This window comes from Lolium rigidum, chromosome 1 (assembly GCF_022539505.1).
Source record: "Lolium rigidum isolate FL_2022 chromosome 1, APGP_CSIRO_Lrig_0.1, whole genome shotgun sequence".
Lineage (NCBI taxonomy): Eukaryota > Viridiplantae > Streptophyta > Magnoliopsida > Poales > Poaceae > Lolium > Lolium rigidum.
In genome coordinates this window covers 26,131,689-26,203,777 of record NC_061508.1, presented here as the reverse complement: position 1 = coordinate 26,203,777, position 72,089 = coordinate 26,131,689, and the positions used below count along the sequence as shown (strand labels likewise).

The 72,089-nt window shown below is 42.8% G+C and overlaps 4 protein-coding genes across 4 annotated transcripts in view; 1 reads left to right on the top strand and 3 right to left on the bottom strand.

The window, feature by feature from the left end:
- Positions 1-16,755: 16,755 nt before the first annotated feature.
- On the bottom strand, positions 16,756-17,744 carry LOC124669960 (proteasome subunit alpha type-4-1). Its single transcript, XM_047206492.1, has one exon. It carries the CDS (start codon positions 17,662-17,664, stop codon positions 16,912-16,914), a length of 753 nt encoding a protein of 250 aa, XP_047062448.1. The 5' UTR covers positions 17,665-17,744; the 3' UTR covers positions 16,756-16,911.
- Positions 17,745-18,646: 902 nt separating this feature from the next.
- Positions 18,647-28,392, bottom strand: LOC124705850 (probable LRR receptor-like serine/threonine-protein kinase At1g56140). Its single transcript, XM_047237549.1, has 17 exons — positions 28,186-28,392; positions 27,852-27,991; positions 27,668-27,739; positions 27,095-27,166; positions 26,768-26,839; positions 26,561-26,632; positions 26,404-26,475; positions 26,057-26,128; positions 25,905-25,976; positions 25,182-25,250; positions 24,657-24,722; positions 21,262-21,330; positions 21,119-21,163; positions 20,404-20,465; positions 19,482-19,864; positions 19,212-19,398; positions 18,647-19,116 (listed from the first exon to the last, which is right to left on the bottom strand). Exons 1-17 carry the CDS (start codon positions 28,225-28,227, stop codon positions 18,926-18,928), a joined length of 1,758 nt encoding a protein of 585 aa, XP_047093505.1. The 5' UTR covers positions 28,228-28,392; the 3' UTR covers positions 18,647-18,925.
- A 2,019-nt stretch (positions 28,393-30,411) lies between these two features.
- Positions 30,412-32,715, bottom strand: LOC124685103 (dehydrodolichyl diphosphate synthase CPT3-like). The gene is made up of 3 exons (XM_047219413.1): positions 32,517-32,715; positions 31,725-31,790; positions 30,412-31,615 (listed from the first exon to the last, which is right to left on the bottom strand). The coding sequence occupies exons 2-3, from the start codon at positions 31,746-31,748 to the stop codon at positions 30,731-30,733; spliced, it is 909 nt and encodes a 302-aa protein (XP_047075369.1). The 5' UTR covers positions 31,749-31,790; positions 32,517-32,715; the 3' UTR covers positions 30,412-30,730.
- A 33,106-nt stretch (positions 32,716-65,821) lies between these two features.
- The window catches only part of LOC124705842, an 8,225-nt gene continuing 1,957 nt past the window's right edge, over positions 65,822-72,089 (top strand). Inside the window, exons 1-3 of the mRNA XM_047237538.1 lie at positions 65,822-65,842; positions 68,857-69,098; positions 69,239-69,479. Of these exons, the coding sequence (XP_047093494.1) occupies positions 65,822-65,842; positions 68,857-69,098; positions 69,239-69,479 (504 nt within the window). The remainder of the gene's footprint in view (positions 65,843-68,856; positions 69,099-69,238; positions 69,480-72,089) is intronic.

Here is a 72,089-nt window from a genome sequence, read left to right as displayed (position 1 = left end):
CCATGATTTATGGCTTTAGTTAGCGGCCCAATGTTCTTCTCTACAATATGCATACTCAAACCATTTGATCATTAAAATCTCCCTTACTTCAGACAAGACGAACATGCATAGCAACTCACATGATATTCAACAAAGGTAAAAGTTGATGGCGTCCCCAGAAACATGGTTACCGCTCAACAAGCAACTTATTAAGAAATAAGATACATAAGTACATATTCTTCACCACAGTAGTTTTTAAGGCTATTTGTCCCATGAGCTATATATTGTAAAGGCAAAGAATAGAATTTTAAAGGTAGCACTCAAGTAATGTACTTTGGAATGGCGGGGAAATACCATGTGGTAGGTAGGTATGGTGGACACAAATGGCATGGATTTGGCTCAAGGATTTGGATGCACGAGAAGAATCCCTCTCAATACAAGGCTAGGCTAGCAAGGTTGTTTGAAGCAAACTCAAGTATGAAATGGTGCAGCAAGACTCACATATAAACATATTGTAAGCATTATAAGACTTTACATCGTCTCCTTGTTGTTCAAACACCTCAACCAGAAAATATATCTAGACTTAGAGAGACCAATCATGCAAACCAAATTTTAACAAGCTCTATGTAGTTATTCATTAATAGGTGCAAAGTACATGATGCAAGAGCTTAAACATGATCTATATGAGCACAACAATTGCCAAGTATCACATTATTCAAGACATTATACCATTTACCACATGCGGTATTTTCCGTTTCCAACCATATATCAATGAACGAGGTAGTTCAACCTTCGCAATGAACATTAAGAATAAAGCTAAGAACACATGTGTTCATACGAAACAGCGGAGCGTAATATCTCCAATATAAAGAATGCTAGGATCTGATTTTATTCAAACAAAAACAAAAACTAAAGCAAACAGACGCTCCAAGCAAAGCACATAAGATGTGATTGAATAAAAATATAGTTTCACTAGAGGAACCTGATAATGTTGTCGTTGAAGAAGGGGATGCCTTGGGCATCCCCAAGCTTAGATGCTTGAGTCTTCTTAAAATATGCAGGGATGAACCACGGGGGCATCCCCAAGCTTAGACTTTTCACTCTTCTTGATCATATTGTATCATCCTCCTCTCTTGATCCTTGAAAACTTCCTCCACACCAAACTCAAAACAAACTCATTAGAGGGTTAGTGCATAATTGAAAATTCATATATTCAGAGGTGACATAATCATTCTTAACACTTCTGGACATTGCACAAAGCTACTGAAAGTTAATGGAACAAAGAAATCCATCGAACATAGCAAAACAGGCAATGCGAAATAAAAGGCAGAATCTGTCAAAACAGAACAGTCCGTAAAGACGAATTTTCCAGGGGCACTTAACTTGCTCAGATGAAAATGCTCAAATTGAATGAAAGTTGCGTACATATCTGAGAATCACGCACGTAAATTTTCAGATTTTTCTGAGTTACCTACAGAGAATTCTGCCCAGATTCGTGACAGCAAGAAATCTGTTTCTGCGCAGTAATCCCAATCTAGTATTGACTTTACTATCAAAGACTTTACTTGGCACAACAATGCAATAAAATAAAGATAAGGAGAGGTTGCTACAGTAGTAACAACTTCCAAGACTCAAATATAAAACAAAAGTACTGTAGTAAAAACATGGGTTGTCTCCCATAAGCGCTTTTCTTTAACGCCTTTCAGCTAGGCGCAGAAAGTGTGAATCAAGTATTATCAAGAGATGAAGCATCAACATTATTACCAGGGGTGTTGGGAGTTTCCTCAACAATGCATGTTATCTTATCTATGTAAGTTTCAGAGGCTCCTTTTTCATTACTCTTAGGCTTGCTATTCTCATCAAACAAATTTTCGGGAACAATCCAATCATAATTCTTTTCTAGTGCCTCGAACATTCCTACGAGCTTGCAAGGTATTGATGTCTTAATATCCCCTCCATCATTAACATTATTAGTGTACTTTATTCTATCAATGTCCATCTTTTCAAGGGTACTAGCAGAGTTGGTGTAAGAACCAAGCATCTTATATATAATAAAGACTTTTCTAGCCTCTCTTGCTACACCACCAAATTCTTTAAGAAGGGTTTCTAAGACAAAATCTTTCTTTTCTCCTTCCTCCATATCAGAGAGTGTAAGAAACATATGCTGAATTATAAGATTGAGATTAACAAATTTAGTTTCCAACATGTGTACTAAAGAGGCAGCAGCAATTTCATAAGTAGGAGCAAGTTCTACCAAGTATCTATCCTCAAAATCTTCAGCTGTACTAACATGAGTGAAAAAATCTTCTATATTATCTCTTCCAATTATAGACCCTCGGCCTACCGGTATGTCTTTTAGAGTGTACTTAGGAGGAAACATGATGAAATAATCAAAAGGTAAATAAAGTAAATGCAAGTAACTAATTTTGTGTGTTTTTGATATGGAGAACGCAAACAAGATAGTAAATAAAGTAAAGCTAGCAACTAATTTTTTTGTGTTTTGTTTTAGTGCAGCAAACAAAGTAGTAAATAAAATAAAGCAAGACAAAAACAAAGTAAAGAGATTGGAAGTGGAGACTCCCCTTGCAGCGTGTCTTGATCTCCCCGGCAACGGTGCCAGAAAAAGTGCTTGATGCGTGCAATTAACACACGTCCGTTGGGAACCCCAAGAGGAAGGTGTGATGCGGACGAGTAGCAAGTTTTCCCTCGAAAGAAACCAAGGTTTATCGAACCGGGAGGAGCCAAGAAGCACGTTGAAGGTTGATGGCGGCGAAGTGTAGTGCGGCGCAACACCGGGGATTCCTGCGCCAACGTGGAACCTGCACAACACAACCAAAGTACTTTGCCCCAACGTAACAGTGAGGTTGTCAATCTCACCGGCTTGCTGTGAATAAAGGATTAACCGTATTGTGTGGAAGATGATTGTTTGCAAAGAACAGTAAAGAACAATTGCAGTAGATTGTATTTCAGATGTAAAGAATAGGACTGATGTCTACGGGTGCTTCTATTCTTGTAGACAGTGTTGGGCCTCCAAGAGCAGAGGTTTGTAGAACAGCAGCAAGTTTCCCTTAAGTGGATCACCCAAGGTTTATCGAACTCAGGGAGGAAGAGGTCAAAGATATCCCTCTCAAGCAACCCTGCAACCACAAAGCAAGAAGTCTCTTGTGTCCCCAACACACCTAATAGGTGCACTAGTTCGGTGAAGAGATAGTGAAATACAGGTGGTATGAATAAGTATGAGCAGTAGCAATGGCACCAGAAAAGTGCTTTCTTCGTCCAGGGCTGGCGTGTGGTTGATGGTGGTAATATTGCGAGCGAGTATAAATGCGAGTAAAACGATAAACAAGCAGCGATAGCGATATTTAGGAACAAGGCCTAGGGATCATACTTTCACTAGTGGACACTCTCAACATTGATCACATAACAGAATAAATAAATAGATGCTAGACTCTACACCCTCTTGTTGGATGATGAAGACCACTAACTGTGTAGGATTACACAAACCCTCAATGCCATGAACATTAAAAGCTAAGAACACATGTGTTCATACGAACCAGCGGAGCGTGTCTCTCTCCCACACAAGCATTTATTCAAACAAAAACACAAACAAAAGCACACAGACGCTTCAAGTAAAGTACATAAGATGTGACCGAATAAAAATATAGTTTCAAGGGAGGAACTCGATAAATTTGTCGATGAAGAAGGGGATGCCTTGGGCATCCCCAAGCTTAGATGCTTGGGTCTTCTTGAAATATGCAGGGATGAACCACCGGGGCATCCCCAAGCTTAGACTTTTCACTCTTCTTGATCATAGTATATCATCCTCCTGTCTTGACCCTTGAAAACTTCCTCCACACCAAACTCGAAACAAACTCATTAGAGGGTTAGTGCATAATCAAAAATTCACATGTTCAGAGGTGACACAATCATTCTTAACACTTCTGGACATTGCACAAAGCTACTGGAAGTCAATGGAACAAAGAAATCCATCCAACGCAGCAAAAGAGGCAATGCGAAATAAAAGGCAGAATCTGTCAAAACAGAACAGTCCGTAAAGACGAATTTTAAAGTGGCACCAGACTTGCTCAGATGAAAATGCCCAAATTGAATGAAAGCTGCGTACATATCTGAGGATCACGCACGTAAATTGGCAGATTTTTCTGAGTTACCTACAGAGAATTCTGCCCGGATTCGTGACAGACAGAAATCTGTTTCTGCGCAGTAATCCAAATCTTGTATCAACCTTGCTATCAAAGACTTTACTTGGCACAACAATGCAATAAAATAAGATAAGGAGAGGTTGCTACAGTAGTAACAACTTCCAAGACTCAAATATAAAACAAAATTACTGTAGCAAAATAAACACATGGGTTATCTCCCAAGAAGTTCTTTCTTTATAGCCATTAAGATGGGCTCAGCAGTTTTAATGATGCACTCGCAAGAAATAGTAGTTGAAGCAAAAGAGAGCATCAAGAGGCAAATTCAAAACAAATTTAAGTCTAACATGCTTCCTATGCATAGGAGTTTTGTAAATAAACAAGTTCATGAAGAAAAAAGTAACAAGCATAGGAAGATAGAACAAGTGTAGCTTCAAAAATTTCAGCATGTAGAGAGGTGTTTTAGTAACATGAAAATTTCTACAACCATATTTTCCTCTCTCATAATAACTTTCAGTAGCAACATGAGCAAACTCAACAATATAACTATCACATAAAGCATTCTTATCATGAGTCTCATGCATAAAATTATTACTCTCCACATAGGCATAATCAATTTTATTAGTTGTAGTGGGAGCAAATTCAACAAAGTAGCTATCATTATTATTCTCATCATCAAATATAGGAGGCATATTGTAATCATAATTAAACTTATCCTCCATAGTAGGCGGCACCAAAAGACCACTATCATTATAATCATCATAAATAGGAGGCATATCATAATCAACATAAACTTTCTCCTCAATACCCGGAGGACTAAAGAGATCATTTTCATCAAAACCGACCTCCCCAAGCTTAGAATTTTCCATAGAATTAGCAACAATGGTGTTCAAAGCATTCATACTAATAACATTCCCATTAGCATACATATAAAGTTCCATGGGTTTTTTAATTTTCTCTTCAAACACATCATGTCCTAATTCAAGATAAAGTTCATAAAGATCTCTCATTTTGTTGTTGTCTTCCATTAAGCCTTACTAGTGTAAAACAAGAAACCAAAATATGCAATTGCAGGATCTAAAGGAAATAGCTTCGAGCACTCACACAACGGCAACGAGAAAAGTACTTAGTTACACGGGACCGGAGTATGAGTGCCTTTACCTTTCCTCCCGGCAACGGCGCCGAGAAAAGTGCTTGATGTCTACGGGTGCTTCTATTCTTGTAGACAGTGTTGGGCCTCCAAGAGCGAGAGGTTTGTAGAACAGCAGCAAGTTTCCCTTAAGTGGATCACCCAAGGTTTATCGAACTCGGGGAGGAAGAGGTCAAAGATATCCCTCTCAAGCAACCCCGCAACCACAAAGCAAGAAGTCTCTTGTGTCCCCAACACACCTAATAGGTGCACTAGTTCGGCGAAGAGATAGTGAAATACAGGTGGTATGAATAAGTATGAGCAGTAGCAATGGCACCGAGAAAAGTGCTTTGCTGTCCGGGACTGGCGTGTGGTTGATGGTGGTAATATTGCGAGGCGATATAAATGCGGTAAAACGAGTAAACAAGCAGCGATAGCGATATTTAGGAACAAGGCCTAGGGATCATACTTTCACTAGTGGACACTCTCAACATTGATCACATAACAGAATAAATAAATAGATGCTAGACTCTACACCCTCTTGTTGGATGATGAAGACCACTAACTGTGTAGGATTACACGAACCCTCAATGCCGGAGTTAACAAGCTCCACAATATTCAATGTTCATATTTAAGTAACCTTAGAGTGCACGACAGATCAACATAACCAAACCAAGTACTAACATAGCATGCACACTGTCACCTTCACACTACGAAAGGAGGCATAGATCACATCAATACCATCATAGCAATAGTTAACTTCATAATCTACAAGAGATCACAATCATAGCCTACGCCAAGTACTACACGATGCACACACTGTCACCATTACACCGTGCAGGAGGAATAAACTACTTTAATAACATCACTAGAGTAGCACACGGATAAATTGTGATACAAAACACATTGCAATCATAAAGAGATATAAATAAGCACTTCATTATGCCATTCATAACGGTGAATAAGTATTACGTGAAATATAGCCTAAGAGACCCACACGGTGCACACACTCGTCACCTTTACACACGTGGGACAAGGAGTCTCCGGAGATCACATAAGTAAAATCCACTTGACTAGCATAATGACATCTAGATTACAAGCATCATCATATGAATCTCAATCATGTAAGGCAGCTCATGAGATTATTGTATTGAAGTACATAGGAGAGAGATTAACCACATAGCTACCGGTACAGCCCCGAGCCTCGATGGAGAACTACTCCCTCCTCATGGGAGACAGCAGCGTTGGTGAAGATGGCGGTGGTGTCGATGGAGAAGCCTTCCGGGGGCACTTCCCGTCCCGGCGGCGTGCCGGAACGGAGACTCTCGTCCCCAGATCTTGGCTTCGCGATGGCGGCGGCTCTGGAAGGTTTCTCGTACCGTGGCTTTTCCGTCTCGATGTTTTAGGTCAGGGACCTTTATATAGGCGAAGAGGCGGAGTCGGAGGGTCGACGAGGCGATGACACAACAGGGGGGCGCGGCCCAGGCCCTGGCCGCGCCGCCCTATCATCTGGGCCCACCAGGGCTCCCCTCTGGTGGCTCTCGGGTGTTCCGGAAGCTTCGTGGAAAAATAGGATGCTCGGGCGTTGATTTCGTCCGATTCCGAGAATATTTCCTTACTAGGATTTACGAAACCAAAAACAGCGAAAACGAGCAATCGGCCCTTTGGCATCTCGTCAATAGGTTAGTTCCGGAAAACGCATAATAATGACATATAATGTGTATAAAACATGTAGATATCATCAATAATGTGGCATGGAACATAAGAAATTATCGATACGTCGGAGACGTATCAGCATCCCCAAGCTTAGTTTCGCTCGTCCGAGCGAGTAAACGATAACAAAGATAATTTACGGAGTGACATGCCATCATAACCTTGATCATACTATTGTAAGCATATGTAATAAATGCAGCGATCAAAACAATGGTAATGACATGAGTAAACAAATGAATCATAAAGCAAAGACTTTTCATGAATAGTACTTTCAAGACAAGCATCAATAAGTCTTGCATAAGAGTTAACTCATAAAGCAATAATTCAAAGTAAAAGGTATTGAAGCAACATAAAGGAAGATTAAGTTTCAGCGGTTGCTTTCAACTTATAACATGTATATCTCATGGATAGTTGTCAATGCAAAGTAATATAACAAGTGCAATATGCAAGTATGTAGGAATCAATGCACAGTTCACACAAGTGTTTGCTTCTTGAGATGGAGAGAAATAGGTGAACTGACTCAACATAAAAGTAAAAGAAAGGCCCCTTCGCAGAGGGAAGCATTGATTGCTATATTTGTGCTAGAGCTTTGGTTTTGAAAACAAGAAACAATTTTGTCAACGGTAGTGATAAAGCATATGTATCATGTAAATTATATCTTACAAGTTGCAAGCCTCATGCATAGTATACTAATAGTGCCCGCACCTTGTCCTAATTAGCTTGGATTACCTGGATTATCATCGCAATACACATGTTTTAACCAAGTGTCACAAAGGGGTACCTCTATGCCGCTCGTACAAAGGTCTAAGGAGAAAGCTCGCATTTGGATTTATCGCTTTTGATTATTCTCAACTTAGACATCCATACCGGGACAACATAGACAACAGATAATGGACTCCTCTTTAATGCATAAGCATGTAGCAACAATTAATGTTCTCATATGAGATTGAGGATATATGTCCAAAACTGAAACTTCCACCATGGTTCATGGCTTTAGTTAGCTGCCCAATGTTCTTCTCTAACATTATGCATGCTCTAACCATTAAATGAGTGGTAAATCTCCCTTACTTCGAGACAAGACGGACATGCATAGCAACTCACATGATATTCAACAAAGAGTAGTTGATGGCGTCCCCGGGGAACATGGTTATCGCACAACAAACAACTTAATAAGAGATAAAGTGCATAAGTACATATTCAATACCACAATAGTTTTTAAGCTATTTGTCCCATGAGCTATATATTGCAAAGGTAAAGAATGGAAATTTTAAAGGTAGCACTCAAGCAATTTACTTTGGAATGGCGGAGAAATACCATGTAGTAGGTAGGTATGGTGGACACAAATGGCATAGTGGTTGGCTCAAGGATTTTGGATGCATGAGAAGTATTCCCTCTCGATACAAGGTTTAGGCTAGCAAGGTTATTTGAAACAAACACAAGGATGAACCGGTGCAGCAAAACTCACATAAAAGACATATTGTAAACATTATAAGACTCTACACCGTCTTCATTGTTGTTCAAACTCTTTACTAGAAATTATCTAGACCTTAGAGAGACCAATTATGCAAACCAAATTTTAGCAAGCTCTATGTATTTCTTCATTAATAGGTGCAAAGTATATGATGCAAGAGCTTAAACATGAGCACAACAATTGCCAAGTATCAAATTATCCAAGACATTTTACCAATTACTACATGTAGCATTTTCCGTTTCCAACCATATAACAATGAACGAAGCAGTTTCAACCTTCGCCATGAACATTAAAAGCTAAGAACACATGTGTTCATACGAACCAGCGGAGCGTGTCTCTCTCCCACACAAGCATTTATTCAAACAAAAACACAAACAAAAGCACACAGACGCTTCAAGTAAAGTACATAAGATGTGACCGAATAAAAATATAGTTTCAAGGGAGGAACCTGATAAATTTGTCGATGAAGAAGGGGATGCCTTGGGCATCCCCAAGCTTAGATGCTTGGGTCTTCTTGAAATATGCAGGGATGAACCACCGGGGCATCCCCAAGCTTAGACTTTTCACTCTTCTTGATCATAGTATATCATCCTCCTCTCTTGACCCTTGAAAACTTCCTCCACACCAAACTCGAAACAAACTCATTAGAGGGTTAGTGCATAATCAAAAATTCACATGTTCAGAGGTGACACAATCATTCTTAACACTTTTGGACATTGCACAAAGCTACTGGAAGTCAATGGAACAAAGAAATCCATCCAACGCAGCAAAAGAGGCAATGCGAAATAAAAGGCAGAATCTGTCAAAACAGAACAGTCCGTAAAGACGAATTTTAAAGTGGCACCAGACTTGCTCAGATGAAAATGCCCAAATTGAATGAAAGCTGCGTACATATCTGAGGATCACGCACATAAATTGGCAGATTTTTCTGAGTTACCTACGAGAGAATTCTGCCCAGATTCGTGACAGAACGGAAATCTGTTTCGCGCGAGTAATCCAAATCTTGTATCAACCTTGCTATCAAAGACTTTACTTGGCACAACAATGCAATAAAATAAGATAAGAAGAGGTTGCTACAGTAGTAACAACTTCCAAGACTCAAATATAAAACAAAATTACTGTAGCAAAATAAACACATGGGTTATCTCCCAAGAAGTTCTTTCTTTATAGCCATTAAGATGGGCTCAGCAGTTTTAATGATGCACTCGCAAGAAATAGTAGTTGAAGCAAAAGAGAGCATCAAGAGGCAAATTCAAAACAAATTTAAGTCTAACATGCTTCCTATGCATAGGAGTTTTGTAAATAAACAAGTTCATGAAGAAAAAAGTAACAAGCATAGGAAGATAGAACAAGTGTAGCTTCAAAAATTTCAGCATGTAGAGAGGTGTTTTAGTAACATAAAAATTTCTACAACCATATTTTCCTCTCTCATAATAACTTTCAGTAGCAACATGAGCAAACTCAACAATATAACTATCACATAAAGCATTCTTATCATGAGTCTCATGCATAAAATTATTACTCTCCACATAGGCATAATCAATTTTATTAGTTGTAGCGGGAGCAAATTCAACAAAGTAGCTATCATTATTATTCTCATCATCAAATATAGGAGGCATATTGTAATCATAATTAAACTTATCCTCCATAGTAGGCGGCACCAAAAGACCACTATCATTATAATCATCATAAATAGGAGGCATATCATAATCAACATAAACTTTCTCCTCAATACCCGGAGGACTAAAGAGATCATTTTCATCAAAACCGACCTCCCCAAGCTTAGAATTTTCCATAGCATTAGCAACAATGGTGTTCAAAGCATTCATACTAATAACATTCCCATTAGCATACATATAAAGTTCCATGGGTTTTTTAATTTTCTCTTCAAACACATCATGTCCTAATTCAAGATAAAGTTCATAAAGATCTCTCATTTTGTTGTTGTCTTCCATTAAGCCTTACTAGTGTAAAACAAGAAACCAAAAGATGCAATTGCAGGATCTAAAGGAAATAGCTTCGAGCACTCACACAACGGCAACAGAAAAGTACTTAGTTACCTGGGACCGGAGTATGAGTGCCTTTTACCTTTCCTCCCCGGCAACGGCGCTAGAAAAGTGCTTGATGTCTACGGGTGCTTCTATTCTTGTAGACAGTGTTGGGCCTCCAAGAGCAGAGGTTTGTAGAACAGCGAGCAAGTTTCCCTTAAGTGGATCACCCAAGGTTTATCGAACTCGGGGAGGAAGAGGTCAAAGATATCCCTCTCAAGCAACCACTGCAACCACAAAGCAAGAAGTCTCTTGTGTCCCCAACACACCTAATAGGTGCACTAGTTCGGCGAAGAGATAGTGAAATACAGGTGGTATGAATAAGTATGAGCGAGTAGCAATGGCACCGGAAAAGTGCTTTGCTGTCCGGGACTGGCGTGTGGTTGATGGTGGTAATATTGCGAGGCGAGTATAAATGCGGTAAAACGAGTAAACAAGCAGCGATAGCGATATTTAGGAACAAGGCCTAGGGATCATACTTTCACTAGTGGACACTCTCAACATTGATCACATAACAGAATAAATAAATAGATGCTAGACTCTACACCCTCTTGTTGGATGATGAAGACCACTAAGCGTGTAGGATTACACGAACCCTCAATGCCGGAGTTAACAAGCTCCACAATATTCAATGTTCATATTTAAGTAACCTTAGAGTGCACGACAGATCAACATAACCAAACCAAGTACTAACATAGCATGCACACTGTCACCTTCACACTACGAAAGGAGGCATAGATCACATCAATACCATCATAGCAATAGTTAACTTCATAATCTACAAGAGATCACAATCATAGCCTACGCCAAGTACTACACGATGCACACACTTGTCACCATTACACCGTGCGGGAGGAATAAACTACTTTAATAACATCACTAGAGTAGCACACGAGATAAATTGTGATACAAAACACATTGCAATCATAAAGAGATATAAATAAGCACTTCACTATGCCATTCATAACGAGTGAATAAGTATTACGTGAAATATAGCCTAAGAGACCCACACGGTGCACACACTTGTCACCTTTACACACGTGGGACAAGGAGTCTCCGGAGATCACATAAGTAAAATCCACTTGACTAGCATAATGACATCTAGATTACAAGCATCATCATATGAATCTCAATCATGTAAGGCAGCTCATGAGATTATTGTATTGAAGTACATAGGAGAGAGATTAACCACATAGCTACCGGTACAGCCCCGAGCCTCGATGGAGAACTACTCCCTCCTCATGGGAGACAGCAGCGTTGGTGAAGATGGCGGTGGTGTCGATGGAGAAGCCTTCCGGGGGCACTTCCCCGTCCCGGCGGCGTGCCGGAACAGAGACTCTTGTCTCCCAGATCTTGGCTTCGCGATGGCGGCGGCTCTGGAAGGTTTCTCGTACCGTGGCTTTTCCGTCTCGATGTTTTAGGTCAGGGACCTTTATATAGGCGAAGAGGCGGAGTCGGAGGGTCGACGAGGCGATGACACAACGGGGGCGCGGCCCGGGCCCGGCCGCGCCGCCCTATCATCTGGGCCCACCGGGGCTCCCCTCACGGTGGCTCTCGGGTGTTCGGAAGCTTCGTGGAAAAATAGGATGCTTGGGCGTTGATTTCGTCCGATTCCGAGAATATTTCCTTACTAGGATTTCCGAAACCAAAAACGAGCAGAAACGACAAGCGGCCCTTTAGCATCTCGTCAATAGGTTAGTTCCGGAAAACGCATAATAATGACATATAATGTGTATAAAACATGTAGATATCATCAATAATGTGGCATGGAACATAAGAAATTATCGATACGTCGGAGACGTATCAAGGACCGGGGTCCACAGTTCACTAGAGGTGTCTCTCCCATAAGATAAATAGCATGTTGGGTGAACAAATTACAGTTGGGCAATTGACAAATAAAGAAGGCATAACAATGCACATACATATATCATGATGAGTACTATGAGATTTAATCGGGGCATTACGACAAAGTACATAGACCGCCATCCGGCATGCATCTATGCCTAAAAAGTCCACTTTCGAGGTTATCATCCGAACCCCTTCCGGTATTAAGTTGCAAGCAACGAGACAATTGCATTAAGTATGGTGCGTAATGTAATCAACACAAATATCCTTAGACAAAGCATCGATGTTTTATCCCTAGTGGCAACGACACATCCACAACCTTAGAACTTTACGTCACTTGTCCCAGATTTAATGGAGGCATGAACCCACTATCGAGCATAAATACTCCCTCTTGGAGTTACAAGTATCAACTTGGCCGAGCCTCTACTAGCAACGGAGAGCATGCAAGAACATAAACAACTCATATATGATAGATTGATAATCAACTTGACATAGTATTCAATATCCATCGGATCCCAACAAACACAACATGTAGGATTACAAATAAACGATCTTGATCATGATAGGCAGCTCACAAGATCGAACATGATAGCACAATTAGGAGAAGACGACCATCTAGCTACTGCTATGGACCCATGGTCCAGGGGTGAACTACTCACACATCAATCCGGAGGCGATCATGGCGATGAAGAGTCCTCCGGGAGATGATTCCCCTCTCCGGCGGGGTGCCGGAGGCGATCTCTGAATCCCCCGAGATGGGATTGGCGGCGGCTGCGTCTCTGGAAGGTTTTCCGTATCGTGGCTCTCGGTACTGGGGGTTTCGCGATGAAGACTATATGTAGGCGGAAGGGTAGGTTAGGGGGCGTCACGAGGGGCCCACACAACAGGGCCGCGCGGCCAGGGGCTGGGCCGCGCCGCCCTAGTGTGGCGTCGCCTCGTGGCCCCACTTCGTTTCCTCTTCGGACTTCTGGAAGCTTCGTGGAAAAATAGGCCCCTGGGCGTTGATTTCGTCCAATTCCGAGAATATTTCCTTACTAGGATTTCTGAAACCAAAAACAGCAGAAAACAACAGCGGCTCTTCGGCATCTCGTCAATAGGTTAGTGTCGGAAAATGCATAATAATGACATATAATGTGTATAAAACATGTGAGTATCATCATAAAAGTAGCATGGAACATAAGAAATTATAGATACGTTTGGGACGTATCAGTGAGGAAGGAATCTTAGGGTTAGGGGTGCGGGTGGGACTCGCCGACGGCCATCTTAGGGTTAGGGGTGTGGGTTCGGTCCCGCTAGTGGCCATCTTTGAATTAGGGGTGTGGGGTCCCACCTGCTCCAGAGGAAGGGGTTTAGAGGGATGGTTGGCCGGGAGAGCGGTGGACCGGCGGAGGAGGCGGCTCGAGTAGGGTGGGGCGGCGAGGCGGCGCGGTAGCGACGCTGGCCGCAAGTGGCGAGACACGGCGATTAGGCCAGCGGGGGTGGGCGGGTCGGTGAGGGAGAGGAGTCTGGCCATCGCTACTTCTGTCTCCATCATCCAGAACGAGAAGGAGGAAGGAGGAAGATGACTAGGAAGAAGTGTGAGGAGGCGGTGGTGGGATGGCCTACTACGTGTGGCGTCTCTATTCGACGCCGCAAGAAGAGGTGTATAGGAGCCCCCTTCATGGCGGTGTTGTTATCGGTTTCGCCATGACGGCGGTGGTCCTATACACCGCTCAACATGGTGCGTTTCTTCCGCACCGCGTACCCTCCCTTGCATGCGACGTAGCTAGTGGACCGGCCCACCAACACCAAGCATTCCCCTACCTCTCATATCTCTCTTCCCCGTTGCCGACGGAACAAGCTAGAGCGGGCGACGCTGCCGTGACTTGCAGGGAGCTACGACGGAGAAGAAGTGGGTGAGGATGGAGCGAGGTGGCATCGGAGAACTTAGGGTGGGGGTGCAAGGGTGCGGCGTTGGTGACTTAGGGCTAGGGTTCGACTCGCCGGCGCCAAAGGACCAAAGGATGTGAATTGGAGCTAAAGGGGTGGTCGGGAGCGGAGGAAGATCGGCAGAGGTGGCAATTTGATGAGGGTGGTGTAGCGAGGCGAGGCGGTACCGGCGCCGGCAACAGGTGGCAATCGGTTAGGTCCTCGGCGGGGCCAGTGCTCTGGTGTTGTAGAGGTGGGGCAATCGAGGGGGGGGGGTAGGGGAGCTTCTACTAGCCTACGACAACGATGCAAGGAAGAAGGATATCCTCTGGGAAGAAGAAAAAGAGGCCGTAAAGATGGGTGGGCCACGGCCCGCAATGCTGTGTTTTCATGCGGCACCGCTAAAGGCAGTGTATAGGAAGTCCCTTTGCATGGCCGTTTTTCAGGAAACTCTAAGATGTATATGTTTGTTTCTCCGAGGGATGGACTACGGAGTGCTTACATATGAGAAAGAAAATAGAGCATCGAGCACCTACGATAATACTAAGTATAAATGTATCATTATCAATGTATCATTCGCTCGATTGGAAGATAATCTATGTACGTATTCAGACGGTTATATCTTACAGTACATATGCATAAACATCTCTTCAGCATTTGTGCCTAATCAAACATTAACATCACAACAGATTTGTTAAGGAACTCTGAAGATTCTGAATATGTGCAAATTTTACTTCCGAAGATGCAAATTTTACTTCCTAAGACACAACTGATAGAAGATAGGTTAATTATAAACGCATGCATTGGTTATCAGCCCAGCGTTGTGGTCAAGTTATCGACGATGAATGAATTTCTCCTCTCTCCCTACTTCCTCCCCAAGTTGAACTCACCTACCCCAAATATCTGCTGAAATTCCCAGATCTTGTTAGATCTGACCCTCTGCTGAAACTCCCATATCTTACATCTGACCCTATCATATGTCGGGTCATAGCAGGAATTTGCACTGTATGAACCATGGCCTCATTTGAGTGCCTCGCGTGAATCAGAAATAGGAAAAATGCACAACTGGGGAAGAAGTCCTTTGAAACCAAGCACTCTAGCAGGCACATTAACTTATTTTGTTAACAAGCCTGATTAATGCACAAACAAAAACTCCACAGCACCAAAATACTCAATCGATCTTGCAATAAAATCAATCTTAAAGGAACACGCAGCCAAATGAGAAGCCATGTTAAGGGAAAACAACCAGTATATCTCCACCCAACTGAAATAGTGTTCTCGAAACAAAACAAAAACTGAACGTTTTCCTTTTTTTTTTTACCTCATAACATATTTAGCCACTCAAATGATGTTTCCCCTGATTCATAACCTATTATCTCCATCCAACTGGAATGATCATCATAGTTGACACCCTTTACTCTGATTCATTTTGTCAACTCCACAGGGATATCCCAGTACACCTCAGGAGACATCACAAAAATCCTATACAGCATCATGGTTTCATAGCCATAATCCCAGAAGTGGCACTCTAGTTTAAAGCTAACTGATCCCCAGGTTGACAGCATAGAGTATTTGAGTACAATTCATTGCTATTTTGTCTTCAATGAACGCAAGCACTATAACATGCAGCAAGGACAAAACCAACACAGTTTTTCTAAATCCAGACCAGATATACAGTTATATATCGGAATCAAACACCTAGTGTGCTTGCTTAACGCTGAACTTATCAGAATTCAACATCACGCATATTAAGAAAATTAAGACTGCGGAGCAGAATGTTATCCCTCCAAGCTATTCAAAAGAAGACACAACCAACTAGTCCAATAGACCATACGAAAAAGAAATCAAGATGATCCCAGGGAAGGCGCATACATGATAAACATGCAACAGGGACTACCACAATTTTGGACCAAGATATACTTCTTGTGCAGAAAAAATACAAAAGGTACCCTTAAGTTGATACGTCCCCCAATGGTTCATCTCTTATTATTAAAGGCAACTCTCCAGGGAAAAGAGAGAAGATATGTCACCCAATGGTTCATCTCTTATTATTAGAGGTAACTCTACAGGGAAAGAGAGAAGACAGAATACATTACCTCTAAACTCTAGTATCGCTTGTTCTTACCTGATCATTGTTGGTGTCTATGATTAGTTGAATACGTTGAATTACCGCAGAGAAACAAGAACCTCCACCAACCAAGATTCCAACTTGCAATCTAACACCATGTTGCATAAGTAATCACCAACTTCTCCATGGCAAACTACATGGTGAACTGAAACATTGGATATATCCTAGGAACTAAGCACTATAACTGCAGGGCTTCTAGGTAATCTCCCAAGCACAAGAATCTCCTTAAAATACAGGCTGGTTCACTAAGCACACTCGATGATGATATGGTCAAATAAATAAGGTTTCACTATAGTTTATGTAGGCTCATATTTCCACACCACCCTAATCACAAATAACAATCGAAGGATGGGACCAAATTCACCACAATGCATGCATCAGATAAAGCAAATATGATTAACCGTTCAAGCATGTTTGACATCGAATTAAAACATGTAACCATCGAATAGTTTGGTTTAAACAACGGAAGCACAATAACTGATTAAGCCATCTAAGAGCAGAGTAGACATCACAAGCCACATCAAACCAGCACATCAGGCCTCAGGGGCCGGCTGCGTGAGCCCAGCCTTGGCAAGCAGCTTCCCCATGGCATCTGGGGTGCAGACCTGGTACTGCACTTCCCCAGTGCCGGGATGCAGGAACACCTCGGCCAGCTCCAGCTTCTCTGCTGTCAAACTAGTGGAATCCATGGTCTTGCTGAGGACCTTTAGGGCAAGGGCGACTGCCTCCTCGCGGGTCATGCCGTCGCGGTAGTCCTGCTTGAGCATGGATTGCGCGGCCTGGCTGTTGGCCCCGACGGCGGAGGCCTTCCAGCCGCTGTAGTTACCTGAGGGGTCGCTCATGTAGAGCTGGAAGCCGTGCTTCTTGTCCCAGCCGGCGAAGAGGAAGGAGACGCCGAAGGGGCGCAGGCCTCCGAACTGGGTGTAGCCCTGCTTGGTGTCGCAGAGGGACTGGACGAGCTGCTCGACGGGGATGGGCTCCTGGTAGGAGAGGGAGTAGCGCTGGGCGTGGAGGCGGGCGGTGTTGATGAGGATGTTGGCGTCGGACATGATCCCGGCGACGGCGCAGGCGAGGTGGGAGTCGATCTTGTACATCTTCTCGGCGGATCGGGAGGACTGGAGGAGCTTGGAGGTGACCTTCTTCTCGCCGACCAGGACCACGCCGTCGGCCGCCAGGATGCCGAGGGCCGACCCGGCGTTGCCGATCGCCTCCATCGCGTACTCCACCTGGTACAGACGGCCCTCCGGCGAGAAGATCGTGGTGCGGCTGTCGTAGCGGCGAGACATCGCGGCGGAGGAGGAGGCGGCGGCGAGGGATTGGGGGAGATTTCTCTGGGGATTTGGGGGAAGTGAGGAAGCAAACTCGTGGGGAGGTTCACGATGGATCTACTTCTTCTTTTTCTCACAAAACCAGGGATCTACTTGTAAGGCAAGTAAAGAAGAAGGATGCGCTTTGGATTCTGTTTTAATGTAGGGTTCGAGACTAAAAAGAATTCTGCAGGAAGACAAAGCGGACAAGGAGCCGAGGAAAATTTGTAAAAAGGGTCCATTTAGATTTGATGCAAACTCATCTTAGATTCTGAAATTCCGAGCTAATTTTTTCAAAGGTGCATGCGTAAGATGTAAAAAAATTATTGTGTTATTTGGGACAAAGAAAAACATACAAAAATAATATTTTGATGATATACGCCTGAAGTTTTAATTACTTGTATTCATAAACATAACAATATGAAGTTGGTGCATATACAACCAACAAAATACAAGATATAAACGGTTGTACTGCTACAAACTGTCATCGTTGCAATTATCAAGCACGCACATCCATCGCTATCGTCAAAGTAGGTCCATTCATACCCTACAAAAACTTTTAGGATAGGGTTGCTATAGTAAATTTCGGAATAAATAAGTAGCAACCCCCATTTCTCTAGAAATTCTTATGGAACGGGACATGAATTTTAGCGGAAACTAAAATGCGAGGTGTAATCTCATGTTCTTCTCTCTTTTGTCTACAATTGCTATGTAACATCCAAACAACATGACACCTCAATTACTACAACTTTTTCATCTGTAGCAAAAGAATTCAATGGATTGTAATCCTACAAATTCTTTCACTACAGGTCTTGAATCCAAAGGGGTAAATTGCCTGGAATGCTGGAGTTTGACACGAAATAGTTCAATCTTGCATAAACTCGCTACAGGAAAATCAGCATTCCAGAGAAAACCCAAAGCTGTAAAATAGTCATTAAACAAGACAGCGAGACAGCAAGTATGAGTTTGAAAGAACAAATAAATAAATAAAATACAACATGCCAAAAACAAAACGTGGGATGACATCAGTGGTTCTTAGAAGTTACAATCAACGAATCGTAAACAAAACGAATCTACAGACCTAATATCCTGACTGTAAACCGAACTGTACATCGATGTCATTATCCTCTTCACCTTACGCGCTACGTGTTCCTGTACAGGCGTCCATGTCCCCACCACAGCTCAACGAAGATATGATACAGTGCACAGTGGCTCATTCACATGGTATACACATCTGAACTCATGTATTTGGATGCTTCACGAGTGAGACCCATTTCCACCAGAGGTAAACGACGGACGAAGATATCACCGCCCCAGCTATACACAGGGCTGCAATGCCCGCAACCACTCCTCTTCGCTTGTTATCCTGTGGCGCTGGCTGTGGTCGCACAGGTGGGGGGCTGTTGTTCGGGGGCATTTCAGGACGGAAAACTGTAGAGATTTGAGCAATTCATCCTTGTCAGCCAATGTTTTTCCAATAAACAAAGAATGATATGAATGAAGGGTAGTATTAGTATTGCAGATACCTCTTATTGCTGATACCAGAGGCCCATAAGCTCCTTCATATGGAATAGCACGTGTGCCTCGTCCATTCCAGTAGAGATGTATTTTAAGAACCGAGCTATCCACGGTTGCTTCATAGGTTATGTTTGTGGGTCTTCCAAAACCCCCTGCTTCCTTAGTAATATCAAAATCTGTCCTGATATTCTGATCCTGCAGTTAATCACACGATCTTGTTATGGCTCATATGGACTGGATGTGTTATAAATGTTTGATTTGTGATTGACAGAATGAACCTGAATATCAATGTTAAATGAACGCCTTCCTGGTCCACGATTCAGTTCACTTTCAATAACTATCTCTGCGAAGAAGAGTTGAACTGTATATTTCCCATTAGACAGACCAACCACGTAGTACCACAAATCGCTTCTTGATGTCCTTGCTGTTTTATAGAGCTCAGGCAAGTCTGCCCCCAGAATAAATTGACTTGCATTTACTATACCAGGAGAGACACTAAGAGGATCATAACCCACATGACTAACCACCCATTGTCTGTCACTATTAACATGAAAGCCTGCGGCTCCAAGGTCACTAGTGTCATCATAGAACATGCTTGACAATGAATCTGGATAAGTCGTTTGCTTGCCACCACAGTTTATAGCACAGGAAGTTATAAGGTCTGCATTTATGATCAGATTAGAGATGAGTAACCATTTGAGAGGATTGTGGAACAATTGATAGGTTCTGAGATAAAGTAACGAGATCCATAACTAAGTGCAGCTTTAGAAGAATTAACAGGTACTCCCTCCATCCTGAAATATAAGGCACACTTTTCCGCACGGTCTTCGATGCACAGCTTTGACCACTAATATGTGTAATTTATATGGTTTCAGAATGTTTAAATGCTATCGTTGCATTTGTCTTGCAAATATTTTCCATTTTATATATATTTATAAAGAGTTTATTACAAGTACAGATCACAGTCAAAGTTATAAGTTGTTGACTAGCGAAATTTAAGGGTGCCTTATATTGTATATAATCTGAATAACTCTAGAGAACTCCATGATAGATTGATCGGTACGCCAATGTAATGACTGTAGCATTATTAATATATATATATAATAATTGAGTACTGGAAGCATGTCAAGAAAAAAATGAGTATCAGTAGCAATGGAAGTCGTGTTCAATATCAAATAGTGAAGATTTCTCGAAACTTACTGTTGTAAAATGTTCTGTTGCATCCTTTCATGTGGAGACAGTTGAGTAGGGTAAGGTTTTCACTGCATATTGATAGTTAATATTTAATACAGAAAGGTGAGAACAATGAAGCAGAAAGACGCTAGTATTACCAGGGCGCAAACATTAACTCTACTTCAAATTACTATTTAGAGAAGTACTAAAAAGCCACAGTAAATGCTCTAACTTCTTATCAACATTCCCTTTGTTACAAATTTCCTGAACATCCCAATTATTATATCCGAGGTCGTTCTCTAAAATGCAAAGATATGCCTAACTTGTGGCAAATTTGTAATGCATATTGAGTTACAAATAAAGAATCCATGGCCCTTCCGTAGACCAACATGTTAGGTTATTTCTCTAAAGTGCATCAAGAGAAGAGCAATCAAGACCTTACAGGACCAAAATGGTTGAACTATAAAGTATACCTGATGTTGAAAAAAGTGAATGCAGAACAGCATATATTGGATATAAAAAAAGGAAATGGTTTCGATCGATGGTGTTAGATAAGCTCTCTTTAACATTTATGTGTTACATGTCCACCTTCTCATCTTCAAAAACAGGCAGCGAGGGACAATTCAAAACGAAGATTGTCCAGTAATCACATTTGAAACTTAATAAAATAGAACTGTTGGCAAATAATAACAATGAAGTTGTTACTTGTTAGATCAGAAGCATAATCACTAACGTTGAATACCTGTTAATTGTTCTGCTTGCATCAATTGAAGTTCCGATATAATTTCTACACGAAACAACATGTTTGCAAGAGAATAAGTAAGATTGCTAATTTAGCTATTGTATTCATGCTTAAGATAACAAGAAAAGGTAAGAAATAAATACATTGACCCCTTCTGACCGGCAGGACTGTTAGGAAGGCTTCCATTGAGAAAGGTGTTATATGAAACATCCCTGGAGAGTTTATATTAAAAGTCAGAAGAGTTAAGGAAAGTTAAAGATCATGCTACACTATAATTACAATTAGAATAACAGAACATGACACCATGGTCGCAAGAAAACAAATAACAACTGGTCTGGCCCAAATTTTGAACTATCTGTGGTTCAATAAATTATCACATCTCCCGTGTAATTTATAGACTATTATGTCATGCTAAGTTGCTAGCCATAATTCTGACCAATCTGAATAAATATCATTCGAATATCTTTGCTGGTCCAGTCAGTCAGTCATTCTTCCTACTTTCCAACAGATCCCTTCAAATCTAGTTGTTTAAAGTTCTTATGTTTAATATCCACCTATTTACATTATCGTAAAAAATCCACCTATTTCTCAGCTAGTTTTCAAAATTAAGTGGTAGTTTCAAGTTTCATCTGATATAACTGACAAGGGTGGAAGTGTAATATCATATGTATGCTAGTGGTTCAAATCGTATCGAACTTTTTAGTCTTGGGTTATGGCTCTTCTGTTCTGCAGGGATCACGAGGTTAGCCTACTTAGCCGCCTTCCAACGAGGCCTTCAACCCTTTGGTTGATAGGACCGTGGATCGCTTGGCCACCTGGAAGGCATCCATCACGCCAAAGGCAGGTTTGGCTAGCGTTGGTCAGACAGTCAGATCAGTCCTGATGGCCATCCCCCTGCACCACCTGTTGGTCCTTGGATTCAACAAGAAGGTCAGGAAGCAGGTGGATAAGATTATCAGCAGAACTCTCTGGGCAAGGAGATCTGATGCCTACGGTGGGCACTGCGACATAAACTAGGTTAGGGTTGCCGACCCCTCAAATTCAGTGGTTTGGTATCCTCGACCTTGGTCAGGTGTTGACGAGCCTTGAGAGAATATCTTGTGCTACAGTGAACTTCGGTGTTACTTGGTTCCATGAAAATCTAGACCGTCCATGCTGATTCAAGGGATAGGATTTAAGAAGTCCAGGACAGCTCCCACCATGGACACAATCGAATAAGACCCCGTCTTATTTTATATTGTGGCACAGAATCCCTGTTCTAAGCAACCAGTATTCAATTCGCTCCAAGAGCTGCTAGTCAATGCTGCGCACCTAGACGGGAAGTTGGAAGAAAAAAATAGGAAGGAAAGGAATTGACTTCTTCGCAGCCTATCTCAATCCATTGCAACATCAGCCTACGAGTGCCAAGCACAAGGTGGCGGTGCGAGGAAAAGCTGTAGGCTAGAACATCTCCATCGGTAGCAGAGGCTAGCACTTTTCAAACTCTGTGTCTGAGAGAGAGCGATTGGTTATGATGGGCCATGTGCAACAATTCCAAACAAACCAGAGTCTATTGTGCAAATGTGCCTTGATGTGGGGAATGATCCCGAGTCAGTTTCAATCTTGTCCTTTGATACAAAGTGGATGGCCCAGATTTACATGGAATCTGGTACCACATCGACGAGCCTTCAGGTCCGCTGACTGTGGAGGATGCGTTCTGACCTGCTTCAACCTTGGAGAGGCTCAGACATGCAGTTCTCCAGTGACTAGCGGCAGGTGTTCGCCACATCAACCACCACGGTGTGTCCACCCTGTTTTTGGGAGGACCGGCGGTTGGAGGGTTCCACAGTCCATGGGATCGCACCTGCACTAATGTAGCTCATCCCCGCTCCTGCTCATAAGAGTCGGGTCGTCCCTGAGGCCATCCTAGAGCAACGTTGGATCTCTGATATCCGTCGTGCCTTGAGCCCACTTGCCATTTGGCAATACGTCGTGCTCTGTAGGAAGGTTAGGGGCGCATATCTCAATGTGGTGCCAGATGCCCTCCTTTGGCGATGAAATCCTAACGGCCAGTACTCTTCCAAGTCTTGCTACCCTTTTTGAAGGATCGATTCGTTCAAGTTACTTGGAAGCTGAAATGGACGTCCTCGCGCCCCCTCAGGAGAAGTTCTGTGTATGGCTTGCGTGCCATGACAGGTGCCAACAGCGGATTGCCTTCCAAGGATGGACCTCCAGAACGCTCCTCACTGTGTTCTTTGTGACTAGACCGAGGAGACCATGGAACACCTTGTTGAATATAAAATTATAAATACACTGCCTAGCCTCCTTTCATCAGATCGGTCTTTTGGAAAACTTGGCTAGTACATCAATCCTATATGGTATCAGAGCCAAGAGGTCTTGAGTTCAAGACCCTGCTCGCGCAGTACTAAAAACCAAAAAAAAAAAGATTCTGCGGCCTGTGCACCGAACCCACGCTAAGGACTAAAATAGCCTAGACGTGAAGGGGTGTGTTGAATATAAATATAGTGTCTAGCCTACTTTCATCAGATCGGTCTTTTGGAAAACTTGGCTAGTACATCAATCCTATACACCTCCCCATGGGCTGTCTGTTCTCGCGTATCCTGTGGTACGAGGTGCTCCCCTTGATCCGATCCACCTCTCAACCTCCAGATGCCAGGGACACCTTTGTGGTGGTTATGTAGCACACGCTCTGTCCCCATATCCGCTCGAAAAGGGACCTTGTCGCTAGTTATGCTCACGGCTTGGTGAATTTGAAGCAGCACAATGTTGTCATCTTCAACAGCGTGTACCCAACTTATACAGGTTGTTTACACTGTGTGGCGGATGCCTGGGACTAGGCAACGGCATGCGTAAAGGGGCTTACATGCCTGCCCCTCGCCGTATCCAGCTCTTCGGGGCGTCGTGTTGTAATCTCAGGTGTAGCCCTTTCTTGGGATTGTACATAACTCTCTTTTGTAGAAATGTATCGAGACACAAAGATTTTGCAGTTTCTTGAGAAAAAAATGAATGTCCTATGCCACACAAAATAGATATACATGCAAGGAGTTACAAAAGCATGACTAGAAAGCATGTTTTCTTAAGAGGCATTTCAAAAAAAAGTATGCTGCCTTAAAAGAATTAGAATAGTATTTGTTAAAGAGACATTTATACAAAGTACTCCCTCTGTCCCAAAATGTAAGGCGCCTATGGATTAGTCAAAGGTCAAATCTTACTAACTTTGACTAAATATGAAGAAAAAATATCTACATAATAGTGAATAGAAACATTAAGAAAATATACTTTATGGTGAATCTATTGATATTAATTTAATATTGTAATTCTTCATATTTTTGTGTATAAACTTGGTCAAACTTAGAAAACATTGACTTTTAAGGAATCCTTAGATGCCTTACATTTTGGGACAGAGGGAGTAGCATGGTAACCTGAAGCTTATTTTAACAGATTTTGGTAAGTGACAGTCCAAAGGGCATCATCTATATTAGCACAAAAGCATCCATCGAGATATCAACCGGAGGAAACGCAGTACAAACATACTTACAAAGCACGTGATGACTGAACAAGTTCAGAAGGCAGATGTCCACTTAAGTTGTTTCCACCAACATATCTAAAAAAGGATGTAATCTTCATTAGATAAGTGGAACATAAAAAGTGGGCCATCGACAAATACTTCAGAACCCAAGTTCCCCAAATGAAGTAGGCATCAAATAATTACAGTAGGCCAGACAAAGAGACAGGTAAACCCTGGCAAAACCCAAAGCCAGCAAGGTATCTAGTATTGAGGTTACTGAGATGGCAAAGATGCAATGCAGAACATCTTCTGCAACCTAACTTGGGTAGATGCAGAGCTATGAACACAATATGACAGTTCAAAGGTGACCAACGAGGTTGGAAGAAATCAAAAATGTATATTAATTGCATTGTTCCCCCAACCCAGTTTGCTCCACGTGCAAGAAATTTATCTACAGTTTCAGTCAGGACCAAATTTACATGCAATTAACCCATAATCAAATGTTTTGAAGGTGTTACATCGCACAAGGATTATAAGTCTGTAACTACAACTTACAGGTAGCTTGAACTCTTATATGGAAGCAATAGTTCTATTTGGCCTGATATTTTGTTTGATCCCAAATCTCTGCAAATATAGGGCATCCACAACGTCAGATATCTACGGAACACCATTAGAATATATGTATAGAAAATTAACATTACAGATTGTACTTTTCAACAATATAAGGATATCTACTTTAGAGCATAGCTTTCCACTGCCAAATATTGTAGCAGAGGTAAGCTAAGAACGAGATAAAATAGATGCACCTCTAAAATAATGAGATTAAATAGATGTGGCTGCATAGTGGAATGATATTTTACTACTCAGAGGTTTTCCATTGTGCTGAGAAAAAAATGTTCGAAATCATTTGAAAAGTTCGATTAAAACATTGGAAACATCCAATTAAAAATACTTGTGTAGCCTAACAACTATCATTGCAATGATAGAAGACATGAAAGAAAGGCATGTATAAGAACTGTTCGTAGTGTTTCCTTTTTAAAACTAATTGCCTGTTGATAATTGATAATACATGCATACTGCAGATTTTGCTGATAGATAGTAATATTATCATAAAAGGAGGACTCAAAAAATTATATTCACAACCATAGTAATATCACAAACAATAGCATCCTAGTATAGGACAACTGTTACAGATTATCCCAGATTACGAAGTTATATTACTATGAATCATAGCTCGACAAAAGAATTATCTTCAAGTAGAAGTTTAAGAAAACCCACAGGTATGTTAGGTTAGGTAAATTTCGGGGAATACTAGGAAGTTGGCCAACGATTCCACATTTTCTGAGTGATCTGCTTAACAAAAAAACTGCAGTAAGTAAATATACTAATCATGAAACCAAAGTAAGATAGTACAATAGTTGCAGACATACAATGTTGAAAGATTTGCCCAATTTGCGATGAAATCAAAAGTAGAATTCCCACCATCGATATCACCAAGCATCCTGTAGACAAATCCATGTTATACAACAACAACAACAACAACAACAAGTTGGGGTAGGCTAGAAATCATATTTGTGTGGCTTCGGAGAAGTCATATGAAACTATGATTTTTTGTTAATATAATGGACAATAACTTCCCCAAATAAGATGACCAAGGATTGAATGCATTTTTACTCTTATATTAATCCATTATATTAAAGTATGCCAATGATGAATATATTGTGGATAGTGCTATATTCTTCTGGATTTAATAAAAGAAACCTTAAAAGCAACTTACAGCTTTTCCAGGTTGATCAAATTAGAAAAATTGTTTGGAATAGGTCCTTGAAGTTTCATCCCATATATTCTCCTAGCAAGACAAGTGCATTAGCTTTCCAAGATTGCAAAAATAAGAAGCTGTGCCTAATGAAAATGAACCAAGTAATGATGTGTACAAGTCTGTGAGATTGGTAAAGTTCGCAATAAATTCTGGAAGTGTCCCTTCAATGTAATTATCGAACATCCACCTGCACAAGAAATTGCAAGATCATGTAATCTTTCTTTTCCAATAAGACTCTATGTAATATATTGCTCTGCAGATTTACTTTAAATGGTTTTTAACTTGATATATGAGAAAGTAAAGGGAAATGGCGCATACATACAGGGACTGAAGACTCCTCAAACCTGAAGATCCATTAGGAAAAGGCCCACTGAGTTGATTGTTGTTGAAGTGCCTAGCTAAGTGAAGAGCGCACAGTCAGCTTTGAGAATATTAGATGCCTTTGTCGACAGATAATTCTGGGACTGAAACAATTTGAGTACTGAGAGAATTCTGCACTATGTCAATGCATAGACATAGGATGCATATTCACTAGTTCAGCAAGATGAACTTCCAATGCACATATTCCTTGATGACGAACTTACCGATGAGGTTCTAAAACTAATTTACATTTTCGATAGTAAGGAGAACTAAAGGCTTTTGTAATCACCATGTTTCCAGTTTGGAGAGATTGGCAATTTCTGGAGGTATTTGACCACTCAAGTTGTTGTTACTCAAATCCCTACAAAACGAAATGGTGACTATCAGTTTTGTATCACCTAACAAGTATAACAAATTTCATAGTGTTGATGATGCAGGGGTAGAGTAGACAAAAAAAAAGTACAAGTTATTTCAAAACATTGAACATTTTTGGTGAACGCGTGGATACATTGTTTGTGTATATGCATAATCCTTTTAGTAACTGCGAATGGCCAGTCAATCATTATGCTGCAGCAACAAGCTGTTGGGACTTCAATTGCAATAACTCAGTAAATTATATGTTATGAAAAGAAGACAAAGTTAAATGTCAGTTTTCAAGAATGTATCTAAAACTTATATCAGTAGTCAGAGTTTGAAGGTTTAGTTCCACCATTTGATAAAACAACAAGTATTCCATAGGTACATCGAGTAGTATAATGCTCAATGCAACCAAACATCGTATATCCCTAATCTTAGGGCAGGTGAATTTTCTAATTTCAAGTAAGCAGTTTCCACAGTAGGTGCTATCAAAGCCAGAACTCACAGAGAGACCAGCTCCGTCAAATTGAAGAGCGCTGGCGGGATGTCGGTCAGGTTCCAGTAGCCAGTCACGTTCCTGCATCACCCCATAGCCAAATCGTTAGCCCACACGCACAGACGGAATGAAAACCAACATTGCAGATGCCTCGGGAAGTCGGGCGAGCGAGCGAGGAAGACGGCGCACTTACAGGTGTGTGATGCGGCACGGGAGGTTCAAATCGTCGCAGCTGCAGTTGATTGACGCGTTCCTCGCGAGGGACCCAAACCAGACCTTCTTCAGGCACGGGTCCTCAGCCGTCGTCGCCGTCGCGGCATATCCGAGACCCCACTGCTGGAACACCGCGCTCAGGGCAGCCGCTGCGATAGGGGACGAGAGGAGAGATCTGTGAGACGGCGCGCGTTAGCTTCGAATTCGGAGACGGGAGCGGGAGACCAATTACCGTCGGAGGCGATGGTGGGCTGCTGCTGCTGCGGCGGCGGCGGCGGGACGAACTGGGCGGCGGCGACGGCGAGGCCGGTGAGCGCGAGGAGGAGGAGGAGGGGAGCGGGAGGGGAAGGAGCCATGGGCGTGGGGAGCTAGCGGTTGACTTGGGGAGGAGGGGTGGGAGCATTGGGGGGATGCTTGAGGTTTTGGGATGAGTTTGACCTGGCGCCGGTGCGCGTGTCTGGGAGCTGACCGGAGACGAGGTCGCGGTGACCAGGTCTCGGGGGAGGACGGCTACCTACCTCGGGGAGGGGGGAGCTCCGGCCGGCGGCGGGAGATGAGATGCGGCGGATCGGCGGCGCTGGTCTGAGTTTTGAGCGAACACCCCTGCAAAACGTGTGGGAAATGAAAGCGCGTCTGCTCTGTAAATGAGTCATAGTTTGCCGAATCAACACTTGGAAATCAGAGTTTCGAAATAAAGAGTACGGAGTAGAATTATTAACGTCTCTTATCTCTAAAACACACCGCCTATCATTGCATTTCCCTGACATATTTTCCACAACACACAGACACCTTTGCCTAAGATAAACCGCTACGAGAGCATCTCTACTCTCTAGCATAGTCCTTATTTTTCAGAACTGAAAAAACTTAGTTCAGTCTTTCAAAAAACAAAATGCGAGCGGTTTTGAAGGTGGCGTAGAACAGCACCCGTATTCGGAACCAAAAAAAACCTCGAATTCAAATGTTGCCGGTAAACTGATCATCGCAAACAAGTTTAAAATTGAAATTCAGACATATTACTTGCATAATTCGATAGTTTGGATCGCGAAATACACTGCATTTGAGGTGGTCATTGGCAACCACCTCCAAAACTAATCTGATGTCGTCGGCGGCGACCTACTGTGCGCGCCGCGGAGGACTACGCCATCGGCGGCCTACTGCTTCACGCGGCGGACGGCCGCCTCCTTCTGCGCCGCCTCGTACTCGCTCACGGCACGGACGGCTTCCGCCTCCTCGCGGCGGAAGCGCGCGCGTGCCTCAGCCTCCGAGATGCTGCTGGATTGTCGTCGCCTCCTCCTCGTCATTGAGGACGTAGTCCCCCGACTGGAGTACGGTGCGCACCGGCACCACCTCCTCCTCCTCCTCGCTACTGATGTCAGCGACTAGCGGCACTAGCGCACGGCCAGACGCGCCCGAGGAAGACCCCTCGCTGCTATTCGCGTAGCGGGCGAGTTTCCCAGCAGCGTCAGACCCTAGTTGGTCCAGCGATGCGCTTCCGAGCGGTTTCATTTCCACCGCTCGGCCTCGGAGTGGAAGACGGGGGGGGGGGGGCGAGTTGCTCCCGCCTCCCCTCCCGCCGCTATTCGCGCCAACCATGCGGTCACGGTGGTGGGGGGAGGACGTGGAAAAGCGGCGGCGGTGCCTCCGCGATTGCTCGCGGGAAGTCGCAGCGTGCGCGCGGCAGAGGAAGCGGACGCGGCGGCGGGAGTAGGGTTTTGGCCTGTATTTATATGGGTCGACGCTCGCGTTTCTCAGACCCCCAAACAAATTATATGGGCCGGCCCACCGATTCGGGATTTACGAGTTCTGTTAGAGATGCTCTGAATAGTTTTGAAGATAATGTACCAAACATTTCATTTTAGCCCATGGTGGCCTGCTGGCCGTCTGGGCGGTTTTGAATGAGGCAAGGAGAGCAGCCGTTTTTGTGCGATTTCAAAGGAGGTAAGCAGGGCAGCTACTCGACCCTCGTTGGTAGGTGGCCAAACTCCTCCTCGCCAAACTCGTCGATGTCCTCGTCGTACATGTCCTCCTCTCCTCTGCAAGAACCGCTTTGCTCGTGACAACGGTGAGCTTGGCCCAGGTGGTATGCAGCCAATGAGGCATGATGGGAAGGAGGAGAGGACATCGAAGAAGGGAAGAGGGACGGGTGCGCCTGAGTTTGGAGTGAGATGGCGAGGCCGCCCGCCATGGCCTTTTAAGCTGGTGGCCAGAGCGGTAAACACCTTATGTGCTCTAGAAAAACATCTGCTTATAATTAATCTCACCATAAACCTCTACCAAAAAAAAATGTTAGGCATTACACATTAGGGCTCTTTACTAACATATTCAAGAATATGTTCTCGCACATACGCACAAGGAGCACACAAACACTCTGCACATGTTCTTCCTTTAAGCAGAGGCTGGCTGCTTACACAGAAACAAAACATTTTTGTGTATAACTTTATAAGGTTTCGTGCAAGCTATCTAGTCAATCTATTCTATAGAATACTTAGCAATAGAAAAAATGTTAACTAAAGGTGAAACAAGAACATGAAAATGGGGCAAATGTTAATAATGCCAGTGTTGGCAGAACTAATATATATCGAGTACTGAGTACTGATTATACATTTTGATGCCTCCATGCTCATGCTAAGTGGCAAGTACAAAAGCTAAACACGACGGCAAAACGAAGGATTATCCATCATATGATCATAGTACTGCACATGATACCCATAATTACACTCTCTTGGTACACCAAGAGTAATAAGAACCAACTCTGGACAGGTGTTATTACCATATTTTCTTGGTATCTACTTATCTCCTCCCAAAGGAGATGAGATGCCTTATTCACAACTGCTTCTTTGCCCGCCTTCTGTCCCTCGTTCACAGCTGCTTCTTCGCCAGAGTTTTGTTTTGCTCAATGTATGGGTAGACTCTCTGGTACTGCAATATCCCCCAAACAAGGTGCCTCCAAGAAAACTCAGGCCACAGAGGGTCTGGGTTCTGGAGATGGCTAAATGTAGTCTGCCATAGAAGGAAATTGCTCAGCCGTGTCTCGCCTGATGTACGGATCACAATGTCTGGATCGGGGCAGCCGGCGGTGTACATATGGCGATCCAAATCAGCAACGGAGATATCTGAATGTGTGCCGCCATTTGCATTGAGGCCATTGCAGCTGCCAGCGTGCTGTCCCTGTATCATGTCCCTCCGCTCTTTGCAGAGCTTGTTGACGGCGTTGGCGATCTCAGAAGTCGAGTTGTACGGCATGCAGACAGAGAATACCAATCCTGTGTTTTGGGCGGTGCTCACCATCAGCTTCTGAGCTGCTAGCCGTACTGGTTCGGTAAGCATGTCTAGGCTCCCCCAGAAGTTGATCTTGCAGTTAAGCTTGTTGATGACATTTCTGTTCTCCAATAGCTCATTGATCTTTTCCTCCATTAACTCCATCAAGGTTTGCACCTCGGTCGGGTCCCGTTTAAAATTGTCGATGCTAAATGCATAAACTGTAATATATTTAACGCCCATCTCGTGGCAGTATAGAAGACTTGCCATTAGAGCGGAGAAACCTACCCTATGGCCACTGCCTTCCTTGATACTTCTGGATTTAGCGTACCTGCGGTTACCGTCCATAATAAAAGCAATGTGCTTAGGCATTGGGCCATAGGATAGGACAGCTATGACACACTTGCGTAGAAAATTCTGCAGACTTTCGAGAACACCAGTTGCAATGATCTCATCGGGCTTCTTCTCATTCAACATCTTCGGATCCTAGACCAACAGGATAAACAAAACTCATCAGTGCTTTTACTAAGTGTCAGAAGAAAAGAATATGTTCAAGAGAGGGAAAAAAAGGCCAGAGCCCTTTGAGGATCTTTACATGGCTAATGAGTGAATCAAGCATTTCCAGAGGGAGGAGTTAACCACCGATGCACCAATATCAAAGCTGCAAACAAGAAAACTGCATAAGATTTCAGACCTTCTTGCGTGAGAAGGGGAAAAGGTGAATGTTTACCATCAACAAATGAATGCGAGATATACATAATCTATCACTAGCACTACAGGCTTAAGCAACATGTGCAGCGGGAAAAAAAATGCAGAGGCCATGCCCTCCCGCGGCAATTGATCGACTATGCTTCTCGAGGGATGTATCGACATGCTACGAACGATACTCGTCTTGGACTATGGAATACTAGATCCTGCAGAACAAATGGAGCTGGGACAGAAAGACGGGACTCCAGATTCACCGCCACAGGTTTCAGTTTGCCCAAAGATTGCCTAGAGTAACTCGGCTACCTGTGGAAACAAGGCAGCATGTAAACAGCCTCAGGAACAACACTTTTTATTTCCTGAGACTGAAACAAGCTCACTTACATGGCACAACGCACAGTTTTTTTTTTCCGCCTGATCAAATTCCAACAGGACAGAAGCTTCAAGGTTCCTACTACATAGCTACAGAGCTTCTAAAGCAGCACCCGTAACAAGCAAGATCGGGTATCCAGAAGCAGCCTAGGAGGAAAAGGATCGGCATGTTCAAGGTCAACTAAAACGCACGCTGCATACATCTGACCCTCACGGTTATTCCGTCGAACACATGGCGGGCAAGAGCAAGCAAAGCAGCAGATAACGCCCCGCCAGTGGAGCGACCATGAAGAGAGTTGTTTCAGCTTACCTGCGTGATCGGTGTCCGGGAGCGGAGGACGGGCGAGCGGCACCGGGGCCTGGGAGGCGAGCGGCGGCGGAGGGACGAGTGGCGCAGGTGGGCAGGATAAACTGCAGGCGATTCTTGTAGAAGCTCGGTGTCCGGATGAGAAGGACAGGCAGTGAATGTGTGGCAGTTGGAATCTCGTCCGGACGAGAGGGACGGCGGAGGAGAGGGGCGGCCGGACGGGAGGCGGGCAGCATACCACGGAGACTTGGGCGCCTCGCCAAGATTCTTTCTGTTCGGCACGATGAGTGGTTCAACTTCTTTGCCTAGCTGGATAGGACACTGTACTTGTCAGGTTTTTATTGGCCGTGCCACGTATATGAGTTGATGCGCAAGAGATAAACGCGCGCACAAAAGGAGTCGCGTTTGAAAACCAAGATGTGTGCCAGGGCTCCTGATTTTTGTAATATTTTAAAAATATATTTATGTGTTTTAAAAAATTATAAATTTTATTCGACAAATACATACACAAGTTCTGAATGCTCGTGTAAATTTTTGGTGGAAATTGCCTTGTATTTCGAGCTGAGGAAAAATAACAAATTTGTAGGGATGGAAACTTTAGATTTTTGTCAGAAATTTGTCTTTTTCGTATGGCTCAAAATACAATATATTTTCATCCGAAATTTACAGCAAACCTTCGGAATGTTTCTAAATATGTACACATATAATTTCAGACTTTTTGGAACTACAGAAATATGTTTTTTAAATACTGGGATCACTGGAGCTCATGTGCCAAAGAGACTTTTCGGATCTTTCTCTGGTACAAAAATATAAACAATGAAAGATGTTCGTAAGTATACTTTCTCTATTTAAAAATATAAATATCCCACATTTATCTAGATTTATATGTACTCAGAAGGGAACCTAAAAATATTTGGAAGCCCGGGCAAACAATGTCAAATAGTCTCAAACAGTCGAAAAAAAAGTTGGGAATATCAAACTCAAAATCACTATGGCTAATATTTTGATTCTAAGGTTCGATGTGGCGCAAGAGTCGAGAACGCTCACGCATGCGGAGGCGTGGCTTAGGAGAACGCTAAAGCACGTGGCGTTGGGGATGTCGTCCCTAAAACACACAATTGCTAGGCAAAGATCGAGAATCAGATGGTTACGAGAGGGAGACGCTAAGAGCATCTCCAGCCGTTTGAGGCCTCCGGGTAAAAATCCGGATATAACAAACGCTGGATTGGATGTAAAAAAGGGCGTGGGGGCCAACATTTTTCCAGCCGCACCCCAGCATTCGCCCATCAGCGGCTATAGTTTCAAAAAATCGTCTTCCCGCTACACAAAATCATCGCCAAAGTCCGGTGATCGGATCAGCCACATTCCGGCGATCGAAACAGAAACTAGAGGATAACAGGCTCATCGGCGGTCCCGTCCTGAGCCTCGTCTGGCGCCGCATTGGGCGGTGAAGCATCGGCGGCTGCCGGTGTCGCAGCGGCGGGAGTTGACGTCGAAGCAGAGGACGAAGCAGCCGACGGGGGCCGGAGGATTTCTTGGCGATGGTGAAAGAACATCTCTCATATTATGTTTTGAAGTGTTTGATGTCAATGTATGTGATACACTAATGTTTGTTTAAGTGGTACAGGTATTATATAGATACATTTGCATGTGTGTTGGATGTGGTCGAGTCTTGTCAAAAGAAACGACAAAAAAGTTCATCGAGTCGGATAATCCGGGTCGGATATTTCCAAAATATTCGGGCCCAGTTTTTTGGCTAAGGACCTGAGGAAATTGCAGCTCGAGTACATTCCGGATAGGGGCCGGACATTTGCCGGATATTGTCCCGGTTTTGTCCCAGGGCCGGATTATCCGGGCCGGACATTTCGGAAATATCCGGGCCCTCGAAAATGGCTAAGGACTCGAAGAAAAACAAGTCCGGATAGTGGCCGGATATTTGGCCGGACATTGTCCCGGTTTTGTACACGAGGCCGGATTATCCGGGGGGGGGATTATCCGGCCCTAACTTAGGCCGGATTATCCGGCCCCCCGAAAGCCCCAACGGCTGGATTTTGGGGAGGGGTATTTATACCCCTCTTCTTCCTCCTTCCCCCTTTGCTCAATCATTGCACAAGAAATCTGCCAAACTTCACCTCCATTAGAGCCACCTCAAGAAACACAAGATTTGCAAGATCTCCTTCCTCCCCCAACCAAAGCTCTTGATCTTTGGAGATTCGAAGGAGAAGACACCGAGCTACATCCTCACCGAAGCGTTTTTCATTTCCCCTCATTTGTTTGAGGGATCTCATGCTAGTGTTCCTATTTGGTTCCCTAGTTGATTTGTGTTGATGTGTTGTTGTTGATTGTTGTATTGTTACAGATTTGGGAGCCCCCAATTCAGTTGTGGATGTGTTCCCCAAGAACCTTGTAAAGGCCCGGTTTCCGCCTCGAGGAAATCCCTTAGTGGAAGTGGGCTAGGCCTTCGTGGCGTTGCTCACAGGAGATCTGAGTGAAGCCTTCGTGGCTGTTGGTTTGTCTTTCGTAGCAACCACACTCCTCCAAACGTAGACGTACCTTCTTGCAAAGGAAGGGAACTACGGGAATCATCTCCGTGTCATCGCGTGCTCCACTCTCGGTTACCTCTATCATATTCTATCTCTTATATTGTGTAGCTATATCGTGCTTAGTTGTCTATCTTGTCATATAGGTAAATTCACTTAGTTGCATATCTAGAGAATTTACCTTTGTGTCAAGCCTAAATTGAAAAAGAACTAAAAATTGGTTAGCACCTATTCACCCCCCCCCTCTAGGTGCGGCATACGATCCTTTCAATTGGTATCAGAGCCTCGGCTCTTATTTCGGGCTTAACCGCCTAAGAGTATGTCGAACGAGGAGTCTTCGGAAGGGGCCGCCAAGACGGTCTCCATGGAAGACTTCAATTCGTTGAAGTCCTCCATGGAAGCCCAAATGGAAAGCATGAAAAAGATGATTGCCGAGCTTTTGACTCCGGTCCTTCCCAAGGCTCCCATTGTAGAGGTAAAGGACACGGGTGCGTTAGAAGAGGGAGATGCTTCGAAATTACCCTCCTCTACCAAACCCGTGGAAGGTGATAACTTAAACACTATCAAAAATCTCATTGCATCTCCTAGGGCAACTAGTGGAGGTGAGAGCTACAATCGAGTAGCTCCACCTTTTCTATCTCCCGATATACCGGTTCTCCATCCCCATATGAACATTCGGGGCGACCCACCTAAGTTTTCCATTGAGAATTTCGATACTTGGCAATTTGAGTTTCGCTCTCATGTTTGCAGTGCCTCCAATGAACTTTGGAGAATCATCATGGAAGGCTTCAAGCCATACAATTCCGAAAAGTTGACTAGAAGAGAAGCAGTTGATAGTCAACTCAACAACACCGCCTTGCACATGATTCAAACTAGTGTGGGGACAAAGAAATTGCATCGTGTTCGAAGCTACACCACCGCCAAGGAAGCTTGGGATGGTTTGGCCGCTAGTTGCATTGGAAGTGAGAGCACGAGGAGGAATAAGTATAATGCTCTTAAGAATAAAGCCGAAGGTTTCATGAGGCTACCGGATGAAGATCATGAAGTCATGTATCGAAGACTTCTCACCGTTTCCGATGCCTTCCGGCTTATTGGTGCCACCCACATCAATGACTCTTGGATCAAGGAGAAGCACATTGAATGCATGATGCCGTTTGTACCCATTGATGTCAAGACTCTTGTCGGGAGGGAATGCTATTCCTCTCTCACCTCTCAACAAGTCGTGCACGAGATGCAAGCTCTCAAGGTGCTTGAGCAAAACTCTCATGATTCTCGCAATCGAGCTCTTGGGATGACAAAAGGTCCAACCTTGCCTTGGCGGTCAACTCCGTTGAAGAAGTGATTCCTCAAGAATCGTATAGGGCATCTTGGAGTATGTCCTATCCGGAAGACTTGGAACACCACTACCATGACCACATGGCATTCCATGCTAACTCTTTTTGGGTTGACCCATCCAAGGCCAAGGAAGACAACATCAAGAGAAACAACTCAAGGGGGTTCACAAGTTCGGGCCCAAGGACAAGATCTTTCTACAATTGTGATGACAAGCGCCACTTCATTGCCGAGTGCCCCTATGAGAATAGGGAGACTCATGGTGGAAGGCTCATTCCCAAGGACAAAAGCAAAGACTCAAAGGGCAAATATTCAAAAGCCCCCAAGAAGAAATTCTACAACAACAAGATCAAGAAGGGCAAGAGGCCCTCAAAAATTGTGCTAGTGACTAGGGAAGAATATTCTTCCGATGAGGTTGAAAGCTCTACTGATGATGAAGATGAAGAAAGCTCAAAGGAGGTGGCCGCCATTGTCACCACCAACATTCCCTCTTCATCCCTCTTCGAATCCCCCAATGAAGGTCCTCATATCAAGAATGCACATTGCTTCATGGCAAGGTCCTCCTTGGACACATCTATTGTGCTATCAACTCAAGAAGAGTATACCTCCGGAGATGATGATGTTGATGATGAAGAAGATGCAACCTCTAATGGATTGGTCGCTCTTGCCTCCCTCTCCACTAACTCTTCATCACCAAGTGAATCCCCCAATGAGGTCATTCATGTGGAGGAAGAAAGTTGCCTCATGGCTAAATCCTCTGAGGTATCATCTCCTAACCCCTCTATGCCTATCATTTCAAGTGATCTAGGGGTTGATCTTGCTAGTCTAAAAGTGAAACAAGAAATGCTAGAGTTTGATGATTTCATTCTTAACCTACAAGGTAATACTAAAAAGCATGTTTCAAATCTCATGGTTCGTATGGCTCAACTAAATGGTACTCTTCGAGAAAAAATGCCAAATAGAGAGAGAAGATGCTCTTGAACTACATGCTCTTAGAAATGCCCTTGAGGAAAGCCAAGAAACCATAGCTTCTCTTGAAGAGAGGTTAGAAAATCTTGGAGATCCTCAAGATAAAATTAACAAGCTCACTAAAGCTAGAGATCTTGCTAGAGCTAAGACTAAAGTGCTTTCAAAGGAAAAGGCCAAATTTGGTGTTGATCATGAGAAACTTGTGAGAGATCTAGATGATCTAGACAGGGCACACAAAGCCTTGAAGAGTGAATACTCTCTCCTCTCCAAGTCCTATGAGCAACTTCAAATTAGGCTCACTTCATATGACATACCTAGCACCTCTACTCCTTCATGTGATCATGCAAATATTATTGAGGAAAATGCTAGGTTGAAGGATGAACTTGCTAAGGCCTCCTCTCCCCAAAGTAAACTTTCTTTGGATGATCTTTTGAGTAAGCAAAGATCAAACAATGGGAAGGAGGGCCTTGGTTATAATGCCAAGGCAAAGAAGGCAAACAAGCAAAAGGCCAAGCCCGCACAAGAGAAGAAGAAAGCCATCACTAATGGTGAAGCCTCCAAGGGCAAAACCATAAATGATGATGACGCGGGAATTGCTAACCCTCACTATGTTTTATTTAAAGATTATTATGGTGATGTTTATGCTAAATATGTTGGCCCATATTATGGTTATGTTGCTTGGTCTATTTGGGTCCCAAAGACCCTTGTTGCTAACAAAAGAGGACCCATTGAGAAATGGGTACCTAAATCCAAGAATTGATCTCATGTAGGACTATGCCGCCGGAGGTTCAAAATGGGTACTTGATAGTGGATGTACAAGTCATATGACCGGCGGCAAGAACCTCGTCAAGGAGTTGAGGCCTAACATAAATGATATCACCGTCTCCTTTGGCGATAATTCTACATCCGAGGTATTGGGTTTTGGCAAGGTTGTGGTTGCACACAACATTACTCTTGTGGATGTCATGCTTGTCAAAACCCTTGGTTACAATTTACTTTCCGTTTCCGCCCTTGGCAAGATGGGTTTCGCCGTCTTTATTGATAATGATATTGTGGTCCTCTTGTGGAGCAAGACTCTAAAAGTCGCTTTCGTTGGGTATCGCGAACACAACTTGTATGTGGTGGACTTTTCGGGGACCACCATGACAAGTGCGATGTGCCTATTCGGAAAGGCGGACGTGGGTTGGTTGTGGCATCGCCGCCTAGCCCATGTCAACATGAGAACTTTGCAAAGTCTTCACAAGGGGAACCATATTGTGGGACTAATGGAAAATGTGTCTTTTGCCAAAGATCGTGTTTGTAGGGCTTGTGTTGAAGGCAAAATGCATGACTCTCCGCATCCAAGCAAGACTATCATCTCTTCCAAGAGGATCTTGGAGCTCCTTCATGTGGATCTCTTTGGTCCCGTTACTCATGCAAGTCTTGGTGCGAAGAAACATTGCTTGGTGATTGTTGATGACTACTCAAGATACACTTGGGTCTACTTTCTCAAGACGAAGGATGAATCAACAAATATTCATTGACTTTGCTACCGAGGTGCAACGCCAACACAACCTCCTCATTATGGCAATAAGAAGTGACAACGGCTCCGAGTTCAAGAACTATACACTCAATGATTTTCTTAGTGATGAGGGGATTCGACATCAATATTCCGCTGCTTACACCCCTCAACAAAATGGTGTTGCGGAGAGGAAGAACCGGACTCTTATGGATATGGCAAGATCTATGATGGCGGAGTATAAATCCCGCTATAACTTTTGGGCGGAAGCCATCTCCACCGCTTGCCACTCCTCTAACCGGCTCTATCTCCGCAAGGGCTTGAACAAGACTCCATATGAAATACTCACCGGGAACAAGCCTAATATCTCATACTTCAAGGTGTTCGGGTGTAAGTGTTTCTACAAAATCAAAGGAGTTCGTTTGTCTAAATTTGCTCCTAAAGCTTTGGAGGGTATATTTGTTGGTTACGGTGCCGAATCTCACACTTATAGAATCTTTGATGTATCCTCCGGGATTATCATTGAATCTTGTAGTGTGAAGTTCGAAGAAAATGATGGCTCCCAAGTGGGGCAAGTTGATGTTTGTGCGAGGTGATGAAATACCTCAAGATGCCATAGTAAGAATGGGTGTGGGATTTTTCCACCCCATTGAGGGACACGGTGTGGCGTCTCGGGAAGAACTATGCTCTACCACGGTGGAGCCCTCATCTTCTCAACATCAACAAACCCTACCTAGTGAAGCAAATGATGCACCAACCCAAGAACAAGAACAAGACCCTCCCTCTTGTGTGCAAGATCAAGGACAAGATCAAGGACAAGATCAACCAAGCATTCATGATGGCTCCAATGAGGATCCAATCAACTCTTGCCCTTCTCCGAATATTGTTCAAGATCAAGCACATGAGGATGAGCAACCTCAAGAAATTGAGGAAGCTCAAGTTGAAGGTCAAGACGGGGACCCAAATGATCAAGTTGATCAAGTGACACCTCCAAGGCCAAGAAGGACCAAGGAGGAGATCGAGGCCCGTCGTCTAGCAAGAAGAGATAGGAACCTTGAGCTTCGTGGACACACTCATGACAAGGTTCTTGGTGATGTAAGGGCAAAGGTTTCCACAAGAAGGCAATTGGCTAACTTTAGCAATCATCATGCTTATATCTCCTTAGTGGAACCCAAGAAAGTATTTGAAGCCCTTGAAGATTCGGATTGGTTGGAAGCTATGCATGAAGAACTCAACAACTTCAAGCGCAACAAAGTGTGGACCTTAGTAGAGAAGCCAAAGGGGTGCCGCAATGTTATAGGCACTAAATGGATTTTCAAGAACAAGCAAGATGAGTTTGGAAATGTTGCGAGGAACAAGGCAAGATTGGTGGCTCAAGGGTTCTCTCAAGTTGAGGGAATTGACTTTGGAGAAACCTATGCTCCCGTGGCTCGCCTTGAGTCCATCCGTATCCTTCTTGCTTATGCATCGCATCATAACTTTAAGTTACAACAAATGGATGTGAAAAGTGCATTTCTTAATGGTCCTTTGCATGAAGAGGTTTATGTTAAGCAACCCCGGGGTTCGAGGATCTCAACTTTCCTAACCATGTCTACAAGCTTGATAAAGCACTTTATGGTCTCAAACAAGCTCCTAGAGCTTGGTACGAGCACCTTAAGGAATCGTTGGTAGACCGTGGGTTTGATGTTGGGCTAATCGACCCCACTCTTTTTACTAAGAGGGTCAATGGGGAGCTTTTCGTTTGCCAATTATATGTTGATGATATTATCTTTGGCTCTACTAACAAAGCTTTCAATGATGAATTCTCAAAGCTTATGACCGATAGGTTTGAGATATCTATGATGGGAGAGATGAAGTTCTTCCTTGGTTTTGAGATCAAGCAATTGAGGGAAGGAACCTTCATCAACCAAGAAAAATATCTCCAAGACATGCTCAAGAGGTTCAAGATGACCGAGTTGAAGGTTGTGGCCACTCCTATGGTTACCAAATGTCATCTTGCACTAGATCCCAATGGTAAAGAGGTGGATCAAAAGGTATATCGCTCCATGATTGGATCCTTGCTTTACCTTTGTGCATCTAGACCGGACATAGTGTTGAGTGTTGGTGTGTGTGCAAGGTATCAAGCTTCTCCTAAGGAGAGCCACATGATGGCTCTCAAAAGAATCTTTCGGTATTTGGTTGATACCCCAAGATATGGTATTTGGTACCCCAAAGGCTCAAGTTTGATTCTCAATGGTTATACCGATGCGGATTGGGCGGGTGACAAGGATGATAGGAAATCAACTTCCGGGGATTGCCAATTCCTTGGGAGGTCCTTGGTGTGTTGGTCTTCTAAGAAGCAAAATTGTATATCTCTCTCCACCGCCGAAGCCGAATATGTTGCCGCCGCAAGTGGATGCACTCAATTGTTATGGATGAGGCAAACTTTAAAGGAATACGGTGTCATTTGTGACAAAGTGCCTCTATTATGTGACAATGAAAGTGCCATCAAGATTGCCTATAATCCGGTGCAACATTCAAGAACGAAGCATATTGAGATCCGGAATCATTTCATTAGGGATCATGTTGCCCGTGGTGATATTGAGCTTATCTATGTTCCTACCAAAGATCAACTTGCCGATATATTCACGAAGCCACTTGATGAAGCAAGGTTCTCTTATTTGAGGAATGAGCTAAATATCATTGATTCAAGGAGTATAGCTTGACCATCTTGCAAACACACCTTTGTCTCAAAACTTCATTTGGTTTAGGTGTGGGCATGGAAATAGGGGGAGTGCGGTTTAAATTATTGAGCTATCCCTCCCCCCATAATGCCAACATTAAGATATCATTCTCTTTATATCATATGTTGATTGATGACCCACAAGTATAGGGGGTGTATCGTAGTATATTCGATAAGTAAGAATGTCGATCCCAACGAGGAGCAGAAGGTGTTGACAAGCAGTTTCGATGAAGGATTCACTGTAAATGCTCACAGACAAGTATTCAGGGGGTTTTAATGTAACAGATGAATAAAGTACGAGTAAGTAAAGTGCGAGAGTAATAATTGCTGCGAGTGGCCCAATCCTTTTTAGCACAAAGGACAAGCCGGTTTGTTTACTTATAATGACCAAACGTTCTCGAGGACACACGAGATTTTAGTCTAGTGCTTTCGCTACATACGGCTAATTAATCTTCATTGTTTTGATAAGTGTCGTGTGGGTGAACCTATGCTAATGTACCGCCCTTCCTAGGACTAATACATACTTGTGATTATACCCCTTGCAAGCATCCGCAACTACAAGAAAGTAATTAAGATAAATCTAACCACAGCCTTAAACTACGAGATCCTGCTATCCCTCTTGCATCGATATACCAACGGGGCTCGGGTTTCCGTCACTCCGGCAACCCCGCAATTGGCAAACGAGTACAAGATGCATTCCCCTAGGCCCATAAAGGTGAAGTGTCGTGTAGTCGACGTTCACACGACACCACTAGAAGAATAACACCACAACTTAAATATCATAACATTGAATATTACTCAACCATACTTCACTACTAACAATTAGACTTCACCCATGTCCTCAAGAACTAAACGAACTACTCACGAGACATCATATGGAACATGATCAGAGGTGATATGATGATGAATAACAATCTGAACATAAACCTTGGTTCAACGGTTTCACTCAATAGCATCAATAACAAGTAGAAATCAACACGGGAGAGTTTCCCCTATCAAACAATCAAGATCAAACCCAAATTGTTACAGCGGTGACGAGGTGCAGCGGTGGAGACGGCGGTGATGATGATGAAGATGATGATGATGGTGATGGAGATGATGTCCAGCTCGATGACGGTGACGATGGCGTCGATTTCCCCCTCCGGGAGGGAATTTCCCCGGCGAATCTCAGCCTGCCGGAGAGCTCTTTTCTCTCTGGTGTTCTCCGCCCCGCGAGAGCGGCCGTGGCTCCTCGCGACGTACCCCTGGAGCTTAGGTTTTCGGGACGAAGGCGTACGCGAAGAAAGGAGGCGAGAGGGGCTGTGGGCCCCCTCCTCACGGGCGGCGCGGCCGGGCGGGGCCCGCGCCGACTCGTGAGGGGGCCCATGGCGGCCCTCCTCGGCTCCCCCTTCCGGCTCCCTTCGTCATCCGGAAAAATAGGATTTTTCATATAATTTCCGTCAATCTGTTGATCTTCCGAAATATTGCATTCCGACGGTGCTTTTTCCAGCGAGAATCCGGCTCCGGTGCGCGATCCTCCAATGATCATGAAACATGCAAAATAGATGAAATAACATAAGTATCATCTCCAAATATGAAATATATCAATGAATAACGAGCAAATTATGATATAAAATAGTGATGCAAATTGGACGTATCAACTCCCCCAAGCTTAGACTTCGCTTGTCCCCAAGCGAAGCCGAACTCGGTAAACAGGACCACATGTTTATGGAGTGAAGAGTCGATAAATCAAATACGGACAAGAAGCATCATATTCATTCACACAATACATTCTAGTAAACAACTTCCTCATATAACTCAACTTGAAACAAGTATAAGGTAATCACAAATAAAGGTGCATAAGAAATCATAGTTGGTGATGGCAAACTTTGTTCTTGGTCAGAGAACAGTTAACAGATTATACTTATCTATTGAGCAGGTGCTCTCATGTTAAAGTTTATATGGCTCATCTCGCATACTCAATCATAATGATCATTGATAACTTTCAAAGCTTTATTCATTCGAGATAAAACTTGTACTAAACAAGGAAGAGTAAAAGACATGATGAAGCAAATCACAATATAATAGTTTGATCACAACAACTCAAATGCTTGCTTGAGATGGAGGGAAATAGGTTTACTGACTCAACACAATGTAAAAGACAGGCCCTTCGCAGAGGGAAAGCAGAGATTAAATCATGTGCTAGAGCTTTTTCAGTTTTGAAATCATATAAAGAGAATAAAAGTAATATTTTGAGAGGTGTTTGTTGTTGTCAACGAATGGTAGCGGGTACTCTAACCCCCTTGCCAAACAGACCTCCAAAGAGCGGCTCCCATGAAGGACGTTATCTCTACCAGCAAGGTAGATCATCCCTCTTCTCTTTTGTTTACACATGTACTTTAGTTTATTTAAGGATGACACTCCCCCCACCTTTGCTTACACAAGCCATGGCTAACCGAATCCTCGGGTGCCTTCCAACAATCTCATACCATGGAGGAGTGTCTATTGCAAAATTAAGTTGCTTACTGATGAATCGGAGCAAAACATGTGAAGAGAATTATTAATGAAAGTTGATTAATTGGGGCTGGGAACCCCGTTGCCAGCTCTTTTTGCAAAATTATAGGATAAGTGGATGAAACCACTAGTCCATTAGTGGAGGCTGCCTAACAAGACTGAGAGATAAAACACCACATACTTCCTCATGAGCTATAAAACATTGACACAAATAAGAAGTGATAAATTTTGAATTGTTTAAAGGTAGCACATGAAGTATTTACTTGGAATGGCAGGAAATACCATGCAGTAGGTAGATATGGTGGACACAAATGGCATAGGTTTGGGTTCAGGTTTGGATGCACGAGAAGCATTCCCTCTCGGTACGAGGTCTTTGGCTAGCAAGGTTAATTAGCAAGCATAAGAGTTGAGGGAAACAAGCAAATATACATGTGATAGACATAATCATGTATCTTTCTTGTAAGCACAAACAATTTTAACTTCAGAATAATAAGCTATGAGCTAACAAGAAAGGAAGACAATGAAACAACTATATGTATTTCTCTTTTCTATTTAAACCTCAAGGTGTTGTTGCTATTGACCAATGCTAAGCTTGCCAAAACCAAATAGATTTACTCAATGCTCCCAAAGTGGTACCAATACTAAAATCAAGATCAATCATATAATAGAAATTGCAAACTAAAATAAGGTGTGCAATATGTAAATGATAAGACTTCTCATTAATATTTCATAACGATAACTCACACCAAGGGATACATAGACAACCAACTAAAGGAGAGATACTTCCATACTGCAACCCATCTTATATGATAACTTCCCTACTCATGATATGACACTACTTGATAGTAAAAAGTAAAAAGGTAGTGATGATGTGATACCGCGGCACTCCCCCAAGCTTGGAACAAACCAAGGGGATGCCATTACCGATGATGAATTACTCCTTTGGCGGTGGTGGTGATGAACTCCCGTCATCGGACTTCCAAGGAAGAGGCTCTCCATCGACAAACGACATCTTGGTCTCGGGAATCCTGAAACTAGCAGCATGGCTTATGTGTTTAAACCTTGTTTTCATACTCACGGTTCGATTACTGAACGTCATAGAGTTGAGCTTGGAGTTTGTTGGTGGTGTCATGAAGTGAGAGGATGTCGCCCCATAGCTTTGCAGTTTCTTTCTCGTGTTCAGCAATGAGTTCAGACACAATCTTGTGGAAGATATCCACTTCACGCTCGGCCATCTTCTTGTAGTTGAAGACCTCTTGTTCTAGCTTCCCCATCCTGTCTTCCAAGCTTCCTTCTCCTTTAGGACCCTGGACATCTTTGATCTGCAGCTCCCCATCAACGAGCAGCAATTCCTTGGGATGCATCCTCAGCTCGTCCATGTACAAGTTGTCAAAGTCCTTGAGGGAGCTGTCCTTTGGAGTTTCTGACGAAGACATGACACCTCTAGATCCGAAGCAAATCCTGGCAGAAACAGCTCGAAACAAAACACGTCGAGAAAACGATATACGGACCTCCAGGGGTCCGGGGGATTATATAGCAAAAAATTTCACGACAAACGGAAAGTACCAGGTCGAACAAGAGTCGGAGAGGGGCGACGAGGGGCCCTCCTCACAGGGCGGCGCGGCCAGGCTGGGGCCCGCGCCGGCCTATGGGGGCACGCCCTCGTGCGTCTCCTCCACTCCGTTTCGATCTCGTAATATTTCATATTTTCCAAAAACAGCAAAAACATTGTTCGGAAAGTAAATCGCGAACTTTTTATTACCTGTACTGTTACCTATTCAAAGTCGAGTTTTGGCGGACTGTCGATTTGCCTTTGATGAAAGCCTCCGGTGTTTCCACTCGAATAACATCAACATCTACATTATAAGAATCACCTGAGATATAATGCTTGAGTCTTTGTCCATTCACCACTTGCGTGGCATTGCCTTGGAGAGAACTAATTTTAATTGCTCCCGATCGATACACCTCCTCAACAACATATGGTCCTTCCCATTTCGAGAGTAATTTCCCTGCAAAGAATGCGAGACGAGACCGATACAAAAGGACTTTATCCCCAATATTAAACTCTCTTTTGATAATCCTTCTATCGTGCCATTTCTTAACTTTCTCTTTAAAGAGTTTAGCATTTTCATAAGCTTCACTTCTCCATTCATCTAAAGAACTTAATTGCGACAACCTCTTATTACCGGCTAGTTTAGGATCTTTATTTAGTTCTCTAACAACCCAATAAGCTTTGTGCTCTAGTTCTAAAGGTAAATGACAAGCTTTTCCATAAACCATTTTATAAGGTGACATTCCCATGGGGTTTTTATAAGCGGTTGTATAAGCCCATAGTGCTTCCTTCAATTTACTAGCCCAATTCTTTCTAGTTTTATTAACGGTCTTTTGCAAGATAGATTTAATCTCTCTATTTGATAGTTCTACTTGCCCACTAGTTTGAGGATGATAAGCGGAAGCAATTCTATGATTAATACCATATTTAGCAAGAGTTTTTCTAAAACCACCATGAATAAAATGAGAACCTCCATCTGTCATAATATATCTAGGAACTCCAAATCTAGGAAAAATAATGTCTAAAAGCATTCTTAAAGAGGTCTCACCATCAGCACTTTTTGTAGGTATGGCTTCCACCCATTTAGTAACATAATCAACAGCAACAAGTATATGAGTGTTACCTTCTGAAGAGGGAAAAGGTCCCATGAAGTCAAATCCCCAACAATCAAACGGTTCAATAACAAGAGTATAATTCATAGGCATTTCGTTGCGTCTGGAGATATTACCAACCCTTTGACATTCATCACAAGATAAAATAAACTTCCTTGCATCTTTGAAGAGAGTTGGCCAATAAAAACCTGATTGTAGAACCTTTTGCGCGGTTCTATCTCCGGCGTGATGTCCTCCATAAGCACTACCATGACATTTACTCAATATCTCTTGTTGTTCATATTCGGGAACACACCTTCGCAGAATACCATCCACTCCTTATTTATATAAGTGTGGATCATCCCAAAAATAATGCCTCAAGTCATAAAAGAATTTCCTCCTTTGCTGAGCTGAAAAGGTTGGAGGCAAGTACTTGGAAACAATAAATTTAGCATAATCAGCATACCAAGGATCTGTCTCGCGAGCTCACCTTTATTACGGCCAATTGTTCATTTGGAAAACTATCATTAACAGGAACATGATCATAAGCAATATTTTCCAATCTAGACAAATTATCAGCAACAGGATTATCAACACCTTTCCTATCTACAATATGTAAATCAAATTCTTGCAAAAGAAGTACCCATCTAATAAGCCTCGGCTTAGCATCTTTCTTTGTCATAAGGTATCTAATTGCAGAGCATGATCGGTATGAATTGTAACTTTTGAATCAACAATATAAGATTTAAACTTATCACAAGCAAAGACTACAGCTAACAATTCTTTTTCAGTAGTAGCATAATTTCTTTGAGCAGCATCAAGAGTTTTACTAGCATAATGAATAACATTCAGTTTTTTATCTACCCACTGTCCAAGAACAGCGCCTACAGCAAAATCACTAGCATCACACATAATTTCAAATGGTAAGTTCCAATCAGGAGGTTCAACTATAGGGGCAGTTGTTAAGGCTTTCTTTAGAGTTTCAAAAGCTTCCTTACAATCATCATCAAAAACAAAAGGTACATCTTTTTGAAGAAGATTAGTAAGAGGCTTTGAAATCTTAGAAAAATCTTTAATAAATCTCCTATAAAACCCAAGCATGACCAAGAACACTACGAATACCTTTAACATCCCTAGGATAGGGCATCTTCTCAATTGCTTCAACTTTAGCTCTATCAACTTCAATACCTCTCTCGGAAATTTTATGTCCCAATACAATTCCTTCATTAACCATAAAGTGGCATTTCTCCCAATTAAGAACAAGGTTAGTTTCTTCACATCTCTGCAAAACTTTATCAAGGTTTCGCAAGCAATTATCAAAAGAATTTCCATAGACGGAAAAATCGTCCATGAATACCTCTACAATACTCTCACAAAAGCCATGAAAAATAGCGAGACATGCATCTTTGAAAAGTAGCAGGAGCATTACATAAACCAAAAGGCATACGTCTATAAGCATAAGTTCCATAGGGACAAGTGAAAGTGGTTTTCTCTTGATCTTTAGTTTTAACGACAATTTGTGAAAACCCGTAATAACCATCAAGAAAGCAAAAATGAGTATTTTTAGATAACCTTTCTAACATTTGATCAATAAATGGTAAAGGGTAATGATCCTTCTTAGTAACCTTATTAACTTTTCGATAATCAATGCACATGCTATACCCTACAACTACTCTTTGAGGTATGAGCTCATCATTATCATTAGGCACAACATTCATTCCTCCTTTCTTAGGAACACAATGCATAGGACTAACCCATCTACTATCAGCAATAGGATATATAATACCAGCTTCAAGGAGTCTTAATACCTCATTTCTTACCACATCCTTCATCTTAGGAATTAGACGATGCTCGAGGTTCAACAACGAGCTTCGCATCATCTTCCATATTAATGGCGTGTTGACAAATAGAGGGAGAAATCCCCTTCAAGTCATCAAGAGTGTAGCCAATAGCACCTCGGTGTTTCTTCGATATTTCCAATAGCCTTTCTTCTTCAAACTCTGAAAGCTTAGAACTAATAATAACAGGATATATTTTCTTATCATCAATATGAGCATATTTAAGATTATCAGGCAATGGTTTTAAATCGAAGACAGGATCTTCCTTTGGTGGTGGTGTTGTACCCAAGTCTTCCACCGGTAAATCATGCTTAAGAATAGGTTGACGAAGGAAAATTTCATCAAGCTCGTCTCTTTCTTCCCTAAAAACTTCACTCTCACTATTCTCCAAATGTTGCTGCAAAGGATTACTAGGAGCAAGAGCAATAGATGCACACTGTTCAACTTTAAAATAACTATTAGGCGAATCAATTTTATAAGGAGTTTTGGTAAATTTAGAGAAGTTAAACTCATAAGATTCACCAGAAAATTTAGTCAAAATTTTCTCTTTCTTGCAATCTATAATAGCTCCACAAGTATTTAGAAAAGGTCTACCAAAAATGATAGGACAATATTTACTAGCAGCGAGAACCAAGTACCAAAAAGTCAGCAAGATATTTAATCTTACCACATAAAACTTCCACATCTCGAACAATACCAATTGGAGAGATAGTTTCTCTATTAGCCGACCGAATAACCACATCAATATCTTCAAGTTCACAAGAACCAATTTCGTGCATAATCTCCGTGTAAAGCTCATAAGGAATAGCACTAATACTTGCACCAATATCACATAAACCATAATAACAATGATCACCAATTAGATAGCATAGGAACACTAGCTTTCCTAGACTTATTAGGATGCGAAACAATATTAGAGGCATCTTCACAGAAAATAATATGACCATCCTCCACATTTTCAGTCACAAGATCTTTAATAATTGCAACAGCAGGTTCAACTTTTATTTGTTCTTCAGGTTCTATAGGTTTCTTTTCACTTTTATGAACCGCACTATTTATAACGAGTACTCCTTCATTTTAGCAGGGAAAGGAGTTTTTTCAATATAAGCTTCAGGAATAACATGATCAAGAGTTTCAACTACAACACATTTATTTATAGATGAATCAATTTTATCTTTATACGGTTCATGATACTTATCAAAGTTCTTCTTAGGCAATTCATAATGAGAAGCAAAAGCTTTATAAAGATTTGCAGCAACTTGAGAATCAAGACCATAAGTAGCACTCATATTGCGAAATTTATCAGTATTCATAAAAGCTTCAATGCATTTATAGTCATAATTTATACCTGATTCTCTATCCTTGTCGTTCTCCCATCCTTCAGTATTTTCTTGGATCCGATTAAGAAGGTCCCTTTTAAACTCTTCCTTGTTGCGTGTAAATGATCCAGAACAAGAAGTATCCAAGCAAGGTCTTGTCTTGAAAAGAAAGTCTTGCATAGAAATTATCAATAATAATATTACCAGGAAGCTCATGAATGGGGCATTTGAGCATTAAAGACTTCAATCTCCCCCACGCTTGGGCAATACTCTCTCCTTCATGAGGCCAAAAATTATATATGCGATTCCGATCTTTGTGAATCTCACTTGGAGGATAGAACTTAGAATAAAACCGGGGCACAATATCATTCCATTCAAGAGAATCCCCATTGTCCAGTAATTTATACCAATGCGACGCTTTACCAGACAGCGATACAGAGAATAATTTCTTCCTCACTTCATCCATAGCAATACCTGCACACTTGAATAAACCGCATAATTCATGTAAGAACAGTAAATGATATCCAGGGTGGACAATTCCATCCCCTGTATAACGGTTACCCACTACACGTTCAATAATTTTCATAGGTATTTTGTATGGTATTTCTTCCTTACCTGGCGCCTCATCCACTACCTTTGCAGTAGTAGTACATTTCCCAAATAAACACTCAAGAGAAGATTCCATAATAAATTATAGCAGCAGGCAGAAATAAAATCAGCACAAATAGTAGAAATTTCCCTTACCAATTCCACTTACCAATAGCGCTTCACTCCCCGGCAACGGCGCCAGAAAATAGTCTTGATGACCCACAAGTATAGGGGGTGTATCGTAGTATCTTCGATAAGTAAGAATGTCGATCCCAACGAGGAGCAGAAGGTGTTGACAAGCAGTTTCGATGAAGGATTCACTGTAAATGCTCACAGACAAGTATTCAGGGGGTTTTAATATAAGAGATGGATAAAGTACGAGTAAGTAAAGTGCGAGAGTAATAATTGCAGCGAGTGACCCAATCCTTTTTAGCACAAAGGACAAGCCGGTTTGTTTACTTATAATGACCAAACATTCTCGAGGACACACGGGATTTTAGTCTAGTGCTTTCGCTACATACGGCTAATTAATCTTCATTGTTTTGATAAGTGTCGTGTGGGTGAACCTATGCTAATGTACCGCCCTTCCTAGGACTAATACATACTTGTGATTATACCCCTTGCAAGCATCCGCAACTACAAGAAAGTAATTAAGATAAATCTAACCACAGCCTTAAACTCTGAGATCCTGCTATCCCTCTTGCATCGTGATACGTCTCCGACGTATCGATAATTTCTTATGTTCTATGCCATATTATTGATGATACCTACATGTTTTATGCACACTTTATGTCATATTCGTGCATTTTCTGGAACTAACCTATTAACAAGATGCCGAAGTGCCGAGCTTGTCGTTTTCTCGCTGTTTTTGGTTTCAGAAATCCTAGTAAGAAAATATTCTCGGAATTGGACGAAATCAAAGCCCGGGGGCCTATTTTTCCACGAAGCTTCCGAAGTCCGAAGACGAGACGAAGAGGGGCCACGGGGTGGCCAAACCCTAGGCGGCGCGGCCCCACCCCCGGCCGCGCCGGCCTATGGTGTGGGCCCCCGTGCCGCCTCTTGACTTGCCCTTCCGCCTACTTAAAGCCTCCGTGACGAAACCCCGGCACCGAGAGCCACGATACGGAAAACCTATCGAGACGCCGCCGCCGCCGATCCCATCTCGGGGGATCCAGGAGATCGCCTCGGCACCTCGCCGGAGAGGGGAATCATCTCCCGGAGGACTCTACACCGCCATGGTCGCCTCCGGAGTGATGAGTGAGTAGTTCACCCCTGGACTATGGGTCCATAGCAGTAGCTAGATGGTTGTCTTCTCCTCATTGTGCTTCATTGTTGGATCTTGTGAGCTGCCTAACATGATCAAGATCATCTATCTGTAACTCTATATGTTGTGTTTGTCGGGATCCGATGGATAGAGAATACTATGTCATGTTAATTATCAAGTTATTACATATGTGTTGTTTATGATCTTGCATGCTCTCCGTTTCTAGTAGAGGCTCGGCCAAGTTTTTACTTTTAACTCCAAGAGGGAGTACTTATGCTCGATAGTGGGTTCATGCCCGCATTGACACTCAGGACGAGTGACGAAAGTTCTAAGGTTGTGTTGTGCTTGTTGCCACTAGGGATAAAACATTGGCGCTATGTCCGAGGATGTAGTTGTTGATTACATTACGCACCATACTTAATGCAATTGTCTCGTTGTTAGCAACTTAATACTCGGAGGGGGTTCGGATGATAACCTGAAGGTGGACTTTTTAGGCATAGATGCAGTTGGATGGCGGTCTATGTACTTTGTCGTAATGCCCAATTAAATCTCACTATACTTATCATGTCATGTATGTGCATTGTTATGCCCTCTCTATTTGTCAATTGTCCGACTGTAATTTGTTCACCCAACATGCTTTTATCTTATGGGAGAGACACCTCTAGTGAACTGTGGACCCCGGTCCATTCTTTAATACTGAAATACAAATCTGCTGCAATACTTGTTTTTACTATTTTCTCTGCAAACAATCATCTTCCACACAATACGGTTAATCCTTTGTTACAGCAAGCCGGTGAGATTGACAACCTCACTGTTTCGTTGGGGCAAAGTACTTTGGTTGTGTTGTGCAGGTTCCACGTTGGCGCCGGAATCTCTGGTGTTGTGCCGCACTACATCCCGCCGCCATCAACCTTCAACGTGCTTCTTGGCTCCTCCTGGTTCGATAAACCTTGGTTTCTTTCTGAGGGAAAACTTGCTGCTGTGCGCATCATACCTTCCTCTTGGGGTTGCCCAACGAACGTGTGAAATACACGCCATCAAGCATATTTTCTGGCGCCGTTGCCGGGGAACTGAAGAAAAGCTACACCACAAAGATTTCTAACTCCCACGTCAACTACGCGCCAAGCATATTTTCTGGCGCCGTTGCCGGGGAGATCAAGACACGCTGCAAGGGGAGTCTCCACTTCTCAATCTCTTTACTTTGTTTTTGTCTTGCTTTATTTTATTTACTACTTTTATTTGCTGCATTATATCAAAACACAAAAAAATTAGTTGCTAGCTTTACTTTATTTGCTGTCTTGTTTGCTATATCAAAAACACAAAAAAATTAGTTTACTTGCATTTACTTTATCTAGTTTGCCTTATTTACTATCGCTAAAATGAGTAATCCCGAAGTTGAAGTTCGTTCATTTAAGCAACAAGGGGGAGAATGTTTAAAAGATGCTTGGTATAGAATTAGTGATGCCCATAATAGGTGCACTAAGAAACACTCCACTACTATTCTACTCAGGAATTTTTATGTTGGTATCTCTAGATGGAATAGATATGTTCTTGATTGTCTCGCGGGAGGTAACTTCCTAGGTGCTCCCGCTTTAGAAGCTAGCTGCGTTATTGAGAGTTTATTTGGAACACCACCTGTTAATGAAACTAAAAGTGAAACCTCCCTTGAGGATGTTATGAAAAAATTGGAAACCATAGAGAAAAATTGTAGCGTTGAAACTAAATTGGAAATATTACTTGATAATACTTATAAACTTGATAAAATCCTAGGAGGAATTAATGAAAGAATTGCTACTCTAGAAACTTGTGCTATCCATGATAATCAAACCCATAGAATTGGTAAACTTGAAAAAGCTATGGGAAAATTGGGTTCAACTTTTTCTTCTCTTAAATTTAATGAGAAAGCTTATGTGGGTAAGGAGCAAAAATTCATGTATGTCTCTAAGGTGCCTAAACCAAAGAATTACTATAGGCCTAAAATTGATAAAACTCCCAACACCGCTGGTAATGATGTTGATGCTTCATCTCTTGATGTTACTTGAGTTACACTTTCTGCGCCTAGCTGAAAGGCGTTAAAGAAAAGCGCTTATGGGAGACAACCCATGTTTTTACTACAGTATTTTTGTTTTATATTTGTGTCCTGGAAGTTGTTTACTACTGTAGCAACCTCTCCTTATCTTAGTTTTATGTTTTGTTGTGCCAAGTAAAGTCTTTGATAGAAAAGTAAGTACTAGATTTGGATTACTGCGCAGTTCCAGAATTCTTTGCTGTCACGAATCTGGGTCTATCTCCTCGTAGGTAGCTCAGAAAATTACGCCAATTTACGAGCATGATCCTCAGATATGTACGCAACTTTCATTCAATTTGAGCATTTTCGTTTAAGCAAGTCTGGTGGCCTAATAAAATCCATCTTTACGGACTGTTCTGTTTTGACAGATTCTGTCTTTTATTTCGCATTGCCTCTTTTGCTATGTTGGATGAATTTCTTTGATCCATTAATGTCCAGTAGCTTTATGCAATGTCCAGAAGTGTTAAGAATGATTGTGTCACCTCTGAACATGTGAATTTTTATTATGCACTAACCCTCTAATGAGTTGTTTCGAGTTTGGTGTGGAGGAAGTTTTCAAGGATCAAGAGAGGAGTATGATGCAATATGATTAAGGAGAGTGAAAGCTCTAAGCTTGGGGATGCCCCGGTGGTTCACCCCTGCATATATTAAGAAGACTCAAGCGTCTAAGCTTGGGGATGCCCAAGGCATCCCCTTCTTCATCGACAACATTATCGAGGTTCCTCCCCTGAAACTATATTTTTATTCGGCCACATCTTATGTACTTTGCTTGGAGCGTCGGTTTGTTTTTGTTTTTTGTTTTGTTTGAATAAAATGGATCCTAGCATTCACTTTGTGGGAGAGAGACACGCTCCGCTGTTGCATATGGACAAATATGTCCTTAGGCTCTACTCATAGTATTCATGGCGAAATTTCTCCTTCGTTAAATTGTTATATGGTTGGAATTGGAAAATGCTAAATGTAGTAACTCTAAAATGTCTTGGATAATTTGATACTTGGCAATTGTTGTGCTCATGTTTAAGCTCTTGCATCATATACTTTGCACCCATTAATGAAGAAATACTTAGAGCTTGCTAATTTGGTTTGCATATTTGGTTTCTCTAGAGTCTAGATAACATCTAGTATTGAGTTTTGAACAACAAGGTAGACGGTATGGAGTCTTATAATGTTTACCATATGTCTTTTATGTGAGTTTTGCTGTACCGTTCATCCTTGTGTTTGTTTCAAATAGCCTTGCTAGCCTAAACCTTGTATCGAGAGGGAATACTTCTCATGCATCCAAAATACTTGAGCCAACCACTATGCCATTTGTGTCCACCATACCTACCTACTACATGGTATTTACCAGCCATTCCAAAGTAAATTGCTTGAGTGCTACCTTTAAAATTCCATCATTCACCTTTGCAATATATAGCTCATGGGACAAATAGCTTAAAAACTATTGTAGTATTGAATATGTACTTATGCACTTTATCTCTTATTAAGTTGCTTGTTGAGCGGTAACCATGTTTCGGGGGACGCCATCAACTATTCTTTGTTGGATATCATGTGAGTTGCTATGCATGTCCGTCTTGTCCGAAGCAAGAGAGATCTACCACCTTCATGGTTGGAGCATGCATATTGTTAGAGAAGAACTTTGGGCCGCTAACTAAAGCCATGATTCATGGTGGAAGTTTCAGCTTTGGACACATATCCTCAATCTCATATGAGAATAAAAATTGTTGCCACATGCTTATGCATTAAAGAGGAGTCCATTATCTCGTTGTCCATGTTGTCCCGGTATGGATGTCTAAGTTGAGAATAATCAAAAGCGAGAAATCCAAAATGCGAGCTTTCTCCTTAGACCTTTGTACAGGCGGCATGGAGGTACCCCATTGTGACACTTGGTCAAAACATGTCCATTGCAAAGATCCGGTAGTCCAAGTTAATTAGGACAAGGTGCGGGCACTATTAGTATACTATGCATGAGACTTGCAACTTGTAAGATATAATGTACATAACTCATATGCTTTATTACTACCGTTGACAAAATTGTTTCATGTTTTCAAAATAAAAGCTCTAGCACAAATATAGCAATCGATGCTTTCCTCTTTGAAGGACCATTCTCTTTACTTTTATGTTGAGTCAGTTCACCTATCTCTCTCCACCTCAAGAAGCAAACACTTGTGTGAAATGTGCATTGATTCCTACATACTTGCATATTGTACTTGTTATATTACTCTATGTTGACTATTATCCATGAGATATACATGTTACAAGTTGAAAGCAACCGCTGAAACTTAATCTTCCTTTGTGTTGCTTCAATACCTTTACTTTGATTTATTGCTTTATGAGTTAACTCTTATGCAAGACTTATTAATACTTGTCTTGAAGTACTATTCATGAAAAGTCTTTGCTTTATGATTCACTTGTTTACTCATGTCATCACCATTGTTTTGATCGCTGCATCCACTACATATGTTTACAAATAGTATGATCAAGGTTATGATGGCATATCACTTCAGAAATTATCTTTGTTATCGTTTTACCTGCTCGGGACGAGCGTAACTAAGCTTGGGGATGCTTGATACGTCTCCGACGTATCGATAATTTCTTATGTTCTATGCCATATTATTGATGATACCTACATGTTTTATGCACACTTTATGTCATATTCGTGCATTTTCTGGAACTAACCTATTAACAAGATGCCGAAGTGCCGCTTGCTCGTTTTCTGCTGTTTTTGGTTTCGTAAATCCTAGTAAGGAAATATTCTCGGAATTGGACGAAATCAAAGCCCAGGGGCCTATTTTTCCACGAAGCTTCCGAAGTCCGAAGACGAGACGAAGAGGGGCCACGGGGTGGCCAAACCCTAGGGCGGCGCGGCCCCACCCCTAGCCGCGCCGGCCTATGGTGTGGGCCCCCGTGCCGCCTCTTGACTTGCCCTTCCGCCTACTTAAAGCCTCCGTGACGAAACCCCCGCACCGAGAGCCACGATACGGAAAACCTTACTGAGACGCCGCCGCGCCGATCCCATCTCGGGGGATCCAGGAGATCGCCTCCGGCACCCTGTCGGAGAGGGGAATCATCTCCCGGAGGACTCTACACCGCCATGGTCGCCTCCGGAGTGATGAGTGAGTAGTTCACCCCTGGACTATGGGTCCATAGCAGTAGCTAGATGGTTGTCTTCTCCTCATTGTGCTTCATTGTTGGATCTTGTGAGCTGCCTAACATGATCAAGATCATCTATCTGTAACTCTATATGTTGTGTTTGTCGGGATCCGATGGATAGAGAATACTATGTCATGTTAATTATCAAGTTATTACATATGTGTTGTTTATGATCTTGCATGCTCTCCGTTTCTAGTAGAGGCTCTGGCCAAGTTTTTACTTTTAACTCCAAGAGGGAGTACTTATGCTCGATAGTGGGTTCATGCCCGCATTGACACTCGGGACGATGACGAAAGTTCTAAGGTTGTGTTGTGTTGTTGCCACTAGGGATAAAACATTGGCGCTATGTCCGAGGATGTAGTTGTTGATTACATTACGCACCATACTTAATGCAATTGTCTGTTGTTAGCAACTTAATACTCGGAGGGGTTCGGATGATAACTCTGAAGGTGGACTTTTTAGGCATAGATGCAGTTGGATGGCGGTCTATGTACTTTGTCGTAATGCCCAATTAAATCTCACTATACTTATCATGTCATGTATGTGCATTGTTATGCCCTCTCTATTTGTCAATTGCCCGACCGTAAATTGTTCACCCAACATGCTTTTATCTTATGGGAGAGACACCTCTAGTGAACTGTGGACCCCGGTCCATTCTTTAATACTGAAATACAAATCTGCTGCAATACTTGTTTTTACTATTTTCTCTCGCAAACAATCATCTTCCACACAATACGGTTAATCCTTTGTTACAGCAAGCCGGTGAGATTGACAACCTCACCTGTTTCGTTGGGGCAAAGTACTTTGGTTGTGTTGTGCAGGTTCCACGTTGGCGCCGGAATCTCCGGTGTTGCGCCGCACTACATCCCGCCGCCATCAACCTTCAACGTGCTTCTTGGCTCCTCCTGGTTCGATAAACCTTGGTTTCTTTCGAGGGAAAACTTGCTCGCTGTGCGCATCATACCTTCCTCTTGGGGTTGCCCAACGAACGTGTGAAATACACGCCATCAGCATCTTCATCATCAGACTCGTACGCCGCTTCCTCTTCTTCTTCTTCATCAGTGTCAGGGGCATCCGGAGAGCGGCGAGTGAGGCTGGACCTTTGAATGCAATCATCAAGATCACTCCACAGAACCTGTCTCTTCTGTTGTACCTCCACCTGACTCCTTCATGGGTGATGCTCGTTCTAGTGGTTTTGCTCCTGCTCGCCATCCTGACCTCCCGGCTATGAAGAAACAAGTGAACAGGCTCAGTTGGTTTCAGCGTTACATCCTTTGCATGAACATTGAGATCCATAAGGAGAACTATGCGGCCAGCCGAGAGCGTTCGAGATTAAGCATACTCGGGCGGTTATTCCGCACAAGCTCGGTGGTGAGCAAGGACCCCTCCTCGGCCTCCAGCTCACCCAGAGTTACAGTGGGTGGCATTCCCGCACAGTGTTCTGTGGAGTGATCTTGATGATTGCATTCAAAGGTCCAGCCTCACTCGCCGCTCTCCGGATGCCCCTGACACTGATGAAGAAGAAGAAGAGGAAGCGGCGTACGAGTCCGATGATGAAGATGCTGATGGCGTGTATTTCACACGTTCGTTGGGCAACCCCAAGAGGAAGGTATGATGCGCACAGCAGCAAGTTTTCCCTCAGAAAGAAACCAAGGTTTATCGAACCAGGAGGAGCCAAGAAGCACGTTGAAGGTTGATGGCGGCGGGATGTAGTGCGGCGCAACACCAGGGATTCCGGCGCCAACGTGGAACCCGCACAACACAACCAAAGTACTTTGCCCCAACGAAACAGCTGAGGTTGTCAATCTCACCGGCTTGCTGTAACAAAGGATTAACCGTATTGTGTGGAAGATGATTGTTTGCAGAGAAAACAAGAAAAACAAGTATTGCAGCAGATTTGTATTTCAAGTATTAAAGAATGGACCGAGGTCCACAGCTCACTAGAGGTGTCTCTCCCATAAGATAAAAGCATGTTGGGTGAACAAATTACAGTCGGGCAATTGACAAATAGAGAGGGCATAACAATGCACATACATGTCATGATAAGTATAGTGAGATTTAATTGGGCATTACGACAAAGTACATAGACCGCCATCCAACCGCATCTATGCCTAAAAAGTCCACCTTCAGAGTTATCATCCGAACCCTTCCAGTATTAAGTTGCAAAGCAACAGACAATTGCATTAAGTATGGTGCGTAATGTAATCAACAACTACATCCTCTGGACATAGCGCCAATGTTTTATCCCTAGTGGCAACAAGACAACACAACCTTAGAACTTTCTGTCACTTCGTCCCGTGTGTCAATGCAGGCATGAACCCACTATCGAGCATAAATACTCCCTCTTGGAGTTAAAAGCAAAACTTGGCTGAGCCTCTACTAGTAACGGAGAGCATGCAAGATCATAAACAACACATATGTAATAACTTGATAATTAACATAACATGGTATTCTCTATCCATCGGATCCCGACAAACACAACATAGAGTATTACAGTATAGATGATCTTGATCATGTTAGGCAGCTCACAAGATCCAACAATGAAGCACAATGAGGAGAAGACAACCATCTAGCTACTGCTATGGACCCATAGTCCAGGGCTGAACTACTCACTCATCACTCCGGAGGCGACCATGGCGGTGTAGAGTCCTCCGGGAGATGAATCCCCTCTCCGGCGAGGTGCCGGAGGAGATCTCCGTAATCCCCCGAGATGGGATCGGCGGCGGCGGCGTCTCGCAAGGTTTTCCGTATCGTGGTTTTTCGCCTCGGGGGTTTCGCGACGGAGGCTTTATGTAGGCGGAAGGGCGAGTCGGGGGCTGACGAGGGGCCCACACCACGAGGCGGCGCGGGCCCCCTTGGCCGCGCCGCCTTGTGGTTTGGCCACCTCGTGGCCCCACTTTGTATGCTCTTCGGTCTTCTCGGAAGGTTCGTGGCGAAATAGGCCCCCGGGTCTTCGTTTCGTCCAATTCCGAGAATATTTCGTTACTAGGATTTCGAAACCAAAAACAAGCAGAAAGCGTGAACCGGCACTTCGGCATCTTGTTAATAGGTTAGTTCCGGAAAATGCACGAATATGACATAAAGTGTGCATAAAACATGTAGGTATCATCAATAATATGGCATAGAACATAAGAAATTATCGATACGTCGGAGACGTATCAAGCATCCCCAAGCTTAGTTCTGCTCGTCCCGAGCAGGTAAAACGATAACAAAGATAATTTCTGAAGTGACATGCCATCATAACCTTGATCATACTATTTGTAAACATTTGTAGTGGATGCAGCGATCAAAACAATGGTAATGACATGAGTAAACAAGTGAATCATAAAGCAAAGACTTTTCATGAATAGTACTTCAAGACAAGCATCAATAAGTCTTGCATAAGAGTTAACTCATAAAGCAATAAATCAAAGTAAAGGTATTGAAGCAACACAAAGGAAGATAAAGTTTCAGCGGTTGCTTTCAACTTGTAACATGTATATCTCATGGATAATTGTCAACATAGAGTAATATAACAAGTGCAATATGCAAATATGTAGGAACCAATGCATAGTTCACACAAGTGTTTGCTTCTTGAGGTGGAGAGAGATAGGTGAACTGACTCAACATAAAAGTAAAAAGAATGGTCCTTCAAAGAGGAAAGCATCGATTGCTATATTTGTGCGAGAGCTTTTATTTTGAAAACATGAAACAATTTTGTCAACGGTAGTAATAAAGCATATGAGTTATGAAAGTTATATCTTACAAGTTGCAAGTCTCATGCATAGTATACTAATAGTGCCCGCACCTTGTCCTAATTAGCTTGGACTACCGGATCTTTGCAATGCACATGTTTTAACCAAGTGTCACAATGGGGTACCTCCATGCCGCCCGTACAAAGGTCTAAGGAGAAAGCTCGCATTTTGGATTTCTCGCTTTTGATTATTCTCAACTTAGACATCCATACCGGGACAACATGGACAACAGATAATGGACTCCTCTTTAATGCATAAGCATGTGGCAACAATTATTATTCTCATATGAGATTGAGGTAGCACTCAAGCAATTTACTTTGGAATGGCGGGTAAATACCATGTAGTTGGTAGGTATGGTGGACACAAATGGCATAGTGGTTGGCTCAAGGATTTTGGATGCATGAGAAGTATTCCCTCTCGATACAAGGTTTAGGCTAGCAAGGTTATTTGAAACAAACACAAGGATGAACGGTGCAGCAAAACTCACATAAAAGACATATTGTAAACATTATAAGACTCCATACCGTCTTCCTTGTTGTTCAAAACTCAATACTAGATGTTATCTAGACTCTAGAGAAACCAAATATGCAAACCAAATTAGCAAGCTCTAAGTATTTCTTCATTAATGGGTGCAAAGTATATGATGCAAGAGCTTAAACATGAGCACAACAATTGCCAAGTATCAAATTATCCAAGACATTTTAGAGTTACTACATGTAGCATTTTCCAATTCCAACCATATAACAATTTAACGAAGAAGAAACTTCGCCATTAATACTATGAGTAGAGCCTAAGGACATATTTGTCCATATGCTACAGCGGAGCGTGTCTCTCTCCCATAAAGTGAATGCTAGGATCCATTTTATTCAAACAAAACAAAAACAAAAAAAAACCGACGCTCCAAGCAAAGTGCATAAGATGTGACGGAATAAAAATATAGTTTCAGGGGAGGAACCTGATAATGTTGTCGATGAAGAAGGGGATGCCTTGGGCATCCCCAAGCTTAGACGCTTGAGTCTTCTTAGAATATGCAGGGGTGAACCACCGGGGCATCCCCAAGCTTAGAGCTTTCACTCTCCTTGATCATATTGCATCATACTCCTCTCTTGATCCTTGAAAACTTCCTCCACACCAAACTCGAAACAACTCATTAGAGGGTTAGTGCATAATAAACATTCACATGTTCAGAGGTGACACAATCATTTTTAACACTTCTGGACATTGCATAAAGCTACTGGACATTAATGGATCAAAGGAAATTCATCCAACATAGCAAAAAAGGCAATGCAAAATAAAAGGCAGAATCTGTCAAAACAGAACAGTCCGTAAAGATGGATTTTATTAGGCCACCAGACTTGCTCAAATGAAAATGCTCAAACTGAATGAAAGTTGCGTACATATCTGAGGATCATGCACGTAAATTGGCTTAATTTTCTGAGCTTCCTACAAGGAGGTAGACCCAGATTCGTGACAGCAAAGAAATCTGGAACTGCGCAATAATCCAAATCTAGTACTTACTTTACTATCAAAGACTTTACTTGGCACAACAAAACATAAAACTAAGATAAGGAGAGGTTGCTACAGTAGTAAACAACTTCCAAGACACAAATATAAAACAAAAATACTGGAGTAAAAACATTGCGCTTTTCTTTAACGCCTTTCAGCTAGGCGCAGAAAGTGTAACTCAAGTAACATCGAGAGATGAAGCATCAACATCATAATTTGTTCTAATAATAGAATCATAAGGTAACTTCATTCTATTTCTAGGGAAGTGTTCCATACTTTTCTTGAGAGGAAATTGATATTTAATATTACCTTCCTTCATATCAATAGTAGCACCAACGGTTCGAAGAAAAGGTCTTCCCAATATAATGGGGCAAGATGCATTGCATTCAATATCCAAGACAACAAAATCAACGGGGACAAGGTTATTGTTAACCATAATATGAACATTATCAACTTTCCCCAAATGTTTCTTTTTAGCATTATCAGCGAGATTAACATCCAAATAACAATTTTTCAATGGTGGCAAGTCAAGCATATCATAGACTTTTTTAGGCATAACGTAAATACTTGCACCAAGATCACATAAAGCATTACAATCAAAATCTTTGACTCTCATTTTAATGATGGGCTCCCAACCATCCTCTAGCTTTCTAGGAATAGAAGTTTCAAGTTTTAGTTTCTCTTCTCTAGCTTTTATGAGAACATTTGTAATATGTTTTGTGAAAGCCAAATTTACAACGCTAGCATTGGGACTCTTAGCAAGTTTTTGTAAGAACTTTATAACTTCAGAGATATGGCAATCATCAAAATCTAAATCATTACAATCTAAAGCAATGGGATTATCATCCCCAAGGTTGGAAAAAATTTCAGCAGTTTTATCACAAGCAGCTTCAGCAGCTTTAGCAGCTTCGAGTAATTTTGCGCGCTTTGTACTAGGAGTAGAAGCATTGCCAACACCAATTATTTTACCATTGATAGTAGGAGGTGCAGCAACATGTGAATCATTAGCATTGCTAGTGGTGGTAATAGTCCAAACTTTAGCTACATTTTCCTCTTTAGCTAGTTTTCATTTTCTTCTCTATCCCACCTAGCACGCTAGCTTCAGCCATTAATCTTATATTCTCATTAATTCTAACTTGGATGGCATTTGCTGTAGTAACAATTTTATTTTCAATATCCCTATTAGGCATAACTTTCGATTTCAAAAGATCAACATCGGAGGCAAGACTATCAACTCTAGAAACAAGAATATCAATTTTATTGAGCTTTTCCTCAACAGATTTGTTAAAAGCAGTTTGTGTACTAATAAATTCTTTAAGCATAGCTTCAAGTCCAGGGGGTGTATTCCTATTATTGTTGTAAGAATTACCATAAGAATTAGCATAACCGTTACCATTATTATAAGGATATGGCCTATAGTTATTACTAGAATTGTTCCGATAAGCATTGTTGTTGAAATTATTATTTTTAATGAAGTTTACATCAACATGTTCTTCTTGGGCAACCAATGAAGCTAATGGAACATTATTAGGATCAACATTAGTCCTATCATTCGCAAGCATAGACATAATAGCATCAACCTTATCATTCAAGGAAGAGGATTCTTCAACAAAATTTACCTTCTTACCTTGTGGAGCTCTTTCCGTGTGCCATTCAGAGTAATTGACCATCATATTATCAAGAAGCTTTGTTGCTTCACCAAGAGTGATGGACATAAAGGTACCTCCAGCAGCTGAATCCAATAAATTCCGCGAAGAAAAATTTAGTCCTGCATAGAAGGTTTGGATGATCATCCAAGTAGTCAGTCCATGGGTTGGGCAATTTTTAACCAAAGATTTCATTCTTTCCCAAGCTTGAGCAACATGTTCATTATCCAATTATTTAAAATTCATTATGCTACTCCTCAAAGATATAATTTTAGCAGGGGGATAATATCTACCAATAAAAGCATCCTTGCATTTAGTCCATGAATTAATACTATTCTTAGGCAGAGATAGCAACCAATCTTTAGCTCTTCCTCTTAATGAGAAAGGAAACAATTTTAATTTTATAATGTCACCATCTACATCTTTATATTTTTGCATTTCACATAGTTCAACAAAATTATTGAGATGTGCAAGACAGCATCATCGAACTAACACTAGAAAATTGCTCTCGCATAACAAGATTCAAGTAAAGCAGGTTTAATTTCAAAGAATTCCGCTGTAGTAGCAGGTGGAGCAATAGGTGTGCATAAGAAATCATTATTATTTGTGCTAGTGAAGTCACACAACTTAGTATTTTCAGGGTTGGCCATTTTAGCAGTAGTAAATAAAACAAACTAGATAAATTAAATGCAAGTAAACTAATTTTTTTGTGTTTTTGATATAGCAAACAAGACAGTAAATAAAGTAAAACTAGCAACTAATTTTTTTGTGCTTTGATATAAGTGCAGCAAACAAAGTAGTAAATAAAATAAAGCAAGACAAAAACAAAGTAAAGAGATTGAGAAGTGGAGACTCCCCTTGCAGGCGTGTCTTGATCTCCCCGGCAACGGCGCCGAAAAAAGCTTGATGGCGTGTATTTCACACGTTCGTTGGGCAACCCCAAGAGGAAGGTATGATGCGCACAGCAGCAAGTTTTCCCTCGTAAAGAAACCAAGGTTTATCGAACCAGGAGGAGCCAAGAAGCACGTTGAAGGTTGATGGCGGCGGGATGTAGTGCGGCGCAACACCAGGGATTCCGGCGCCAACGTGGAACCCGCACAACACAACCAAAGTACTTTTCCCCAACGAAACGAGTGAGGTTGTCAATCTCACCGGCTTGCTGTAACAAAGGATTAACGTATTGTGTGGAAGATGATTGTTTGCGAGAGAAAACAGTAAAAACAAGTATTGCAGCAGATTTGTATTTCAGTATTAAAGAATGGACCGGGGTCCACAGTTCACTAGAGGTGTCTCTCCCATAAGATAAAAGCATGTTGGGTGAACAAATTACGATCGGGCAATTGACAAATAGAGAGGGCATAACAATGCACATACATGTCATGATAAGTATAGTGAGATTTAATTGGGCATTACGACAAAGTACATAGACCGCCATCCAACCGCATCTATGCCTAAAAAGTCCACCTTCGAGGTTATCATCCGAACCCCTTCCAGCATTAAGTTGCAAAGCAACAGACAATTGCATTAAGTATGGTGCGTAATGTAATCAACAACTACATCCTCGGACATAGCGCCAATGTTTTATCCCTAGTGGCAACAAGACAACACAACCTTAGAATTTTCTCATCATCGTCCCGGTGTCAATGCAGGCATGAACCCACTATCAAGCATAAATACTCCCTCTTGGAGTTAAAAGCAAAAACTTGGCCAGAGCCTCTACTAGTAACGGAGAGCATGCAAGATCATAAACAACACATATGTAATAACTTGATAATTAACATAACATGGTATTCTCTATCCATCGGATCCCGACAAACACAACATAGAGTATTACGTATAGATGATCTTGATCATGTTAGGCAGCTCACAAGATCCAACAATGAAGCACAATGAGGAGAAGACAACCATCTAGCTACCGCTATGGACCCATAGTCCAGGGGCTGAACTACTCACTCATCACTCCGGAGGCGACCATGGCGGTGTAGAGTCCTCCGGGAGATGAATCCCCTCTCCGGCAGGGTGCCGGAGGAGATCTCCGTAATCCCCCGAGATGGGATCGGCGGCGGCGGCGTCTCGCAAGGTTTTCCGTATCGTGGTTTTTCGCCTCGGGGTTTCGCGACGGAGGCTTTGAGTAGGCGGAAGGGCGCAGTCGGGGGCCGACGAGGGGCCCACACCACAGGCGGCGCGGGCCCCTCTTGGCCGCGCCGCCTTGTGGTTTGGCCACCTCGTGGCCCCACTTCGTATGCTCTTCGGTCTTCTCGGAAGGTTCGTGGCGAAATAGGCCCCCGGGTCTTCGTTTCGTCCAATTCCGAGAATATTTCGTTACTAGGATTTCTGAAACCAAAAACAGCAGAAAACGAGAACCGGCACTTCGGCATCTTGTTAATAGGTTAGTTCCAGAAAATGCACGAATATGACATAAAGTGTGCATAAAACATGTAGGTATCATCAATAATATGGCATAGAACATAAGAAATTATCGATACGTCGGAGACGTATCAGATGCCTCCGAGTGATCCCCATGGGGCGAGTAGCATCGCACTTGTCCCCTTTTTGGCGTCTCGATGCCAAAGGGGGAAAAGTGTTCTGTTAGGAACTCTCTCGGGGATTTGCATGGTTTGGGCACAAGCATATGCGTTTATCATTCCTTTATTGCTTGTGTTCCCTCTTATTTGAACTATTTGTTTTGGTTGTGTTCCGTTTGGAACTATGTGCTATGTGGTGTGAGACATTGTTATGGTTTTCGGATTTCTATATGTTGAGATCAAGGCTATTAAATTATGTGTGATGCTATATCTCCGTATCATATATCTACACATGGGTATGATTTCTAGCATCATATCTCAACTTCATATACTTGTTAGAGCTCATGATGGATACCTCTTGTGTTGAGGCACCTCGCTCCTATGTGTTGTGTATTTGTATTCAAATGCAAATTACTTATATGCACACATGTAGGGGGAGTGCCTCTATGTTTTGCCATCATGCTTGTCTCTAGAGTGATTCTCTTGCAAATCCGTATATTGTCATCAAACACCAAAAAGGGGGAGATTGAAAGAACATCTCTCATATTATGTTTTGAAGTGTTTGATGTCAATGTATGTGATACACTAATGTTTGTTTAAGTGGTACAGGTATTATATAGATACATTTGCATGTGTGTTGGATGTGGTCAGTCTTCGTCAAAAGAAACAAAAAAAGTTCATCGAGCCGGATAATCCGGGCCGGATATTTCCAAAATATCCGGCCCCCAGTTTTTCGGCTAAGGACTTGAGGAAATTGCAGCTCAGTACATTCTGGATAGGGGTCGGACATTTGCCCGGATATTGTCCCGGTTTTGTCCCAGGGCCGGATTATCCGGGCCGGACATTTCGGAAATATCCGGGCCCCTCGAAAATGGCTAAGGACCTGAAGAAAAACAAGTCTGGATAGTGGCCGGATATTTGGCCGGACATTGTCCCGGTTTTGTACCTGAGGTCGGATTATCCGGGGGGGGGCGGATTATCCGGCCCTAACTTAGGCTGGATTATCCGCCCCCCCGGAAGCCCCAACGGCTGGATTTTGGGGAGGGGTATTTATACCCCTCTTCTTCTTCCTTCCCCCTTTGCTCAATCATTGCACAAGAAATCTGCCAAGCTTCACCTCCATTAGAGCCACCTCAAGAAACACAAGATTTGCAAGATCTCCTTCCTCCCCCAACCAAAGCTCTTGATCTTTGGAGATTCGAAGGAGAAGACACCGATCTACATCCTCACCGAAGTGTTTTTCATTTCCCCCTCATTTGTTTGAGGGATCTCATGCTAGTGTTCCTATTTGGTTCCCTAGTTGATTTGTGTTGATGTGTTGTTGTTGATTGTTGTATTGTTACAGATTTGGGAGCCTTCAATTCAGTTGTGGATGTGTGCCCCAAGAACCTTGTAAAGGCCCGGTTTCCGCCTCGAGGAAATCCCTTAGTGGAAGTGGGCTAGGCTTTCGTGGCGTTGCTCACAGGAGATCTGAGTGAAGCCTTCGTGGCTGTTGGTTTGGCTTTCGTAGCAACCACACTCCTCGAAACGTAGACGTACCTTCTTGCAAAGGAAGGGAACTACGGGAATCATCTCCGTGTCATCGCGTGCTCCACTCTCGGTTACCTCTATCCTATTCTATCTCTTATATTGTGTAGCTATATCGTGCTTAGTTGCCTATCTTGTCATATAGGTAAATTCACTTAGTTGCATATCTAGAGAATTTACCTTTGTGTCAAGCCTAAATTGAAAAAGAACTAAAAATTGGTTAGCACCGATTCACCCCCCCTCTAGGTGCGGCATACGATCCTTTCAGATGGGCGACGTACAAAGCCCTCGTCTCCTCGTCCATGTTGGCATAGTTGCCGCCGATCAGGAACGCCAGGTCGGTGTTCCTCTTCTTCGCCGCGGAGGTTTCCTTGAGCAAGGCAATCCGGAAGCCCTGGTTGGTGAGCATCTCCTTCCAGCGCACGTCGTGCTTGTCGTCCCTCCCGGTGGCGTGCGCCCTCGCGTCGGCCCTGGTTGGCGAGCATCTCCTTCAAGTGCACGATGAGTGCTGGGGGAGCGCGCCGGGCCGCACGCTGGAGCTCGTCCTTGCGCACATCGAGGGCGGCAACTATCCCGTGCTGGGGATGCCGCCACCGACGATGGTCGCGCCGGCATGGAAGATCCTGGGTCGTCATCGTCGTCGGGCTCCGCGTCAAGGTCGGTTGCCGAGGAGCGGCTTACGCCCCGTCAAGACGGAGCCCGCATCTCCACCGACAACCCGAGGACGCAGCGTCGGCGCCCTCGTCGTCCGCGAGGGGCCTGCCCCGTCTCCGTGACGCGAGCGGAAGCAGAAGACGAAGACGAAGAGGAGGCCGCAGCGGCGACCGACCACGCGCCGAGCAGACCACAGTCGTGGAGGACGCCGCGATCCGCGAGGCGATCGCGAGGTCGCTGAACGACCTCGTCTCCACCGACAACGCTCTTCCCATGGACGTGGCTCTCGCCTGGTCCAGGCAGGAGTGGGAGAGGGAGGAGGCGGAGCAGCAGCGCCGGCTTCTGGAGGAGGCGGCCGCGCCGTGCCGCTCATCAAGCTGGAGGACATCAACGACGAAGAGTGGTATCGGCCGCCGCCGTCGCCGCCACGCCTCAGCGACCCTGGCCGAGGGTTCTAGCCGATGGGAGCAGTGCAGCAACCAGCAGGCGCCGCCCGAGGATGACGGCGACTATGACGACAACGACGGCGACGGCGACGACTACATGGCGTTCTACCGCCATTTCATCAGGTAGAACGCTATGATTTTATGTTTAGTTAATATTCCCTCTAGCGGAATTCAAATATATTACGAATTCGGCCTATCTATGTAGGAACTCGCCTATATATGTTAAATATTTTTTATTTTTGGCTAAGTCTAAACAATTTTAGTAATGTTCCGTTTGAATTTGACATGTCGCCAGATTTTCCTGAACTTGATGCTGGGAAACTGGATCACCCTAAACTGAAATTTACATCATCAAGCTGGATTTCTGTGTTGGGAGCCAACGGGTGGAGATGCTCTAAACGTGCTGAAATCTTCTCCGCTCCTCAACTGCGGTCACAGACGGGAAGCCACGAGGGCACGGCCCCGCCCAATCCATGGCGTGGCGTGGGCGCCGCCGTCGTCAACGTGCCAGGACCGGGACCGGGAGCGCCGCGCCGCGCCGCGCCGCGCTTTGATTTGATTTGATTTTTTCGTCTCCTTCCTGCTGCCTACGAGTCCGTGCCTGCGCGTCCGGTTGTTGTACGCGTGTACCGGCCGGAGAGCTCGGTTGACATAGAAAATCTTCTCACATTTGTTCCGTGTGTAATGCCTTTTTTTTTACAAGTAGCTCACCGATGCTAAGGCTGACCATAGTGGTAAGTATCATGTTATAGTATCATGCATATGATACTTGTCTATGGTACTATCTCTATAGTGGTTAGTATCATGAAGTAGTATCATAGTTATGTTATATTTATTACTTTTTAGAATCTCAATGCAAATGTGTGCACAAGATTTATTTGGCATTAACTTTTCTTGTGACATGCGCTATGATACAGTATCCACCTACTCTAATCTCCTCTCTCCTCCTTAATTAGTTGCCACATCAGCATTTTTGTGGGACCAATGTGTATGATACTAGCTATGATACTAGCACTGTGGCCAGCCTAAACGGGTGCCAACAAGTTCACAGGTCGCTGTCAGCCCAACCGCGATCGTTTTCTCAGCTCTTTAAAATCGGAACAACGCTAAACCGCGATCGTTAACCTAAACCGTAAAATACAGAGCCCTCCCGTCAGCGGTAACCGAGATCCAACCCGCCTCCATGGCCCGAAGGCCACAGAATTAGGGCAGGTCAACGACGCAGACGGAGGCAGCCGGGAACTCTAAACGCCTCCTTAATCGACTCTCTAGAGACGTGTCTCTTGTAATGTTTTGATTCTTTGTAAGAAAGTTGTATCCTTACTTCGTATCCGTTCGACCGTAGAAGGCTGTTTTCAGCAAGAAAATACGACGAGTTCACCGGTGAACGGCCATGTCGACGAACGGGACGACACGAGCGTGCGCGGCCCCGGCCAATTGTGTGCCCCACTCGTCAACGTGCCAGGAACAGATGAGTCCGAGCGCCGTGATTTGATACTTCGTCTCCTTCCTCCTCCTACGAGTTCGTGCGTGTCCGCTAGCTGTACCGTGCAGTGTAGCTGCTGAATATTTGGTTTACCGTTGTGACTTTTCTATGTTTTACGTACGCGAAGGGGCCAGTTCCATCGCTCCAGTCCAGCTTGACGCTCACACAGTGACACCGTCCCTCTGAACGAGCTTTGCATGCTCTGGCAGGGAAACTCTAATCTCAACTTGCGGGTGCACCCCATTTTATTTGGTACACTTTCAAATTATAGAAAATATAGGCTTAAATTCTAGACATGCATTGTGTTGTATCTTGTGTATTTGTGAAGTTTTATTCACAATATGATAATATGTGAACTACTAAAAAAAACAAATGATGTGTAAATAGTACATGACACTCACTATTTACGTATGTTTTCTCTTTTTTACACAGGTCACATATTATCATATTTTTGGATGAAACTTCACGGATGCACAAGATACAACACAATGCATGACCAGATTTTTGGGAGTGTTGTTTTGGCACCCCGGAGCATACGCTCCCAGTTTTAAAATTTAGTTTTAAATATATTTTGAAAATATTGAAAAATTTAAACACAAAATTTAATGGGTACATCTCGAAATTCTACATGTTTGCAAAGTAGTTTCATGGAAACCAATATTTTTAGTGTCATCATTAAAAAATACACATTTTGGTATAAAAAGGGTTGTGTACGTGACATTTTATTTGTCTTTTTCACATAAGTCACAAAAAATGTTGATTTTTGGCAACACTTGATGTGCGCACGTAGAATGTCGATACGTAAAGAGCGAAAAAAATTGTTCAAGTTTTTTTAACATTGTAAAATATTTTTTCCGGTGGCAGGAGCATATGCTCCCATGTTCTGAATTGAATTTATGCAGATTTTTAGTTTACATTTTTTTAAAATTTGAAAGTGTCACAAAAAATAGGGTTCCTTGGTCTCCTTTCCCAGCTCTATCCATGTTGTTTTCGTATTCAATAGCGTGAAAAACTATGGATTTATTTCGTTGAAGATCTGCATCCGTACCTAAATGGAAGAGATGTAACTGGAATGCCGCCTAAAATCCACCTCAGCTCAAAAACAAATCCACCTCTGTTTCATTATGGCATTTTAAAGTAAATCTTACTCTAGAAAAGCTACTCCCTCGATCCCTCTAATGTCCGATTTATATTTATCATCGCTAATATTGATATATTTAGACATATTTTAGTTCTAGATACATCCATATTAGCGACGAGAAATATAAATTGGAGGAAGTAAAATAAACTGGAAGCAGCCAAGCAACAATTCCAGAACTCGCTCTCAACACAACCACCGCGGTCATTTTCCCAACTCATTTTACCTACCGTGACCAAATATTCTTTGATTTTTCTTTATCCTTTCCTCATCTTTTGTTTGCATCGCAAGAGGGGCCAAACCGCAAGAACAAAATCGAAATGATGTCTTTGCAATAGACCTCGGGTTCCTTGCACCATAGGTCCTACCCAAAATTTAGAATCCGGCAAAGAACACGATACCTAACTACCTATCTTGCACAAGCAGAAATGTTTGGTTCTTTTTTCCTTTTTTATCTTTTGTTTAGTCACCACTTAGTTTATTTATTAAG

What these genes read in the sequence shown, in the direction of transcription:
- LOC124669960 (XM_047206492.1), bottom strand. Translation starts at nt 17,664, where the DNA reads ATGTCTCGCCGCTACGACAGCCGCACCACGATCTTCTCGCCGGAGGGC.
- LOC124705850 (XM_047237549.1), bottom strand. Translation starts at nt 28,227, where the DNA reads ATGGCTCCTTCCCCTCCCGCTCCCCTCCTCCTCCTCCTCGCG. An exon ending in TTGATCAACCTGGAAAAGCT is followed by an intron (nt 26,129 to 26,403) that starts GTAAGTTGCTTT and finishes ATTTGTCTACAG; the next exon opens with GATGCTTGGTGATATCGATG. An exon ending in TGGGCAAATCTTTCAACATT is followed by an intron (nt 25,977 to 26,056) that starts GTATGTCTGCAA and finishes TTTGTTAAGCAG; the next exon opens with ATCACTCAGAAAATGTGGAA.
- LOC124685103 (XM_047219413.1), bottom strand. Translation starts at nt 31,748, where the DNA reads ATGCTTGATTCACTCATTAGCCAT. An exon ending in TTGATTCACTCATTAGCCAT is followed by an intron (nt 31,616 to 31,724) that starts GTAAAGATCCTC and finishes CTGTTGGTCTAG; the next exon opens with GATCCGAAGATGTTGAATGA.